The sequence below is a fragment of the Coffea arabica genome, chromosome 2e (genome assembly GCF_036785885.1).
Source record: "Coffea arabica cultivar ET-39 chromosome 2e, Coffea Arabica ET-39 HiFi, whole genome shotgun sequence".
NCBI lineage: Eukaryota > Viridiplantae > Streptophyta > Magnoliopsida > Gentianales > Rubiaceae > Coffea > Coffea arabica.
In genome coordinates, this window is record NC_092313.1 from 22,784,291 (window position 1) to 22,856,379 (window position 72,089).

Here is a 72,089-nt window from a genome sequence, read left to right on the forward strand (position 1 = left end):
ATACATAATATCAAAATATAAATATTATATATATAGGTAATTAAAGGGCCGGGCCTATATCGGGTTTGAGCCTAATAAGGCCCAAGCTCGGCTCACATTTAATTCGGGCCTAATTTTTAGGCTCAAGCTCAGACCGACTCACTAAATGATCGGGCTCATCGGGCTTTCTGTCGGGCCGAGCGAGCCGAGCTCGGGCTGGCCCAGCCCCATTGACAGTCCTAGATGCAAGTAAATAAAATTTGACAAATAAACTACAATCCAAACAATCAGTGATTGAAGTCATAAAGAGGAGAATCAAGGGAAAGAGAAAAGTAAGTTGAAAGTAGAAAGTATGAAGGTGAGAAAGCCCCCATGCCTAACTAATCTTCATTTTTTTTTCTTTTTGTAGCATTCACTTAAATTGACATGATAATTTTATAGTAACATTTAGGCTTTAGATGGAGTGGCATACGACCATTATCATTTGTTTTGAGTGGTACTGCCAAGTCTGCTTTACCTTTTTCAAAACAAAAAAAAATAACGTCAATTATTGTCGCCCAACCCATAGCTTATGATATCCTTCTCTATAGAAGTTTCCTAACACTCGCCAAAAAATGCATATTTTAGCGGAATTATGTTGACATTGGCGATGCCTTTCAAATCAATTGTTTTAATCGCAAAATTCATACAAAAATCATGCGTTGATGGAAGCAGATATGTATATAGATTGATGTTAAATCCATGGAGAGACAATAATTTTCTAAGAAAGAATAAGTTGGAGGATTACGTTTGCCAACAATTCTGGGATGTGAAGAAGCATGCACGTAGCCCGCCAACCCATGTAAGAACAAATGCATTGGTGACAACCAGAAGGTCAAATTAGATTATCAACCTGGGGATTAAGGGAAAATGCAAAATTATACCCTACTGCAAGAATGATTAACAATAAGAATCAATGAATTATAGATTAATAGTTAGACATGTGCCAAAGAGGTTCTGATTTAATAGCCAAAGTTGAGACTCTAGAGTTACAAATTCTAAGCCCTCCAGCTAAAAATAAGGGAGTATATCAACAAAAGTAGAAGCATTATTAAAATTTTGCTTCATTCATCCTTCATTGCAAGTTGATGTCTCTTCTTCTGTCCAACCTCAACAAGCAAAGTCAGTAGAGCTTCACATACTTGAGAGGCATCTGCTTCTGATTGATCATCATTCAATGACGAGTACACCATCCAGCCATGGTCTAGTTTACGCTTTGGTCGCACTACAATGGAGCCAGGAACCTCAGCATCACGGCAGGTAACAAGTCCATCACTCTTCTCACCATATCTGGTCTGAAGCAGTTGGGCACATGCAGCCATCACAGCACCACTAGGCAATACAACTGGGACAGTTGCTGGTTGGCCTGCAGATAGAGGTGCAAACATGGGTAATTCTGCCTGTGCCACCTGGGATAGCGTGGCCAAAGCCACAGCAGAAGTGTTGGCTTCTGTATGGAAAGATACAACTGGGAGTTCTTCAGGCAAATGCCACTTCCTCAAGAATTCCTTCCTCTTATCATAAGTTATATCTTCAAGTGCTTGCAGGTCACCCTTCAATACAGCAGCGAAAGTCATGCAAAATACATTACTTCATAAGAAAACTCTTGAAAACATACTAGAATTGCATAAAATATATCAAAAAGATGTTATGTCCCTTCTCTCTTGGACCAAAATTACAGAGGGTGTACAGTGACCCATCACAGCAAACTACAGTCTAAAACTTTTCCACTTTGATTTTTGCATTTGATCAGTAATAAAAGTAGTAAGTAGAGAAGTAAACTCAAAATATATTAATTTTGTGATCACCCCTATACATACCACCAGTATTTGTGTGTCAATCCATGAATAAATCCTGACACTAAGGAAAGATGTCAATTGGTAGAATTCCTATTACCTAATTCCTTGGCAACTCCAAACTTCTCCACTACTCTTTGACAACTTCTCAAGGTAAACATAATTCTCATCAAACCAGTTCCTATCAGTATGACATAGAATGAACTGGCTACCTCTAATGGTTCCGGCCCTCGCTACCTCTTTGAAGACCAATAACCACTTTGTCATTCTCTAGGCGGTTATTTTCTTGAAAACTGTAGAACTTTAGTCTACTTTGTCTTCTTACTCCGCAAAATGTATTAACTTTTGATCATCCCATCCACCCTTTTACTTTCCTTCTGCATTTTCAAATCTGATTTTGAAAATACTTTGCCAGCTTTTCCTCTTTCCTCGTCTCTTCAATTTTTCTTCCTTTTTACTAACAAAAGAAAAGGAGGACTAGATGAAGAATGATTTACATGCACCTAATGTAACGGAATAGGTCCAACATTCAAATGCACAAACTCAGAATGCATGAAAGTTTATTAGTCTAATGCATTGGAAACTACCTGAGAGTCATTGCTGACATCATAATTTTAGGACAAATTTCCACTTCTTTCCATTTCCATATTGACTTGATAGTTCCTTGCTGATTAGAGTTTAGAGATAGTTTGACATAGCAGATAACCTGTCTTCCTAGAAGAAGTGAATTAATTGCATGATCCCAAAGACATAATGTGCTTGTTGGTTACAAATGGGAATTCATGTGACGCAGAAGAATTGAAGAAATATTCGTCCAAAATGGAAAGCATATGTATTGCGACACAGAATCTGAAACACAATCAAATAGTGCAAGGAAGCAAAAAATGGACACCTAAATGCCGCCATACCTTAATCACTTTGCAGATCAGGATTTCCATAAGCTTCCGGATGTTAACATAATCACCAAGCTGTCCCTCACGCAGTATATCAGAAGCAATGGGAGTCCCACCATAAGGACTCTGTGCTAATGCCAACCCTGCAACCTTATCTTTCAAATCAGGCCAATACATGGACAATGCAGCAGCTGCATCTACTCCACCTTTACTGTGTCCAAGAAGCAAAACACGCTTCCTGGAGCCCCAATAGATTTCTTCAATATAGTCTTTTATCTCCTTGGCATTTTTTTCCACTGAAGCCTGAATAAATCATGTTCAGTAATGAATTCTAAATCCAAACCAGTTGCAGAAAAAGGTAGAGGCGCAGTGTACCTCACTATGGATTTTGGCAATATGACATGTAAGACCCATCTTAGAGAACCTAGTTTTTGTACCAACAAAATAGAGCGGACTGTGATTGCTGAAAAGACCTGCAGACACGGAAATAACTACTGAGGGCACTGCTTACTCAAATCCGAACCATGGAAGTGAAAGTCACACTTTAATGATTCCTTACTTGGAAAAATAATTTAAATATATATATATATATATATTATCATTCATAATTTTCTCTTTTTAGGAAAAAACATCTTAAACCATCTAGAATCTTTTGAAATCCAGCAGCTCTGTGAACAATACAATGAAGTATGTGAACCCAAAAATCAACTTTTCAAAGTTCTACGTCATCCTGCACAAAGTTTCAAAATTATATTTAAATTGAAGTCTAATTTTAGTTTTTATAAAAAAAAAAAATGGTTACTTCAATATCGTGCAGAATGAAGTGTAATTTGAAAACTTAAGTTTAAGCATGGTGAAGTAGGACTACAATTTTTCAGCATAATATTCAGTAAAATGATACTTAATATGAAGTATAACTATGAGTACAAACATTAATCTGCATAGAATTATCAAAAGTCACAAAGATACATTCTTTGCTACCTGGAACTAACAAGTAAACCACTGTATTTGGCAACCTGCGTAAACCATGCCTGATAGAGAATAATACAACCTGGATCAAAATCTGTATAAACAAGAAGGAAATTCCAATTTTATGCAAAAAAAAAAAAGGAAAAATTTACCGAATATCATCAAGGATTTCCACAAATCTTTCATTTCCATCCTCTACAGGAGGCAAGTCCGATGTACGTTGTAGCCATCCAATGTCGTCTGCTGAGCCACGAACAGTCCTCCTCACTCGCTCAATAAGGCTGCAAGAGAACATGATCAAGAATTCACAATGAGATATGAGAATTTTATAATTTCCGGTATGAGAAGCAAAATGGCCAGCCTCCAGGTAAAGCAAGAAAGGTTCCACAAGGAAAAAGTTGATTATAGTCACTAACCCATACTTTAAGATTCCAAGTTAAAATAGAACAATCTGCAAGTAATCTAATGAATATTGCTCCATAATGATTAAGTAATGCCACATTCCAGAATCAACACTTTAAGCTACTTTTTGTTGAGATGACAAGCACGTTGAAAACAGGGGAAGCAGAATAGTGATGACTTGTCACGTAAGTAAAGAAAGGTATCTGGGAAGAAAACATTGGGTATCAAGCAACCACTCAATTTGACACCAGGCAGAAAATGCAACTTAGCATAAAACATATTCTACTTAGACTGGAAAATCAGTACCCTTGGAATATAGGAATGCTACTTTGGCTGCTATTAGCTGTATTGACAAGCACACTAGAATTTTGAGATGAGTCACCAATTAAGCCAGTAGCTATCTCATCATGGACTGATGGGGCACCTTGAGCTGCATAAGATGATTCAACACGTGATAGAGTACTCCCACGTGAAGACACATAATTACTGTCTAATTGTCCCCTAGTTTCTTCAGACACCAATGTAACCATTTCTCTTCCACCAGGATCATCTGGTGCACGATCAACTGTAACACAGGTTAGAAAAAGACACGCATCAGATTTTGTAGTTCTGCTCATGACTGGCAGAAGTGGATAAAGTTTAGTAGTACAAGCAGATTAATAACACCATTGCAGTATACAGATAACAACACAGACAGAGAAATAAGTAAAGACAAGAAAGGGAAAGAAGTATGACAGGAATTAGATATCTAAAATAGAAATTAGCAAGCAAACCCTCAGTAAATCAAGGACTACTTTCTCTTACCAATCCTCTCAGACAAAAATTAAATGGGTAACCCCAGACCTTCACTGAGCTTATGAACAAGAAGGTTGAAAGAAGTGATTCAACATATCTCATAACTTTCACTGAAAGAATTGTTCATGTTGTCTAGAGATGCATATAGTTCGTGACTAGATACGTTGATATCGCAAACCTATAGTATCATATCTGCCTTTTACGAGGTTAATCCTTGGCATCTAAAGTAAGACAACTATAATTCAGCAATGCTTATACATGATAGCTGTACACAACACACAGGGACATGTATGTATACATAAAGGAAAAGGGCTAATTACAATTTTAAAAAAAAAAACTTACCAGAAAAATCAGAAAAACAGCTAGTAAATAGTGAAGTCGTCTCTGCTAAATAAGAGGCAGCTTCATTAAGTGATGGTACAGAGGTAAAAAGCTGGGGAAAGAGCCGATCATTTCTCAAGGCATCACCACTAGCCTGAAAAAATGACAGTTAGTAGAAAAGTTACACACCATGATTTTAGAGGCTTTATAGCAAACAGACAAGCACATGTACACTACCACAACTCTAGAAAAAGGTAAATATTGAAGATAACAAGAAGGAAAGAAATCTATTCTTTCACTAGATCTCCTTAGACCTACACTAACAGAAGGAAACAGGGAAATACCACAAAACTTGAAAAGGACAATTCAGGGCTCTAATATATCCCCTCATGTAAGGTCGCTAGAAATGTAGAATCAGTAGAATTTTTAATAATTAAGACAAAATCAAGTAGCGAGTATAAGGATTAATTGTTCCCTACAAGTGACAAACACAGTAACTTGATGACTTGGGTAATTTGAAGAACTTGTGGAAAGATAATATTCGGTTAGACACATGGCATAGTAAAATACTGTCTCATACGCAACCAACTCATTGTCAGCAACAGCTTGACAACTGGCAGTCCGCTGTCAAAGATTCTCTTTATACTCTCTGTTTCACCAAGCAGGCACCACAGTATGTGTTACTATACCCACTGCAGACAACTCATACTACACTAGTCAAGAGAAATGGTTCTCCCCTACCACTCTAGCAATCTAGCAGAGCAACTTCATGCTGGTCAGCCAAGAGGGCATGCTCAACAATGCGAAACACACCCAAGTGAAACACCACTGTAGCATCACCACATTATGTTAGTTCAAACCTAATCAAATCAGCCTACCAGATTTTTCCTAATAAATTTCCTCTTCTATTTTTCACATAACATTTCCTCCCAATAACTATATCCATACCAAGAGATCACCCTACCAATTTTCCTTTTCCAATAATGTACTCATGCACAAGACGATCCCCTCTTACCTACCTAAATCGCAGCACTACCCTAATGCAGAAGGTTCTTGTATACATTCAGGAATACTCTCTTGTTCATCTATGGAACAACTATACCTTCTTAGCACATCAACTTCTCATCCTAAGACAATTACTTTCTTTCCTCTTTCCCTCAGTAATTTGCGTTCTCACAAATTATTCTTCAAGTTCATCAAAGTTGCGGAATGCCTCTAAGACAAAGTAAATGCAAGGAGAGCTGATTTTGGAAGAAAAAAAAATTCCTGTTCAGCACTCACTAAAGTTTGTCAAAAGCCCCATTTTTCCTTCAACACTCCTCTCACTTCCCCTCAACCAGCATCACCAATTCTAAGGAAAACTCCATCAATAAGAGATGAACACGATCTTATCAAACTACTTAAAGTTGCAAACTGATGCATCAAGGGAGAATAATTATCATATCCATGAATTGCATCATCATGGCTAATTTTATCAGCAATAGCACGTCGTAAAGAAAACAACGAAGAAAGGAATTCAAAAAGGGGGAAAATTAATCTAGTAATGAACAAAATCATTAAATACCAAGAATGATGCACCACTTGATTCGGCGGCCCTTTGATTACTGCTGTCCATAATAATCAAACAAAATTTTCTGCCAACCAAAAATTGTTTAATCAGCTCATGGCAAAACCTCGAGAATATTAATTGCCAACCGAAAATTGTTTACATCCAAAAGAAAAGTAAAAAACAAAAATTTAACAGAACAAAGAACAAGAAGAAGAAGAAGTGATGGGTACTGGAAATTGACGCTAACGCTAATACTTGCTTGAATGTAAAGAGAATGAAAATTTAGCAGCAGGTGGGGCTTGGTCGGCAGTGAATGGCGGAGAAGGTAGTGGTCCGGCGAGAAACTTCCCGAATGTGCGGCGGATGCAGGTGGGTCGGGTCGGGTAGGACACCGGGTAGAATTGAGAGCCCGGGAAATGATCTCGTTAAGCGTCGTCGGTTTGTTACTTTGTCACCCTGCGCCAGCGGTGGGCTACTAGTACACGGAGAGCATAAACGCGCTTCAAAGAACAGAAGAAATGGTGGAATTTATAGACTTTGAATTTGAGCTTTGAAGAATAGAAGCGTTTCCGATTTTAAAATTAAAACACGACTACTGCTACTGCTACTGCTGCTGCTGCAACAAGAAAAGAACAGTAAAATACTAAGGCTTTGTTTGGAAAGTAAAATTACAACGTTTTCATGAACACATTTTCCAATCACCTTTTTATCTCACGCATCTCTAATTGCTACAATAATTTTTCTACAAAAAATCCAGAAAAATACAATCCAAACAAAGCCTAAATTTTCCTCTCTCTCTCTCTCTCTTTTTTTTTTTAATTTTGTTATTTCACCCTGCCATCCATATTTTGATTGATTTGTTAACTTTGGCATGTAATCTCTTTTTTTTTTTATTTTTTAATCTCCAATTTGGTATAAGCATTTTAGACCACCGTATTATTGGGTTGTCGTTTTGGGATTGGGAGAAGAATTTGTAACACATTCATCAATGACGTTGCGCATTTCAATTACAATGCAAATCCAATCCTGACTGCTCCGCTCCACATTTTACAGAAAGCCAATTAAGGTAGCATCACTTGGAGTTGGAGTTCCTATCGAAATTGAAGAAACTTTGAACGCTAGTTAACCTTGGATCATCAGGTTAAAGTTGTATAGGAAAGTGAAGCATAAATTAAGGTAGGAAACCACATTTGGGATTGCAAGTGTTATTATTAGGGTCAATTTCTCACCCCCTGCATGCCCTAGAACTTCTTGTTACATAGTCTGATAGAAATTTGAAGTTAAATCTATAGCAAAAGCTGTTATCAACTGGTAGGTATCAAGTGTTATCTTATCTCAAGATAGCTTTCATATGCTAGCTAGGCAGCTTAGAGGCTTCGAACGAGGATGCCTTCAAAGGTTATGCCTGGACCAAATGCTAAAGCAAGTCCCCATTCTTCACCACCCTCCTTCTGCAACTCTTCCCTCATGTACTCCATCACATACAATATAGTGTTGCTGCTAACATTCCCAAAGTCCATCAGCGTCCTCCTGCTGCATTCCAGCTTTCCAGGCTTCAACTTGAGGGTGCTTTCTAATCGGTTAAGGATAGCCGGTCCGCCAGGGTGGACAGCCCAAAACAAGTCATTGAAGTCTCCCAAACCAGCTTTGGCCATGAGCTTTTTGCAGAATGCCTCAATGTTGTCCTCAATCTTTTGAGGAAGGTCTCTACCAAGCCTGAAATTTATGCCCTCTTCAGAAAGCCGGCCATCAATGACGTTGTTGGTCCCTGGCAAGAATTGCTGAACTGCATAGTTTAATTCCATGAATGGAGATTCTGTTCCAATTATGGGATCAGCCCCAATGATCACTGCAGCGGCTCCATCACCAAAAAGTGCAGCACCAACCAGATCATAAGGGCGCGCCTTGCTTGGAGGACGGAAGCCAAGTATGGTAGTCTCAGAAGTAGCCAGGAGAACTCTGCTTCCTGGATTGTTTTCAGCAATGTCCTTGGCAACCCTGAGACCAGTAACACCCCCATAACAGCCCAGAAAGTACAGCATTACGCGACCAACATCACTCCTTAAGCCAAGTTCAGTAGCAAGGTAAAGATCTCCTCCAGGCAATCTTATCTCACTTGAGGAAACATAAACAACATGGGTGATATCATCAGCAGGCCTTCCCCATTCCTTGATGCAAGCCAAACTTGCTTCCTTTGCCATCTCTACAACTGCTGGATTTGCAATTTCAAGCCTTTGTTTGATGGTTGGTGAGCCTTCAGTTGTTAGTTCAGGGTATTGGTCAAGGATCTCCTTTGACATCACAGTGTATCTGGTCTTCACAGTAGTTGTTTTACCTGGCAGAAACAGAACAAGAAAGTGTTACATATTAGACGCCTTTCACTGTGCAAAAACATGTTACATCTCCGAAAATTCAGTTCAGAAGAAGTTTAATTATTTGACAGTTTGATAAAAGGAGAATTAGGCAATGATAGGGGGAAAAAAAATTTTCCTTACACAGGCGCTCTAGTTTCTCCTTGATGGCCGGGTCCACACATTTTGTGTCACGAACGTAACCCTCCACCAAACAGTCCTGAGGAACGACTTGCCTTGGGAAAGCCTTGCCAATTGAAAGAACTGTAGCTTTCCCAGGAGTTGGGATACGCCTAGAAGTACCGTTCTTGTTGAACTGCGACATGGCTAGTAAAGCAGCAAGAAAGTAGTTTAGACTTCGATGACAACTTGGGCAGTGTTCTATAGACTGAAAGCATATAAATCGACAACCTTTCTGGTTCTTGGAGAAGGGTTGGTGTGAAAGGGCTCCAGCATGAGCAAATTTATAATGCCCAGTTTGCGTTTTGAGTGCATTTTTTCAATTCATGGGCTGAATGTGTGAATTTTCTGGCTCCTTAATTAGATGGCGGACAATCTTTTACTTTCTTTAATTAATTGCTTGCAACCCAATTTCAACTTACCATCTTGATCGTCATAAAGAATTGTATAATTCTTGCATCAACAGGAATAGAGGATATTCCTAAGATAAATAGCAAATTCAAGCACAGGATGAAACCTAGTTTCCCACTACTGTCCCACGTTACTCCTACTGAGATTTGGCAGAATAAGTGGAATCTGAAAAAACATTAGCAAATGATGGTATCAGCTTCCTCTGGCATGAAGCTGGTCATTGGAATTAGTAACAGGTAACACCAATACTGATTAGGCCATTCATCTTCGGTAAACTTAAATCCAACAATAAAGCTACAGCATGTATTAGCATCCAGGAGGTTCGTTGGTGGATAAGAATGAACAAGTTTCACCTATTAAGTGTGTCTAGGAAGACTTAAGAAAACATCAGTCATCTTTAATCCTAAGTCCTTTACTTCCGCTTGTTTGTTAAAATTCTGACCATGCAACTGGAAATCAATTCGAAGCAAGATGACTGGTGCAAAATCTTGAACAAATGGATCGATTAACTTGTTTATTTAATTGAAGTCATGTGCACCTTTTGTCCATTAACAATTTCAGTTTTTTCCCTCGAGGAGCGGTGCATCGAGGCATTTACTTTCGGCAAAGCTCAAATGAGCATCGTTGCATGTTCTATTTATCGGAATTTAATTGAAATGGGTACACACTTTGCCCTCTAACGTTATTTTTTCTCACCTTATCCTTTAAAACCGTTAGTTTTACCACCGTTAGGTTAGTCGAATTGAGTTGAGATTTGGCCTAATCCAGTCAAGACTTAACTTAATTTTATCAAACTCGAACTCGACAAACTCGCAAAATTAACAAGCTAACAACTCAAGCTCTTACTCGACCCAAATTTGAGTCGAATTCGAACTCGAACTCGAGTTTTAAAAAAATAAAAATAATTATTTTATTTTTTAAAAATTAAATAAAATAATAATTTTTCTTAACAAATAATAAAATATTAGGCATATATATAATTTTACCATTAAAATAAAAATAAAAAATATATATATAAATAATCAAGCCGGCTCGCGAGCTAACGACTTGAATGTCTTTGAACTCGTGTTCGAGTTTAAGTTTGACTTTGTCAACTCAAACTCAACTCAAGCTCGTTATTGATTGAACTCGAGTCAAACTTTGATTCAAACGACTCGCGAGCGGTTCGATCATTTGCAATTCTAATTTGACTTTAATGATATGTAATGGTAATGTCAAAAAACTATTTATACCCTTAATAGTTGAATGCAGTGATTCCCCTAACTTATTTTCTTTAATTTATCTATTTGGCACTAAAATTGTTAATTAGGACTATCAATGGGGTTGGGTCAGTCCGAACTCGACTCGTTCAACCCGACAAAAAATCCGATGAGCCCGACCTTTTAGTGAGTCAGTCTAAGTTTAAGCCTAAAAATTAAGCCTGAATTAAATATGAGCCGAGTTTGGGTCTCATTAGACTCAAATCCGATAGAGACCCGATCCTTTAATTACCTATATATATATATAATATTTATATTTTGATATTATGTATAATTATATATTTAAATACATTATTACTAAATATTAAATATATATAAATTACAAAACACAAAAATACATTTGAAGACTCTTCTATGAGCTTTCTTGAGAGTCAATATTAGTAATGCATAATTGCATCTCTAACTTTTTTTATTGGATGAGTAAATTTTTGTGTTGGTACAATATTGGTTGATTTCTTTTTGGTCTAGAAACACAAATCATCAAGTATGTTTGGATTCAAATCACAAGGCTATAAAAAAGTTCCAACTTTTAAAGATGTATTGACATTATGATCACATATTTTATTACTATTTTTTATATATTTTGAATGAATTAAATATAAATATTGTTGAAAATTTTTTGGTTTATATACTTTTTAAAAATTATTATTTATTCATGTTTAGTTTTAATATTGTAGTCTTATAAATGTTAAATTAGTTTTACAACTTAATAGTTATAGTAATTATATTAAGAAAATTAAGGAGTAATAAGTGAGTTTGGGTTAGACCCGAATAAAGCTCATAACCCGAATATTATGTGAATTGAGTATGAGTTTCACATTTATTAACCTGAAACTCATAACTCAAAACCCAAAAATGTTACAAATTAAATGAGCTGAATTTGAGCTTATGTAAGCCCAGCTCATTAGGCCCGATTGACATGTCTATTGTTAATCAATTCCAATATTTTATAACACTCAGGACAAATAATGTCTAAAAAATCAATATCCCGAACATAATAATGAACAAACAATATATTTATAGATATGGTCCTAATTAAATTTCATCCCATAATTATACAATTTTTAGATTGAGAAAAATATCTAGCTAATTTCACGTAATAATGAAAAAATAACAAAATTTGTTATTAAAAAATTAATATGTGAAACTATTAATAAAAGTCTAAAAGTACTCGAATATTGTCAATTTATCTTTGTGAATGTGCATATGGTTGCACTTTTCTTTTAATATCTAGATATTTTCTTTTTATGCGAGTAAACATTTTTCGTTGGTAATACTTAAAAAAGAGAGAAACATAAGTGATTTGGACTTCAAAGTTTCTGGGGTCATTTTTTAATATAGCATGATTAGATGCTATTAAAATTTGTTTCGATTGCTAAATTTTTCTAAACAACTTTTTTGTTGCATCATAGGCACGCTTTTCAATTCCTTTTTTAATTTTTAACCACATTTTTATTCACAAACATCAAATCACAAAAAAATATTACATTACTATTTTTAAAAATTTTCCAAATAATTTTCAATCCAAACAAAACCAATCTATAGAACTTTAATAATGTTTTTATAGCATATTTTTGCACTAATATTTTTTGTTTTTTTCCCCTTATCATGTAAAATAAGCAGGATATTTTTCTTTATCTAAAAATCTGTAATTATGGACATAAAATTTAATAAGACCTATATCCATAAATATACAAGGAAAATTTGCTAATTGATCCCTAAACTTTTATACTAAAACCAATTTCATCCTTCATGATTTTTTTTAAACCAATTTAGTTCTTGAACTATTTTTTTACTTCCAATGTAAGACTTCCGTGGCGGCGCCACAACATTTTACATCTTAGGTATAATTTCAAAAACCTCTCCTGAGGTTTTTCATAATATGACTCAACTCTCCTAAGGTTTTTAAAATCCCACTTACCTACCCTGTCAATTTGATAAGACTAAATGTTTCTATTGAAGGTCATAAATTGACAATATTACCCTTACCCTTAACAGTTATTTAACCAGAAGTCAAAACAAAATAAAATTTTTAAACTAAAAATGTTGATTAAATCTACATCGAGGTCATAGTGGGACAACAAAGAACGTGGATAAATTAAATCTAATCAAAGTCAATTACTTACGAAAATTTTAGTAAGTAATTAACACCTTAAAAAATATCGTGAACAGTTATAAGTATTGGGTTTGGATTTTATCCCACAAACCGTGTTGGATTTGGGTTTTATCCCACCAACCTTTATTTTGCTGGATTTGGATTTTATCCTACCAACCTTTATTTTGTTGGATTGGGATAAAATTTTGTTGGATTTGGATTTTATCCCACCAACTTTTATTTTGTTGGATTTGAATTTTATCCCATCAACCTTTATTTTGTTGGAATTGAATTTTATCCCATTAACCGTTCACTTTGTTGGGATTGAATTTTACCCCACAACTCCTTTTCTTTTCTGGGTTTAAGTTTTCCTATTTATTAAGTTTTTGCTTACTGTTTCAATTGCAGCTGAGTTAGACAGGTGAGTAATTTGGTATCTACGTTTTTGTCTTGAATTTCTGCGAAACTCAGACAAAGAGGGACAAGTTGTAGACACCAAAAATTTTGCTAATTCATTCATTTTTATTTTTTTTCGTTATTTCATTTTTTTTCATTATTGTTGGTATCTTTCAAAAAAAAGGAGAAAATGAGAGAAAATGAATGAAAAGTTGTTTCCACAAAATCATTTTTTGTTTGGTTGGTTTTGTAGGAAAAAGCTGAAAAAGAAAAAAAATAGAAAAATAAATCAAAATCAGATTTTGTTAAAAAAAAAACAACTTAGGAACGAGTAAAAAACCAGCTGGTACAAAAACCAGCAACAAGCCAGTACTGAAAATTGTAGCAGCATCTTTGCACCCCATTCCATTCATTTTTCTTGTTTTTCTTTCCCCAAACCTTTTGCCACCTGCCCTTCATCTCAAACATTAAGAAAGTTCCAGAATTAAGAGCCATCTAGTGGCTCAAAGATTGCCAAGAAAGTGCGGCAAAATCTGCACCATTGATCTTAGGTTTTGGGATAAGTTTTGTTCCATATAAAAGCATAAAAAAGCAGCCTTAGGGAAGGAACAGGAGAGAGGAGAGGGCGAAAAAAGAAAAAGAGAAGAAAACAGAGGGAGAAAAAGGAAGAAAAAGAGCAGAAAAAATTTGTGTAAAAACCCTGAGTCAGGGCTGACCTTCAGGCCTAATTTTTGCTCAAAATCCAATCTAGATTTTAGTTATTTAGCTGATTTTTTTCTTTCTGCACCATATTCGTTCATCAATGAACAACTTTTGTTCAGACAATTCCTTGAAAAAACGCCAACATAGCCTTGAAATTCAAGCCTAAAGTCCGGGTCTTCACAGCTCTTCACCAAAATCTGCAATTTGGGTTTTCATACTTGGTGGAGCTTGCTCAGCTTCCTGCGGATTTCCATCACAATTTCGACTCCATAAGGTGGTGAAGGTAACTCTTAGTCCTCTTCTTGCTCATTCCAATTCATGTACAAGATTGAATCTACGGAACCAAAGCTTTTGGATGACTGCTTCATTCCCTTTCTGCTCTTCTTTGTTTTCTTCTACGGTTTCATCTTGCATTTCTTGTTTTGTTTTTCTTTCTTTTCTTATGTTGTTGGTTTCCTTAGATGTCTAATTATGAAAACAAAATCCACGGGTCATAAGGTCTTGTAGGTTTAGGAAATTAGCTGCGAGTGACTCTGGGTAATAAGCTTTCAAGATTGCAGCAAAAGCTCTTCTTTGAAGCTTGCGTGAGAAAAAACTGACAAATTGTAGTTTGACCCCTCAATTTTTATGTAATTCTATTGTAACCCAAAATCTGGAAAAATTCAGTCAATTTTTCCCCTTTTAAACTTTAATCTTCTCTTGCATGTTTTAAGTGGTTTTTTGGGTAGATTAATTCTGGGATTTAATGCATAATTAAGGCTTAGCATTTTTTTTTGTAGATTTATTACCTTGTTGGATTTTAATAAAATAGGTTAGTTTGTGTTAAGGGTTATTTTTGTTTGGATTTAGGGAATGGGTTGTTGGTTTATTTTGATTGGATTCTGACTTGGGTTTGAGAGTTGCATTTTGGTTGGGTTAGTTTGGACAAGAATGATGGTCTAGCCTGCATTTCTTTATTGGACTTTCCCTGAGCTTAGGAGGCTTTGGCCCAGATAAGAAATAAGGAATGACCCAAGTGGCCTTCATCTTGCAAGACCAAAAATGAAATTTGCATGTCTGGTCCCTGTATTTTGAGTAATTTCATTGTGGCCCCAAAATATTTTATTTTCTTTCAATTAGATCTCTAATTTAATTGTAATTTGGTTTCTGAACTTTAATTTTTATTTTGACCCCTAATTTTCTTAATGTTTTTGCACTTAGGTCCCTGACATCTTTGATTTCTTAAATATAAGTTGATTCTCTTTTTTAATTGTTAATTATGCTTCATTTAAATGCTTTTATCAGTAGATTTCATGATTATTTCCATTTCTTTATGATTAAATTGGTGCCTTGACTATTTTGTCGATTTTGGAATATAAATAGGACCAATTACACTCCATTTAACCATAATTTCAAGGGAGATACTTTTTTGTATTATTTTAAATCCTCTTATGTGCTCCTATGTGTCTTTTATGTGTAATTGCATGTTTTGAGTGTTTTTTTCTTTTATTTAATTATTTTATTCATTTTAAGTTTTATTTATTTTATTTATTTTTATTTAATTTTGATGATTATTTGAGAGATATTTAAATACCAAGTTGTAATAGATAGATGTTCAAGACAAGTTGTAATAAATGTCTCAAATTAAAACCTATCTAGACCCGATCTAGATATTATCCATTTATAAATCCATTTATTCGGATCCGATCTAGACCCGTTTATGCTAATTTAAAAACTGATCGAATACGGATTGCATTTTCCGTGATTTTTCATGGAAAAATTACTGTAGCGATTTGATGTATGTGAGGGAAAAAGGTAATAGGGAAATGTGATCACGGAAAACGACGTAATTTTTTTACGGAAACCGGCAATCCAAACAAGGCCAGTTTCGACTCAAATTTGACTCAAACATGTTTGAATAAGTAATTATTTTGATTATGTATTTGAGTATTTAATATTTGTTTGGATTTTTTTAGAAATTGTAATTTGTAGGGATTAGAATAATTACCTAAAGTAATTTGTGATTTTTAATTGAAATTTATGGTGTGCAATTAATATTTGTTTAGAAGATATTTTCTTCATTTTTTTGCCTAAAATTTTTGGCCGGAGATACCCAACTTGTATTCAGATCCAATCGAACCTGAATTCGGAAGAATAAGTTCAAGACTCGTCGGGTATTCAGGTCAAATTCAATACAAGTATAGCTAAGCCATCCGGCTCAACCCCAATCCGTTGACATTACACCTTCGCTTCCGCAAGGCTGATGCCACCGCCCTCTCTTCTGCAGTCATGAACCACCGCAAACGCCACCATTGTCGCTTCCTCTCGTTCTCCCCGATCGGTACCAGCATAAAACTCCTACAAATTGTCAAATCACATCCTGCCACAGCGCATATTTCGAGGTCCGTCCACGGCAACTGGCTAGCCCGCACCTATTCCCTCCCTACGAATTTCGCAACGGCAAACAACGTCATTATGCAAGGCAATTTTGGTGAAGGTGTGTGCATTGACAAGAGAACCCTTCTTATTGTCAAAGTCGTCGGTGGTGCAAGTGACTATATATTCTGAATCTTTCACGCAATGTGGTGGTCGATGCCGTCTCCAGACGGGATACCATTCCCCACTTGCTGCTCTGAAAGCGATCATGAGATGATGGTTTTGGCCCTTTCGGTCGCTACTCTTATTCTTTTTTTTTTTTTTTTGTCAAAAACTCGCTACCCTTATTCCTTCCTTAAAAATCTTCAAATAGAGAGTCAAAATCTAATTAGCAGATTAACATATCCCCACTTCACTTGATCGAACATAATGAATTTCACGAGCTGCAAATGTTATTTATGTCCCATTTATATAGTAATTCCATGAACAAAAACTTAAGATGTCAAACTATAACATAAATTAAGAACATTCAACAAACCTTTACTATGGTGATAATTAGTACGGGAGCAGGATCAAGGACAACAAGTATGAACTCTTACAGCCACCAGCAACCAAATTAGCAACTGGCTAACTCTCACGAATGGAAGTTACAAAATTATTGAGGCAGTTTATTTTGTGTATTTATTAGTGCGGCGCCAGTTAATTTTGTGTATTTATTGAGGCATTATTGGTAGGGATGGATCGCTTAACGAGTCTGGGAGATTGGCAGTGATGGGGAGTGTGGTTGTGACTATTTTTGGCTGTACATGTATACGATGGGTAGGAATGTGACCCGACAAGACAAATTTACTCCTGTTTGGTTGTGCGAAAGATGTAAAATGCAGCGATGCCGCCGCAAAAGTTTATATTGGAACTCAAAACATGGTTCGAGAACTTAATTGATTAAAAAAAAATTTTGAAAGACGAAATTGGTTTTAGTGTAAAAATTTCAGAATCAAATTGGCAAATTTCCCAATATACAATCTTTTTTATTATTATGTTAGGGATAATAATAATTTTAAATATTATATGTCTTGAAAGTAATTTTAAAGACAAACAGATAAATTAAGAGAAAAATGATATTAGAGTGAAAAGTGCAAAACGCGTTATACCTTAAGGAGATATATTGGAGTTAACCTCAAGGGATGTAAATGTCATTTTGACAGTTTTGTTAAAAAATGTTAGAGTTGACTAATGGTTTTGGAGATAAAGTGAAAAGATATAACGTTAGGGGGTAAAGTGTAAAATTGGTTAAACCTTAAGCAGAGCTTTTCTAATTAATCCAAAAAATAATGGTATTTAGAGGTCGATACAACTGATAATACATTTTTTTCCCATTTCAATCTCAGTTAGGAATAATTCAGCATAAATTATTTAAACTGACAAATTACTTCCTTCAACAAGAAAATACAACTTATTAATTATGTGATACACATGTTAATCACTAAGCAAGATTAGTATACTACTTATTTAGTGGCCTTAATCTAAAACACCCTTTTCAACCTATCCAAGGCTAGTTGCGAGATTTTGTCAAAAAATTTCCTAATATAACCTATGGACTTATCACATTGGGATGTTTTTACATGAATGCAAAACCTAAATCTAGAAGGGTATCAGGGGTCGGAATATCTTTTCGAAGTTTAATTGGTGTCAATCGCATTAATTGCGACGCCCAAGAGCGACTCTTTGAAGAGGTCACGAATGTGTAAAAATGATACCCAAAGAAAAGAAAAGATTATAATATTTAAATATACGTGACCTAAAAGAGAGGAATGTAACATAACGGGTGCAGTGGGACTAAAATTCGTGACTCGATTTTCCTTCTTATAGAGGGGATATGAGCGTGCTAAGGCTAAAAAACCATATTTGTCCATTTCCGATATTTGAGGGGTATTCTCCTAATTTAATCAAGTAAATGATCTGACATATTTCTAATTTTCTTACATGAAATGCAAGTCGAAATGTTATGTTTCGCACATAGAGATATGGATATACATATAGAGGAAATATCATGCAAAATGGTAAGGATCCTAAAAAAATAGAAAATATGCATGAAATGTAATAATTGTTACACAAACATGATCTAGCGCGTGATATAGATAATGCTAGACTCTAAGGGTCTAGCATTAGACTATCACATATATATAAGTTCTCACTAGTGTTGGACTAGCGGAAAATCGAAAAAAAAGGGGCTACAACTAGCGTTGGACTAGTGTGGTGACGTCATGCATTTATTATAGCATAAGAAATCATATAAACATAATTAAAACAAGTAAACATGTAAGCACATAGAGCACATAGCACGTAAGCATAATATCTAGATACAAAGATTCTAAGAAAGAGAGTAAACACATAAACATGCAAGCACGAAAACAAATAAACACACATAAGAATCTAACTATTACATTTGGGTCTCTAACTACAATCTAAAATGGAAAATTAAAAATAATAACCTAACTATTACATTTATCTAACTAATTATATTTTTGGCAAAATTAAAACATATCTATTACATAGTCTAGCTAAATAAATGTCTTGAACACTTATCTATTACAATTTGGCATTTAAACGCCTCTCAAATAATCACCAAAATTAAATATATAAAACTTGAAATAAATAAAACGAGTAGTTAAATAAATAAATAAAACACTCAAGATATGCAATTACACACAAAACACATAGGAGCACATAAAAGATCTTTAAGTAATAAAAGAAGATACCTCACTTAAAGTAGTAGTTAATTGGGGTTGGATTTACCCTATTTATTCTCCAAAATTAACAAAATAGTTAAGGTACTAATTTAATTAACAAATAAAAGAAACAACATGTAAAGAAATGAAAATAATCATGAAATCTATCAATTAAAACATTTAAATAAAGCATAATTAATAATTAAAGAAGATAAATAATCTATACTCAAGAAATTAAAACAAGTAGGGACTTAATTGCAAAAGATATAAAAGTTTTAGGGGTCAAAATTAAATAAAAATAAAGTTTAGGGACAAAATTGAAATTAAAATAAAGATCTAATTGAAACAGAACCAAAGTTTTACGGCCTCAATATAATTACTTAACAATCGAGGGACTGCAATACAATTTCTCTATCAGATCCCTCGAGAGAATAGGCCAAGGGGCCGTTTTATTTATTTCTCTAGGCCAAGATTGCCTTCGGCCCACCAGAAAATCCATAGAAAACAGACGGGCTAATCCCTCTGCCGAAGCAACCAAAACATCTAGGCCTTGCCTCCCTAGCCCAACCGGAGGCTTTAAGAACAAAATGCAGAAGCCCATCATTTGACCAAGTAAAAATCAAACTAAAATATATGGGCTTTGGCTTCCAAAGCCTAGACAAACCCAATAAAAAAATACCTAACCCAATTCCAAATAACCAAATTCAATTCCCCTTTATTTTACCAATACCCAACAAACTAATAGGTGAACTGAAAAAATGTTAAGGTCTAATTTCATCCTAAAATCCAGAATTAATTAACTAAAAAGCACACTTAAAACATAGAAAAGAAGATTAAAGCTTAAAAGGGGTAAAAATGATTTATTTGTAGAAGTTTCTGGGTCACAATAGAACTATCTAAAAATTAGGAGTTAAAGTGCAATTTTCAGAAATTTGCTGTAAGCTTCGAAGACAGCTTTTGTTGCTTCTGCAATTGAAAGCTTATTCAATGCAGAAATCTCATGCAAACTCAAACTAAAGCCCGCGAACCCATCAACCAAAACCCCTTAACAATTTCAACACTCTTTGATTAACACAACCCAACCATGAACACCTAGCCATTGAAGATCAAATAGAGAAAATCGGACAAAAAATGCAAGAAAGGGAGACCGAAGTTGGCTCTTGGTGAAACAAACAGTAGAACTTATCAAGATCTGAGAATCCAACCACATCACCCAAACATCAAACATCAAGCCATCTCCAAAACTCTTTTAAATACCTCAAAAAAATGTAATAGATAGGATAACTAGATTTGTTTTATTATATTTTCCCATTGTAGATTGTAATTAAGTCCTCTATTGTAATAGATAGGATATATAGGATTTTTTATTTTCCCATTTTAGATTGTAGTTAGATTCCCCACTGTAATAGATAGGTTTTTGCGTTTTTATGTGGCTTATGTGTTATGTGATTTATCCGCTTTTCTTAGAATTTTTGCATCTAAATGTTATGTTTGTGTGTTATGTGCTACGTGCTCTTACATGTTTATTTGTTTTAATTTATGCCTTATTTGTCTTACTATTAAGACTATCAATGGGGCTGGGTCAGCCCGAACTCGACTCGTTCGACCCGATAGAAAGCCCGAGGAGCCCGATCATTTTAGTGAACCGGTCTGAGATTGAGCCTAAAAATTAGGTTCGAATTAAATATAAGCCTAGATTGGGCCTTATTAGGCTCAAACCGGATATAGACCCGGCCCTTTAATTACCTATATATATAATATTTATATTTTGATATTATGTATAATTATATATCCAAATATATTATTACTAAATACTAAATATATATATAAATTACAAAACACAAAAATACATCTAAAAACTCTTTCATGAGCTTTCTTGAGAGCCAATATTAGTAATGCATAACTAAATCTCTAACTTTTCTTATTGGTTGAGTAAATTTTTGTATTGGCATAATATTGGTTGATTTTTTTTTAGTCTACAAACACAAAAATCATCAAGCATATTTGGATTTAAATCACAAGATTACAAAAAAAGTTTCAACTTTTAAAGATGTATTGGCTTATAATCACATGTTTTATTACTATTTTTCATGCATTTTGAACGAATTAAATATAAATATTGTTGAAAAAATTTTTGGTTTATATACTTGTTAAGAACTATTATTTGTTCATGTTTAGTTTTAATATTATAGTCTTGTAAATGTTAAATTAATTTTACAACTTAATAGTTATAATAATTATATTAAGAAAATTAAGGAGTAATAAGTGAGTTTGGGTTAAACCCGATTAAGGCTCACAACCTGAATATTATGTGAGGTGAGTATGAGTTTCACATTTATGAATCCGAAACTCATAACCCGAAACCTGAAAATGTTTCAAATTAACTGAGCTGAGCTTGAGCTCATCAAAGCCCGGCTCATTAGGCCCGATTGACAGGTCTACTTACTATGTATTAAGAATGCATGACGTCACCACACTAGTTCAACGCTCGATGTGGCTTCTCTCTCCGCTTACTTGTTAGTCCAACACTAGTAAGGATTTTTAAAAATAGGTTAGTCCAATGCCAGACCCTTAGATCGTTCGTGCGTTAGATTCATTTTTGTGTGACATTCATTACATTTTCATGCATATTTTTATTTTAGAATCTTTTATCATTTACATGATACTTCCTATTATATTATTCCTTACCCTTTATATGTGTTAATCATATCATTTAGGATTGCACCTTATTTAAGAAATTGTGAAATAAGTTAGTTCATTTGCTTGTTCATGTTAGTAGAATTATTCTTCAAACATGAAAAATGGGTGATTATAACTTTTTAGTTTAAATACCCATTAATCCCTATATAAGAAAATTATGTCACGAGTTTTTGCCTCCCATACCCATTATATTCCATTCCCTATTCTTTGGCCACTTATACCTATATATATAATTTAACTTTTTTTTTTTAATTTCATCATTCGCATACTCGTGACCCCTTATTTTTTATCGAGAAAAAAAGGGCACGACAATATAGACTAGACCAAAAGATTACCCACTAAAACAATGCAAAAGGCAATTTCAAGACACTTATCTGCTTCAGGCTACTTAACAAAGCTTACCTTAACTATTCAACAAGACTCGCATATTTATTCCTCATTCGGCAACTAAAAACACTCAAAAAGAACAAATTCGACCTCTTCAGCTTAGCACCTCCCTCCACAAATCTTTCAAATGGGACTACTATCAGATGCATGAAACCACATTATTAAGCCCACAAAAAGAAAAAAAATGAAGGAAAAAGTCATCTCAAAAAGCGAATTGATTGTATTGGACCACGGGAAAGAGGTTCGTATAAAAGTGGACGGGTCTTGAAAGAGGCAAAAAGATGAACAAAATCCATAATAACCATAATAAACTAACTGTACCCCTATTCGTCTATTCCTATTCATCAGCGTTAACTGTAACTCGCCCCCACCACAATTCAGACTATCATTTCTTCTTGCCTCCGGACAACGCCATTATTAGCAAATTTCTACACCGGAAGATTCTTGGACTCGATCTCCCTCCTCATCATGAAATGAGGGAGAATGTATTAGTATGCAACCTTCATCCCCAGGACCATAATGTCGATTCTAGATAGATTTTTGTACGCTAATATGTCATCTTTTCTGACCTTTCGAGTTGATTGACTAATGCTGTTATCACTGTACTGGTGCTAGTTGATTATAGGTATACCTTTGCTTGAAGTATACAAATGCTAGTTTGACTCTTAAATGTAGCATTTATTTCTTTTCATTCCTGGGTTTGAATATATCATTTTGATAAAGAAGATCTGGCATATCCTGTCATTTCTTCTTTTCAGGTAGTTAAGATACTTCTTAGAGAGTTTCTTTGTCCAAATGTCAATCCGAACTTCTCCATAAATCGTTGGTAAAGTGGAGTAACTATCTTCTGTTTCTTATATGTTTTATTCCTTTAATCTGATGCACTAAAGAAGGTGTTATGTACTCAAGTAATTGTTCTTTGAACCATTTAACCATGTCCAGATGGCCTTTTCATGATGTTTTCGTGCACCAGCTAATCAAGACATTCTCTAATGTTTTCTTGTGCAAATGCTAGTGGTGCGAAATTGTCTGTTGTGCTTATTTTCCCATCAAAATGTTGATGGTCATCATCTAGTATTTGTTATTTGAAGTGTGAATCTATTATGGTCTCTCTCTGTCTCTCTTGTAGTTGACTCCAAAGCCTAACAAGGATGAATTTTTAATCATCTCACCCACTGGAGAAGAAATTAGGACTAAGAAAGAACTAGAGCAATATCTCAAGTCTCATGGTGGAGAACCTTTTATCATGGAATCTGCCAGCCACATATGTATAAATACAATTTTTGCATATAAACGTATTGCTAATTGTTTAACCATGCTCATGACTGATAAGTATGGTATTATTTGATGTTTATTCCTTATTGAAGCAGGCAAATGCTTTGTTAAGATTAGTGAAGATGATGTTGGAAGCTGTGTAATCTGCATGGAAGAGATACATGAAGGACAATTGATTAGTTTTCCATGTTCGCATGTTTTCCAAGAAAACTGTGCACTGAAATGTCTGGTGGAGAAATTCTTTTGTCCTTTGTGCAAGTTTGAATTGCCACATGCTTAGTGGATGTTGTTGGTTCCGAAATGTATTTGCTAGTAGGACTCGTACAACTCTGGTAAATTCTTATGTAACTATGACTTCAGATTATAAATAGACAGTCAACGAATACATCCCCTTCACATTCGGTTGGGAGAAAGATAGATGAGAAATCGTTTGGTTAAACTATTTTGGCAATGGTGAATTTCTGCTTTGGTTAAACATGTTTGAATATAGCCTAGTGGCCAAGAAAATTTGTTTCGTATATGGAAATATAGGTTGCACAATCTCTATCACTTACCATTTTTTTTCTTCTGTTTTAAAGCATAAAGACTTGAAAAAAAAATCTGAGAGTGCTTCCTAGATGAAATGCTTTTCAGATACATTTGAAATCTAAATAACTGAAAATGCAGACGGTAAAGTAATCCATGCTAATTGTTAAGTTCCTGCGGGATATTGGCTAAGAGATTCCTCCATAAGAAGGTATGCAATCATATTTTGGCAATCAGATGCTAGAATTTGCTAGATTTCTTGCTCTACCCAGACAAAACGCCACTAAACTGATCACCAAATCACCTTCTTGGCCTATCAATTTCTAATGAATTCTTTAAACTATGAATTCGACTTTTCATATTTTAATTGTGCTAATAATTTTAAGTATTTCTTCAATCGTAAAAAAACTCAAATGACCAAATGAAGAAAGTAAACCATTTAAACAACGTTGTTTACATGCTTGGTGTGCAACTAATAAGAGGCAATACTATGATAGTGAAATGACTACAAACAATCAAATATCTTTCATTAGATTAACTATTCATGAATAAATATTTGTATACATACCGACGTATGAGAAAATCAAATTAGGAAGGCTTTTCCTAATAGCATAAAAGAATAACCAATTAAAATAGTGGATAATCTATAGAACTTCTAGCTTGAGTCTCTCTCTTTGTAATAGAAATATCATTATTTCATTAGATATCCACTAATGATAAAAATTATATCAAGCATACATAGATACAAACAAATTTGAAAACAAATAGTTGTACTACAGATCTAAAAAATGAATAAAATATTACATTATGAAGTTCAAAGAAACATATACCATCTGTATATGCTTCAAGTTTCAACTACACTAATTGCATTGCCTCGTATTTGCTAATGAACGGATTCAAACCTAGATATTAAGATTGTTCTTCCTATACCTACTCACCATGGATGGAGTAGCCCCTTAAAAGAAAGAGAAAAGAAGAAGAAAAAAGAAAAAAAATTTGCTCTTCATATCTTCATTTTTTTACTTATATAATATGGAATCTAGATGCACGGACACCAATTGCTAAAGGTTGTATTCAATACTTTTTTTGTGTTTTTTTTTTTTGTGTTTGGGAGGGGGGAAGAACTCATCAGGATACCATTATATTTTAATGGTAATATCCTTTGAGACAAAAACGCGATTAACTGTTTCTGATATTCACTTCATCAACAATTAGCCTTGAGTGTCCTCCTAGGAAAATGAAATCATTTTCTTAAGTAAAATATGATAAAGGATAAAATGTTCTTAACATATTGTTGCAAAGAAAATTTAAAAAAAAACTCCAATCACGAAACTCAATAATTTTAAAGCACAACTGACATTTTGAACTTAGTCGCTACAGCCAATTGAAGTGAATTGATCAATGGATGCATAGGTATTAGAACGTGGAAAGAAACTCCTGTCTGAACTCTCAATGAGAAATGTGACTCAATTTCAATAAAATCGATGTTAACAGTTTTTACAGCAGTGTACATGCATGTAGACACATGGCAACATCAACACAATTTGATCCACAGAATTTAGTTTATGCATCTTTTGTGAAATTGGAATTATGTATATATATATATTTTCTTATATGATTTAACAAACCAAAGTTATCAAAGTAAATATAATCAGAAACAAACTAAATCTTATAATTAACATCTTTAGGAGCACAAGAGAAAACAGAACGTTTTAATTACTATTCCCTGGCTAAACAGTCAATCACATACAATAAAAGGTCAAAGGGGTCCTTAACCAAACTCAGCAGGCCATCACTAAAAAAGCATCTAGAAGGGTGAAAAAGTAGCGAGACAATATATCGTCTTCACCAAAAATGGGAGAAAGTCAAGCAATAGCAAATTTTCTCCATTTTTCATTTTTTTCTGAGTGCACTTGAAAATTGAGCGACAGGAAAACAGAGGAAGTACTTCTTATATATAGTGTATGGGAAAAACAATCGTCTTTCTAAGCAGTCCAAAATCTTTACATGTAAATATTTGATTCGCCATTCAATGTTGACAATACTGCATAAACTAATCTCATGAACTATTAATAAAATTAGTACACTTACAGACATCTTCTAGGATGCTAAGAGAACAAAACATTTGTCAAATTATTGAAACACGTATAATAATAATCCACAATCAAGTTTGGAATCGAAACCTAAAATTAATTGATTTAATCTTTTAGGGGAAATGGCCAATTTAGCCCTTCAACTTTTTAGCTTAAGGCAATTTAATCCTTCATCTTTTATTTAGGTAATTTTAGTCCTTTAACTTAAAATTAGTAGCCAATTTCATCCTTTTGCAACGGCACCCCCAGTAAAACTCTTTTGGCACAAAAATCACCATCAAGTCAAGGACAATATAGGAATTACGAAATCGCGATCATTTTTAAAACAATGAATGCAAAATATTTTCTGTTACATTGGGGAGAAAACCAATTCTCCATTAATTTGGGGAGTAAAACAAAAGGTGCAATAAACCAAATTGTTCTTCTTCTCCACCTCTAGCTGATGCCGAAGCCCTATGAAACTGCAAAAGCCAACCCAACAGCGGAATTCCAAACCCAAATCCCCAAAACCCTATTCAAAGCTGCTAATTCATTTATTTTTTTGGAACCCCAATACAAGCCCACTCGTCAAGTGTCATTTCCCCAGCAAAATCCACTACTAGTATCGAAGTTAAATTGTTGACGGGGCTATGCAACAGAAGGGGATGGATAAGGATGTAAAGAGGTAGAAGAAGAAGTTTGAATTGTAAGCCGAAAGTTCAAAGTGGAAATGCAATTTAAAATGATGATTTAAGGAAGTTGTTTCCCAAACTCTGATGCAACGATGATGAGGTAGCTATCAACAAGGGAATGTTTAGAAAACAGCTAGTCCATTTGCTAATTTGAATGCTTTCTTAAGTTTATCAAGAAAATTTTATATGTTGGTAAGTCTTAATTGTAGGCTAAAATTACAAGACATATGATGGTGTACAAAAACAATGTTAATGAAGCTTTATAAAAAATGACATATTGTCTTTGGAAGTTTGGTAGGAGCTAGCCGAAGAAGAAGAATCAAAGATACAGCTGCTCATTGAAGAAGATGAAATGTTTTCAGCTTTATTCCCTAACATTTTCTAATTTTTTGTTTTGACCTTTAACTTGTAGTTCCTATATTGCCCTTAATTTGGTGGTGATTTTTGTGTCAAAAAGTAGTACCACCACAAAAGGATGAAATTGGCTACTAAATTTAAGTTGAAGGACTAAAACATCTAAATAAAAAATGAAGGATGAAATTGGTTTAAGAAAAAATGTTTGAGAATTAAATTGACCATTATTCTTATAGCTATTTTTTTTTGTTGCTAAGAGAACGAAATTTATATAAATAATATAAAATCAAGATTAGAGCTAAAACCTGAAAATAATTGAGTTAATCTTCTCTTCTTGTTGCTTTTATATTTTGCTGGAAAAGTTTGCATGTCATTCATTTGTTGTGGGAAAGGTGAAAGGAAGTGTCAAAATGAGTATTGTGACAATGAAATGTAGTTAGTTAATAAAATACTTCACCTATAAATTAAAGGTCACAAGAAAATCATAAAGAAAATAAATAGAGAACCATTAATGATCATTTTTAAAAAAGAAAAGTCATGAAAGTATTGGTCCTTAATCCAATGTTGGACTTATATGCGAATAATTATGTGTTGCAAACTGTCAAATAATGTTAAATCTAATTAAAATGATCAATTATGATTTGAGTTTAATGTATCTAATAGGATGTGGGTCTTTAATGTGTAGAGACTTAAGGATAATTTTTATTTCTATGATGGGTTGAAATAGGAATTCAAAAGGTTACATGAATGTTATCTATAAATAGGGTTATGGTCCCCAACACACACGCATTCTTATTATCGTATTTTCTAGTACCACAAAATAGTTTTTTCCTGATATCCCATCGTCAGGAAAGATACTAGAGAGAAATTAAAGGGCTCTCTCAAGGGAATAGCAAATACGTGTTGTTCTGGAAGACTACCCCAAAAATCTCTAGGAATTCAAATATCAATTTATGAACATGAATCCAGGCATGTTTCCGTAATTTTGCTATTAATTTATTTCTTAATAATCACCATAAGATTTTGGATTTAATAGATGATGGTTTTCACCAAAAGTTAATATAAACAACCACCTAATAAGTGGTATCAGAACAGAATATAGTTGATTATTAGGAAATAATTTGGATTTAGTAATGCATAGTTTTTTGAGTTTTTTTAATAAAGAACTATGATAAATTATGATTTTTGTTTGCATGGCCAATAAGTTTTTTGTTCTATGGTTCTGGTGTCGTTCACGGTACCATGCTGGTACACAATCTACTATGTAATGAAAAAAAAAATCATTAGAAGTTGGCACGTGTTTCCAGCATCAAGCTTTCTTGATTGTTTAATTTGATTGTATCACATGAATACAAAACTTGAACGGCACAAGTCATGATATGACTTTTGTGTTCACTGACACAAAGTCATTGTCGCATCCCATTTTTTGAAAAATAAAATTATTTTATTAATTTTGAGTGAAAATGGATTTTTTATTTTTCTTATTATTTTATTTAAAATGTGTTTTTATTAATAGATGAGTAAAAATTGTGTTTTTTTATTTTTAGAAAATAAATAAAGAAAAAGGACCTAAAATGGGATTTAGAAAGTGCGACGATTTTGGGCTCAAAATAATAGTTTAAAAAAGGTTTTTAAGAAAAATAGGAGTCGCTATTTTGTATCGAGTTTAGGTGTACCAAATCACCTGAAAATAAATTTTAAATAAAAAATAGATAAAACCTTTTTTAAATGACTCCAGATCTTTGAAAACAAAAAAAGGGTTCGGGAGTCACAGTTGAAAAAAGGGACGGCAAAAAAAAAATCTAAAACACCCTTTTCAACCTATCCAAGGCTAGTTGCGAGATTTTGTCAAAAAATTTCCTAATATAACCTATGGACTTATCACATTGGGATGTTTTTACATGAATGCAAAACCTAAATCTAGAAGGGTATCAGGGGTCGGAATATCTTTTCGAAGTTTAATTGGTGTCAATCGCATTAATTGCGACGCCCAAGAGCGACTCTTTGAAGAGGTCACGAATGTGTAAAAATGATACCCAAAGAAAAGAAAAGATTATAATATTTAAATATACGTGACCTAAAAGAGAGGAATGTAACATAACGGGTGCAGTGGGACTAAAATTCGTGACTCGATTTTCCTTCTTATAGAGGGGATATGAGCGTGCTAAGGCTAAAAAACCATATTTGTCCATTTCCGATATTTGAGGGGTATTCTCCTAATTTAATCAAGTAAATGATCTGACATATTTCTAATTTTCTTACATGAAATGCAAGTCGAAATGTTATGTTTCGCACATAGAGATATGGATATACATATAGAGGAAATATCATGCAAAATGGTAAGGATCCTAAAAAAATAGAAAATATGCATGAAATGTAATAATTGTTACACAAACATGATCTAGCGCGTGATATAGATAATGCTAGACTCTAAGGGTCTAGCATTAGACTATCACATATATATAAGTTCTCACTAGTGTTGGACTAGCGGAAAATCGAAAAAAAAGGGGCTACAACTAGCGTTGGACTAGTGTGGTGACGTCATGCATTTATTATAGCATAAGAAATCATATAAACATAATTAAAACAAGTAAACATGTAAGCACATAGAGCACATAGCACGTAAGCATAATATCTAGATACAAAGATTCTAAGAAAGAGAGTAAACACATAAACATGCAAGCACGAAAACAAATAAACACACATAAGAATCTAACTATTACATTTGGGTCTCTAACTACAATCTAAAATGGAAAATTAAAAATAATAACCTAACTATTACATTTATCTAACTAATTATATTTTTGGCAAAATTAAAACATATCTATTACATAGTCTAGCTAAATAAATGTCTTGAACACTTATCTATTACAATTTGGCATTTAAACGCCTCTCAAATAATCACCAAAATTAAATATATAAAACTTGAAATAAATAAAACGAGTAGTTAAATAAATAAATAAAACACTCAAGATATGCAATTACACACAAAACACATAGGAGCACATAAAAGATCTTTAAGTAATAAAAGAAGATACCTCACTTAAAGTAGTAGTTAATTGGGGTTGGATTTACCCTATTTATTCTCCAAAATTAACAAAATAGTTAAGGTACTAATTTAATTAACAAATAAAAGAAACAACATGTAAAGAAATGAAAATAATCATGAAATCTATCAATTAAAACATTTAAATAAAGCATAATTAATAATTAAAGAAGATAAATAATCTATACTCAAGAAATTAAAACAAGTAGGGACTTAATTGCAAAAGATATAAAAGTTTTAGGGGTCAAAATTAAATAAAAATAAAGTTTAGGGACAAAATTGAAATTAAAATAAAGATCTAATTGAAACAGAACCAAAGTTTTACGGCCTCAATATAATTACTTAACAATCGAGGGACTGCAATACAATTTCTCTATCAGATCCCTCGAGAGAATAGGCCAAGGGGCCGTTTTATTTATTTCTCTAGGCCAAGATTGCCTTCGGCCCACCAGAAAATCCATAGAAAACAGACGGGCTAATCCCTCTGCCGAAGCAACCAAAACATCTAGGCCTTGCCTCCCTAGCCCAACCGGAGGCTTTAAGAACAAAATGCAGAAGCCCATCATTTGACCAAGTAAAAATCAAACTAAAATATATGGGCTTTGGCTTCCAAAGCCTAGACAAACCCAATAAAAAAATACCTAACCCAATTCCAAATAACCAAATTCAATTCCCCTTTATTTTACCAATACCCAACAAACTAATAGGTGAACTGAAAAAATGTTAAGGTCTAATTTCATCCTAAAATCCAGAATTAATTAACTAAAAAGCACACTTAAAACATAGAAAAGAAGATTAAAGCTTAAAAGGGGTAAAAATGATTTATTTGTAGAAGTTTCTGGGTCACAATAGAACTATCTAAAAATTAGGAGTTAAAGTGCAATTTTCAGAAATTTGCTGTAAGCTTCGAAGACAGCTTTTGTTGCTTCTGCAATTGAAAGCTTATTCAATGCAGAAATCTCATGCAAACTCAAACTAAAGCCCGCGAACCCATCAACCAAAACCCCTTAACAATTTCAACACTCTTTGATTAACACAACCCAACCATACTATCTAAACACAAATATTAAAAAAAAGGATTATTATCACTTGACCCCCTTAACATTTGGTGTCACTATCAATTTCTCCTTTAACGTTATTTTTTAATCATTTTACCCCTAAAACTAATTGTCAAACTTAACAGAATGTATTAATTTAAGTGATAAGACATGTTTAACCTTTAAAATTATTATCACTTTACCCCCATAAACTATAACCTTATTATCAATTACCCTGCAGAGTTATTTTTTAGGCAATTTATTTCACCATTAATCCAATTTAATAAGTTAAAAAACTTTATAAGATAGTACCTTCTCTTTTGTATAATAAAAATAATAAAAAATTTAGAGTGGCTCTTCTTATTTTTAGTATCAAGAAAAAAAGTCAAAACATTAATCTCTTCCTTTTTGGTAATCTTATTAATATTGAAAAAAAATAGAAAAAGAGGGGAGGGAAAGAGAGAGCTCAATTCTTTTTATTTTTTAATACAAACAAGAAAGAATTCAATATTTTTATTATTTTAAAATGACTTTATTTTTCTGTTTATTACCCAATTCCAATCCTAATTTCGAGGATATTAAAGTAATACAATAATATTAGATTCTTCCTTATTTTCTTTATTTGTTAAATCTATTTCTGTTTTCTTCTTTCTTATCTCCTTTTCTTTTTCAAGTATTAATAAGTGTAGAAAAAAATTTGAAAAAACCCTTTTATTTTTATATTTTTGGAATCTTAGTGTAAAAAAAAGGAAGAATAATTATTCCAACTTTTTTATTTTTAATTATATACAAAAAGGTAAATACATTTAAACATTTTTTAACATACATTTTAGATTAATGATAGGGTAACATATGTAGAAAATAATGTTAGAGAGTAAAACGATTGCATTACTATAATGTAAAGGAATAAAGTGATAATAACAATGTAGTAATGCTATAAAAAATAAAAGGGTATTTGTCAAAATTTTATTAAGATGCTAAGTTGAATGACCTATGGGGTGAAGTAATTAAAAGATAATATTAGGTGGTAAATTGATAATTGTGATATAGTTTAAGAAGATAAAATGATAATAACCCTAAAAAAAAACTAAATTTCTCAAAGAATCAAATGATCCTAAGAGTTTAGGGTTTATTAAGCTTTTAACATTTAGTTATCAGTTTGGCTAAGGTGCTAAGTTTTTTGGAACATAATAGTTTATTTAAAAAGTAACTAAATATAGGAAATATAATAGTTATAATTATGTGTTTTTAAATACTGTAATAAATTATGTACAATATATATGTGTTAATTAATATTCAATGGACACGAATTAGCAAAAATTCTTTAACTGTGGGTCTTCATGTTGGGCCATTTTCTTCTCTCCTTACACGCCCATTGAAGTTCTGATTCCCCACATTAGGCCTGCCATGAGGCATAATAGTAAATCTCTTTTTTGGGCATAATAGTAAATTACTTAGCTACACTGGCACACTCAACGCTAAAACTGGATCACTGGAGTCGAGACTCGAGACCCAGAATTTTGACCAAAAAAAAAAAAAAGAGTCGAGACCCAGAAGAAGGACCCAATTGTGATTCCATTACTTTGACCAATCCCCTCGTGCGGTGACAGATATTCCATACCCAACATGTTACTTGATCGCCGTCCTTCGTTTACTGGGATTTCTTGAACAGCATCAAGCGAACAGTTCGTAAGGTTTGGCCCATTGGTCAGATTGACAAATTTACCCTTCCGAATATTTTTCAATTCCCTTCTTGTTCCAATCCGTTTTTTTTCCCGAAACCCCCCCTCCTTTTTATTTTTTTTTAAATGTCTTTCTTTTCCATATATCAAATCCTTTTTGGAGAGAGAGAGAGAGAGATTCTCACTTCTCAGACGACCTCTTCTCTGTAGAGAGAGATAGAGAAAGAGAAAGGACACAGATGAAAAGAAAGGCTACAAAAATATAAATTCCTCTTTTTTGCTTATTCTTTTGACAGCACTTAATCTTCAGAAACCTACGTTTTTTTTTCCTTTTTGTTTCCTTTTTTTTTTTTTGTAGTAAATTTGGATTAAGTTGAAGTTTTGACAGTCATAGGTAACCTATGCATGTATATATATGTTTGGTGTAAAGATAGGTACATATAGGTTTGAATTATATCTATCTAATTGATTTGGTTTAATACTTTTTAGGGTTTTTGTGAATTTTGGGTGGTTGAATGGTAGTTTTAGGTTAGGGGAAATTATTAGAAATTGCTAGGGTTTTCAGTTGGGATATTTTCTAAGAGTATAATGGGGAGCACAGGAGAAGCAGATAGAAAGCGGCGTCAATTTAGCTCCATATCACCTACTGGTGCTGCTGCCAAGAAGCATCCTTTTATGCCATTATCTGAGGATAAAAAGGTGAACTTTTACAATTTATGTATTTCTTTTATTTGGGCATCTTTTTTTTTTTTTTTTTGTGGCTGTTTAAAGGTCTTGATTTTGCTGGCTTTTGAAGTGAATTTGGGTTGTTTCTGGCTCTTTTTGCTTAAATTCTTGAAATTTTTTTTGACTATTTGGATTTTAGACTAAATTTAGTTTGGGGTTTGCATGATATTTATGTTAAGTTGCAAAATTTCTTCCGAAATCTGATTGGAATTTCTTTGATTTTTCAAATTTTGTATGCCAAGTTGCTGTTTCGATTGAACTTGTTATAGGGTTTGCACAAAGTTCCATTTTGTGTGCTTCTCTATTTGCTAGCTTGAATACTCTCAGTGGTTGGAATGAGCAACCCTCCTCCCCCTTGTTTTCTTTTTCCAAATCTTGTTGCCTTGTTGTTGCTAGTCAGCGAGAATTGCTGGATGAACTTTTCAATTTGTGTGTTGCTTGGTTAGTATCATCTGCCATTGAAGTCACTGGGGGAGGCTATAAAATTTGTCCCTATTAAATTTATTTAGATGTGCTTCTTAGCTCTTTTTTTCCTGATCTGATTACTACTGACAGTTCGGAAATCATCTGTGGTAAATCTTGAATGATTTGACCTCGACAGTTGCTTTTGGTAGTGGTGAGATAGAATAGTAGCAGATGTTATGACATCACATTTATTGAAAGGATGTTAATGCTGAGTTGCATGCTGAGGCTGTAAACCAGTTTCTGTTGGCCAGGGCAATATTGTTTGATGTGATTGATGCACTTTTAGCACACAAGGGGTTTTGGTTATGAAGCTAGCATCTCCTTGTAAATATCTCATTACCAAAAATGGCATGAGTTGGATTTATTTGATTGTTGTTGCTGACAAGTTTGATTCGCCTGCTGTGAACAGCCATTTCCTTAGATTTTTGTTTCAGGAAGTAATGAGAACTTGTTTGAAATTAGAGTGAAATATTTTCCAGATCCTTTCTATTTCAGAAAATTTCAGAAACATGAAAAAATTTAGTGGAAAAGGTGTCAAGATTACATTTAGTCACTAAAAGGTAATTTCATTTTTCTTTAGTGTCAAAATCACATTTAGTGTTCTACTCTACTCCTTTTGGTTCTCTTCTTGTCATTTGCATGAGTTTGGAATTGTTTCTGATGCATGAGTTACCATGAAGATTCGCTGTAATCGCTTTAAATTTAGTATGCTACTGCATTTATGTAATGCTGGTTGGAGATCTCAGTGAACGAATGTTGACATTATGCTTATTGGGAGTTATTTTACGTTGGATTTCATTTTTGTGGGCCCAATACTATAGCTGCAAAATAATGACTTGAATTTAAAATAGAAGACTGGTCATTTGGAGATCATGAATTCAGCCATTTGTGGGATTTGATTTGATGACATGGATTATTAGTCTTCTGGTTACCTCTAATGGATTGGTGATATAATGCACTTGAGAGTGGTTTCAATATTGTCCTTTGCCATGGTCATTGTGTGAAAGCATTAAATGTTGGATTCGTCTGTGTTCATTGAAATTTGTTTATGATGTAACCTGGTGAAGCTCAAGCTAGTAATTGAAGCTTGCTTTCAAAGCATCCAATTTTGGATTTAAAGAAGCTGAATTTGTTTGGGCAAAGGGGCTAGTTTGTTTGTTTGCATTTTTTAAAAAAATTTAATATCCTCACAAGTGGTGAGCATTTTCTTGTGGGGTCCTCTGATACCTTGTAACTGGAAACAGACATTTAGCTGTGTCTTGGATCCTTCTATCTTATTGTTTGCATAGTTCTGGAAGCTGTAAAACGGATGGCCAGTTTTCAGTTTTCTTGAGGTTGAGAATAATTTTTTCCCAATTGAGTGAGTTAAGGAGTCCTTGTAATCTCTTGTAGCTTTGCTGTTATTCTGCAAAGCACATTCAAGTTTCAGTCTATGTTGTTTATAATTCAAGTCAACAATAGTTGCTCGTTTTCCCACCCATTTAGCATTTTGTGTGTCTTTTGGCTTTTATTGTTACCATGTGTTTTCTTCTCCTCCTTTACAGTTCATGAGTATCCCAATCATCTGTTTTTGAACTTTATAGACATCCCTCTCCCCTTGTAGTTTTGCTTATAACGTAGAACCATATTTGTAGGTATTGTTATTGCTAAATCCAAGACGTGGAATTGCGACCCATGTTTCTTATCCAATGAAGTTTCCTGTTTAATTATTTATCTAGGCTAAGTTTGTTTAGGGCTAGGGTGCATGATACTATTTGCATAAACAATGATATTGCTAGTATCCAGGACTTATACGTTAATAACAGTGGAATATGTTTTGGCTTTAGTATGCAATTTTTATTGCTTTTCACCTTTTAAGTTTACATATTCTTCTTTGATCTTCATTTATGGGGCATATGAGGAGGAATGCATGAGGACATGTGGGATTCTTTTCTTCTCTATGCATTCAGTGGAGAGTATTGGGTAGGCATTTGTATATCAGAGATGTGCATTCTGGTTCAGTGCTGAACATAAAATTTTCAGTTGGCAACTAATCCTGGTTGTAGTTAAACTCGGTCATAGATGTCTTACTGATTATGCTGGAAATTTATTACAAAGACCCCACATTGACAGAATTTCCACCCCATGGAGTTTTAGTTTCCCTCAGAAATCATTCTTGAGTTGGAGTACAAGGTTCACTTATTTAATGTTGCCGAATAGTTTTTGTTGTTAAAATGATGATTTAAAGGGGTGGTGAGGTTTAAAGGATGCAAAGAATTGAGCCTCAATAAATTGTTGGGCTTGATTTGTTTAAGGCCCTATCTGCAATTGAAGTTTTCCAGGCTCAAGCTCAAATGTGGCTTTGATTTTAGTTATCTCAATTATTGGAGCTGGAGCCTGAGAAAATAAATACTGACCGAGATGTTGTGAACCAGGATCTGGAGTCCTTTTGAGTGTTTTCTGTTGTAGATGCATATTTTCTAAGTTGTGTAACCTATACTTTCTGCATTTAATAGGCTTTAAGTAATAAATTAGATGGAATATTTCTTTTTATGAATAAAATTTTTAGGTTTGAACAGATAAAGAATGTCTTATGACTAATATAGAAGAAGAAAGAACTAAGTAGAGCATTCTTGGCCATCTTGTGCCTTAAAAATCTAATCTTGAATAGAACTTATGCTTTATTGAATTGGTAAAATTGAAGCCCCAGCTAATCTAAGTGAATTTGATTAGGATTGCTTAGGGTGTAAATGTAGCGTGGTCAGCCTTATAGATTTTGCTTTGCAACCCCGTGGCCCTGAAAAACACAGGACAGAAAAACGAGGGGAAGAGAATCTTATGCTACTGCTTAATTCTGTCCTTAATTGTTTGTTCCAATAGGGTCCTCTAACATGCATTATATGTTAACTCAATCAGTTAAAGTTTTGAGGACTTTAATGTGGGGAAGTCTGTCCCGTGTACATATGTACACATTTATATTTAAACAAACACAAACACAAACACCTAGACATGTATATGCCCACATGTATACATATGCATATATAGATAATTACGTGTGGGCACTTTATTTGTATATTTCACATGGCATGTGCGGTAATTGTCATAATAACTTTTGCTTACTTGTAAATTGCCAATTGCACCTTTGTTTATTCATTGTTTTGGCAGATGTTTATGGTCTTCCTTATTGTCCTTTATTCTTTCGATCATATAGCTGGATGCGGCAGTGCTTAAATTTCAAAATCAGAAGCTCGTTGAGAAATTAGAAGCACAGAAAATCGAGATTATTGATTTCAAGGAGAAAATTGGTAAGCTGACGGTGAAACAACTGCCATATGAGAACGTTGTTGCAGTTGTCAGTAATTCCTGGGAAGAGGTATCCATCTATCTAATGTCCTTGATACTACTTTTCCAGTGTTATGTCTCATATGTCTGGACTCTAGATGGTAAGGTTTGACTCCTATTCTAATCTTTTCTTTTTCTTCTGTCTTGCAGACTGTTAAGGACTTGGAATCACATTCTATACACACAAATGACTGTGCGAAATGTGAGCGAGGTGTCAAAGATCTACTTGTCAGAGATGGTGCAAATCCTTTGCCTTATAATGGTATCTTTCCCTTTTTCCTTTTGCCTTCTTCATAGTTGTTTCAAATATTGTCCCCATTCAGTATTGCTAATTGTTTAGCATCTCATAATCTATAATACTTGTTGGTTGTAAGAATATTCTGCCGTGTAATAGTTTGATCAGGAACTTGGAATTTGAATGGACAGTTGTCAGGTGTCATCTAATAACCTTCTTTCGATCTGTAATAGAGATTGATTTCAGGTATATTGTTTCAGGTTGTTTCAAGTTTCAAACATGCCAATTTAGGATAAGGGTTGAGATGTATTTTTCTCAAACTTGCTTGTTTGTTAAGGTGCTTGTCATGCTCTTAGAATTTGTGATATTTTCCAAATGGTTAATGTTGCTGAGCTTTGAGGATTGGCCATAGTAAATTAAAAACCATGCCATCAGATACCGACCCTGGCAAATTTTTTGCTGTTGCATACCTCTCACTGCCTTCTTTACCCCCACTCTATGTTGTAAAAACAGACAGACATCTGCACCACATATTATTGAATTACTAAATAGCATATCCTGTTTACCAGAAATTCATGCTTTGTCTCCAGTACTTTTTCATGTTTTCCGAGAGCTTATTATTTTCTTTTTTTTTTTTGGTTTTTGTTTTGGGGTTATGTATTAGTTTAATTTATTCTTCTGTGATACAGTTCATGGAGAATGAAAATAAATTATTTCTTTTCATGAACTTTCTGCTTATGTTTCTGATTTAATTAATTTTATATCTTCTTTAGTTTCATGTATGCTGCTTTGATGTTTGAGTGGTTGAGCTGCATACATAACAAAGCTGTTGCTGATGTGCATTGTTCCTTTTCTTAGGCGGTGGTTCTTCTCCTAGTGACACCTTTTCTTCAAGGGATGCTTCACCTGATGATGCTTTGTTAAGCCGGCTTTTAGTGACAGGAGCAACTGAAAGTAGTTCTACCTGTAACGTCACAAACAATACAGAAGAGGGTAATCATGAAGACAGCAAAAAGATCAGGAACACATTGCATACAATTCTAGCTGCCGTTGATCATCAATGGAAGTTAAAGGATAATTTATGCAGTACAGCTTTGAGTGCATTTTCTGAAGATGGTAAGATAAATTCTATGTACTGTTTTACTTGAAGATAATCCAACCATGTTGCTTTACCAAAATTTTCAGGGTTTAATGTGTTAATCAAGACTAGATGTCTCCCTCTACTTCAGGATCACACCGGCAAAGGACATCTCTAGACTTGCAGGCAGAAGTTAAGAATGTAAGAATGAGTATAGGCAATCTTCATTCAAAGCACAAATCATTGGCTTTTGAACTGCAAAAGCACAAGGATTCAGAGGCAAAGAGTAAAGCTGAACTGAAGCATTTAAGAGGTGCATTTTGTCTGTTTCATGGAGATATAGATGTTTTTCACTTTTTTGTTGGCAATGTTCCAAGATCTTTTTGATTCATCCAAGCGGTTTACTTACAGTTATACTTGGCTTTCTTTCTGATTATCCTTGTGGTATGGCATTGATGGATTATTTATGTTGAGAGTACCATGAATAGCTCTTTTTGGCTTTATGTTGTTCCTCGTTTATGATTATCTTGTGACCTACTCCATATAGATTGTTGGGAACATTGTATTCATAAGTTAGGGCTATTAAAGTAACTTTATTTCTTTTTTGTATAAAATGATTTCCTCCTTTTCTTTTTTGTTTCCTTTCAACCAATAGTTACAGGGATACATGTAAAATATCTTTTTGGTCACGAATCTTTTTTGTAGTGATTCATCTTTTTGTTTGTCTATGTAAAGAGGAGTTGGAAAGTACTATAGCAGAACTTGAGGAAAGTAATCATCAATTAGCAGTTCTAAAAGCAGAAAAAGATGCAGGAAAGGGGCCAATTTTCCCCATCCTTAATCTGGGTAATAAGGCTGTTGCTGTTGACAAGTCCAGAGATAAAGAAAAGGATCTGCAGGACATGGAGTCAGCACTTAGCAACTTATTGGTAATCCACCATGCTTTCTATATGACGTGTGGTATTGGGCAACTGGTTAATTATATTTGACTCATTTGATATGTGATCAGGATCAATCGTCTTGTCGGCTATTAGAACTGAAGCGTCTTCATGAAGAAAGGATAGATGTATTGAAGCACTTATCCACTTTGCAGGTTTGCTGGCTTTTTGTTCCACTAAGAAATTGCAAAATTTTGATCTTGTTGGTTTGCTCTTTTCCATTGTACTCACTGATGAATGGATTTTAATCTTAGCAGAACACTTTGAAAAATATCAAGTCAATTTGCTCTTCACAAGCTTATCTCCTTTTGAAAGATCAAGCTACGAAGGTTAAAGCAGATATAGTCCAATATCAAGCACTCTATGAGAAACTACAGGTTGTAGCTGGTCGGTAGTTTCATTTACATCTCATTTCCGTTTTTTATCAAGAGGAATTTGCTCTTATTCTGGTTCTTTACTTGTTCTGACTATTAGGTTGAGAAAGACAATTTGGCCTGGAGGGAAAAGGAAATGCATTTGAGAGTTGAATTGCTCGATATTAACCATCGATCTGCCTCTGTTGCTGATTTGAGGATCACTGAGCTGGAAAAAGGGATACAGAAGTATATAAATGAAAAAAATCTTATTGAAGTCAAGCTGGAAGAAGCATTAAGAGAACCCAGTATGAGGCATCCATTGTTTCTATGAAATTCATTTCTTCAGTGATTGGTGTGTCTTGTACAGCACAGATAATTCTGATTGATATTCATTCCTTTCAGGTAGAAAAGAAATCATTGCAAAGTTCAAAGCTTTGGTTTCTTCATTTCCTGTGGAAATGGGCCATATGCAGAGTCAGCTGAGTAAATACAAAGAGACAGCTACTGATATTCATACTCTACGTGCTGATGTTAAATCTCTGTCTAGTATTCTTGAGCAAAAGGTGGCTATTATTACATTGTAGTCTTGTACTTTCCTACCCCTCACATGCGCAAGGACCCCAAAATTTACCGATCGTTGAATTTTATATGTTGCCTTGCATTTATGTAGGCCAAACATTTGGGAAAATTGTCTGCTAGGTCAGCTGAGCAAGCCGCTAGCATTCTAAAGTTACAGGCCGTAGTAAGATATCTTCTTGTAAATTATGTCAAACTTACTTCCATTTCGTCAATATGTCTGGGCCAAATATATTCCTGCTGTGTGATTTCTGGTGCTAATTGTTGGGTCTGTCCTGGGCCTAACATTTGAATATTTTTCATTAAAGATGCTGTTGCCTGATTTACTTTTTGGTAATTCAGTTTAGATTTGGTCGATGCTTCTAAAATAGCCCGGTGATTTTATTGTACTCTTGCAATATATGTTTCTGGTTCTCTTGTTAGCTAATTTTTTCGTTAAAAGTGGTAAAAGAAACACTAACAAACTAATTCTGACGGGAACTTTGCAAATGATTTAGTTGCAATATATGATCGTCTGAAATGAGGTGGTTGTTACCGGTGTGTTGTTGATTATGGAGATAACCATGGTAGTAAACCTTCCTTAACATGTGGTGCTTTTGGTGAATTGAGTTACTGAATTACTGGGGAGCTTCCAAACAGATATTAAATTATAGAAAAAGAAAAACATAGTGTGTGTTTGGATATGAGATTATTTGGAATAATACTATAGCACTTTTGTGATGTGATATATTTGAGATAAAAAGGTTCTTGGAATTTGTGTTTTTGATGCGAGGATAATATTTAAAATATTTTTTTCCTAAATTATGCTATCCAAACAGACCTATAGTGTTGTACAAGTCTATGGAAGAGGCATGTTAAGGAATGTAAGCATGAAAAATGTTAATACACGTACTCATAAATTAAAAAGGAAAAAAAACTACTTGCAATCTTAAGTATGTATCGTAGCTTATTCATCTACATTACTTTTCCCCTGAGATGAGTTGGTTATTTGTATGACTAAATGATTGTGGATCCAGGAATGGAATTGCAAGTAGTCTTGGTCTAAGGTGGATTACTGAGAGGGGTATCTAACTTTTTATATTGCTTAGAGACGAAGGAACAGTTTTAATTGAAGGAACTTTTGAGCTGTAAACTTCACATCATTGAATAATTTTAGTTCCATGAAGGGTCTTGAAATCTGCCATTAGTTTGTGAAAATCTGTGCACTTTCCGGAATGTTGTGGATGGTCAAAGATGAGGGTGTTGTTCATCACAATGAATGTTCAAAAGTAATACAAAAATTGAAAGAGGCTTTTGGGCGGGTGTTTTTCCATCTTGATCTGAAATGGGCAGCCATCCTGATGTTGTAAATTGTGAGAGGGTGAGAGATAATTAAAATTAAGAGGCAATGTATGAAACATATTTGTCATGATATATATCTTTGATATCTAAATGCAAAATCTACCAGCCATGATGGTCTTATGAAAGAATGGAGATAAAGTAATTGTGGCAAGTTTTTTCAGGAGAAAAAGGAAGATAACATCAGTAGAGAATCATATCGAGTCTAGTCTTAATCTTCATTGCCAGTTTCTTTTGGTTTTTTAGTTCTGTTTTCGCGTTTAGTTTGTTTTTGACATGTTGCTTATGCTTGCAACCTCCTTGGGGGACTTTCTCCCTCATTTTTTCCCCGCTTATTTATGCATACCTCGTATATTTCTCTTTCAATGAGTTTTGGAAAAATAAGTTTCTTCTCTTTGGTTAATGGGATGTTGCTTTTCAAGTTTAAGGAAAGAGTTGAGGTTGGACAGTAGGTATACTTGCATTCATATTCTAGAACTTGTGGAGTTCCTTTTCAACAAATATTTCTTGTTGCATGTAACAGAAAGTTTCTTGTTGCAGGTCCATGATTTGAAGGAGAGTGATAAGGAATTGAAACTCATTTTGCAAATGTATAGACGTGAATCAATTACTTCAAGGTTAGTGTGTCTTGATGAGTTACTTTTCATTTTTTTATATCTCATTGTACTACATTGGAGGTTTTCTCTGCATTAGCTTTTTATCAGAAGTCAGCTTTTCTGATGGTAACTTCTATTCATTGATAAAATTAGAGAACTGAAAGTTCTTCTCCTTTTGAGATCAGGCAGGTCAAGTGTTAAGGCTTAAGGCATCAGTTTGGATGAAAATCAGATTGCACTCATCGAGATTAGTGTTCTTGTCAATGAAACGAGGATACAAGTGGCCACTTTGGTTTTCAATAAATATTTCAAATGATCAATGTGAAATCTCTCTCTCTTAGGGTTTCTATAGTTGGTTGTATAATGATTGCTATGCTGTCTATTGGGCTGCATGTTCTTATAGCTGTTAGGGCTAGATGGTAGCATGTTGGAGCTTCCTATAGATTAAGTATGAATTGATGAGGTAGCTTTGCGGTGATTAGCTCATGGAATCAATACATGCCAAGAGCCCGTGTCGGTAAAATGGGTTAAGGCTGTGAGAGTTTTCTTTTCTAGAACCCATGATATCTAAACAATGATGGCTATGCTGTCTATCGGGCTGCATGTTCTTATAGCTGTTAGGGCTAGACGGTAGCATGTTGGAGCTTCCGATAGATTAAGTATGAATTGATGAGGTAGCTTTGCGGTGATTAGTTCATGGAATCAATACATGCCAAGAGCCCGTGTCGGTAAAATGGGTTAAGGCTGTGAGAGTTTTCTTTTCTAGAACCCATGATATCTTAACAATGATGGCTATGCTGTCAATTGCCTGCATGTTCTTACTGCCAATGATATAGGGGCTAGATGGTAACTATAGAAGCGTCACAGAAATTGTCGAGTATGTAATTGATGAGGTAGCTCTGCAGGAGTAGTTTGTGGAATCAGTACTGCAATGACCCTGTGTTGTTATAAGTGGGTTAAGGCTGTTAACAGTTTGTCTTTGCTAGATCCCATGATTGTTTGAGAGGGTACAGGTTATCTTTTTAATGCTTTTTCTGGTCCTTTATTATAAGAAAATTTTCAGTGTTTGGCCCTGAATATGGTACTCGGTCTCAAATTGTGCTGTCGTCTGACCAGGCTGTGAGTATAAGCGAAGTGAGAAACTTGCTGTTTCCATTACAATAATTTGTTGAATTGAAAATCTATAGGTGTAGATGGTTGGCCAGTTACTGTTTTCAGCCCATAATTTGTACATGTAAGTGAATTCTGTTGCAAGGGATTCTATGAAAGGATAGCATGTTGATATCTGACGAATGAAATATGATATCAAATTTTTGAATTTATCACGGGGATGCTAGTATGATTCCTGCCAATTTTTAATTGACAAAATACATTTCTTCTATATCTTGGTTTAAATATTAAGTTATGGCTTTTTTCCCTTTGCTTATGATTGATGTAGTATGGTTGCATTGTTAACCATTCTGATGATATGCCTGAGGAAACCCTAATGGTCCAGAATTGACCTTTGCGTTGCTAAGCAACTAAGCGACATGGTGATCCAGTGTATAATCTGTTCCTAGTGGATGTTTGGATTATGCTTGATTTTACATTTAGAAGATCCATTTGGTTTTTTGTGAAACATACCCGGCTAGAATCCTCCTTGTGGTATTATTTTGGGTTTCCGTTAAATCGTGTGGTTGCTTTAAAATGAGTGCAGGGATGTCCTTGAAGCTAGAGATTCTGAATATAAGGCTTGGGCTCATGTACAGAGCCTGAAGACCTCTCTTGACGAACACAACTTGGAGTTGCGAGTTAAAACTGCTATTGAAGCTGAGGCTACATCCCAGCAAAGGCTAGCTGCCACTGAAGCTGAAATTGCTGAGCTCAGACAGAAGCAGGAGGCTTCTAAAAGGTCTTGTTATATCCTGTTGACGCTTACTTTAATGTGATTTGCTTTTCTTATTTCATATTATCTGAGAACTGGTTAGCTGAATGAGATTCATTGGTTTTGTCTTTGAGAAGTCCTTCCTCGTCGAATCATCGGTGTGAATTGTTATTGGAAAACTACCGTGGTATGGTGATGTTGACTGTAAATTACCATGGTATGGTAATGTAAAATGTTGATTGTAAATCATTTACCATGGTATGGTATGAGCCAAGAATATCTATGGTTCTTCTTTGAGAGCCAATATAACGTAATGTAGTATATCTATATGAAAGATGAAATTTAACTTGAACATCTATGCTCCATTCTTACCTGGTTTCTGTTATTAATTTTTTTGGGTATACCATGTTTCTTCAAGGTATGATGAACTTAACTTCTTCAAGTTTGGGTGAAGTCTGTTTACCTTTTTTTTTTTTTGGCTATGGTTGATGCTATGTTTCTTGTGCCCTTTTTTTGTGCTAGTAATTGGAAATATCAAAAATTGTTCATTACTAAGAATGTGCATCAAACTGCTAAAAGATCATATACACTTAATGAAGAAAACCTCTAATAATTTTACTTTTCTAGCATTTTACCATTTATGTTTTTATGTCAATCAGTAACCTGACAGGTTGTCAGTTTGATGCTCTTACAGGGAAGAATCAAAACTTTCTGGGGTTGTGAAATCCAGACATGAAGAGACAGACGCCTATCTTTCTGAGATAGAGGTTATTCCTTTGGTGTCATAGCACAAGCACTTATATCCTCTACATCCAAAGTAGATATTGAAAATATTCGTTTCTTGTGCTTCAGACTATTGGGCAGGCCTATGATGATATGCAAACTCAAAACCAACAGTTGTTGCAGCAAATCACAGAGAGGGATGACTATAATATAAAGGTAATTAGTCAAGCAAAACCATAAACCAAGCCTTATTTGTAGTTTTTCTTTTATTTGTACTGTGTGAGATGGGATCTATTTAATGTTGATAATTGTAGCCTTTGAAAATCACCTACTTCAAACTTCTGGAATGAGCTTACTTTGTTACTTTTTTAAGTTAAGTGCTTGAAACGTGAACTTTTTGCACGTCTTTTTCAACAAAAAGATTTTTCATCGCATAAGTAAAGCAGGAGAGTTTAGTATGATAACTTTTTTTTTTTTGGAACTTGTACCTGGAAATAATTGATGTATGGTGAGATTTTGAGTTCAATAATAGTTAAACCCTGAGATTAAGTAGTTTTTTGTGGAAAGATGAATGCTAAATAGAGAATTACGGAGTGCGATGACTGGTTAAGCAAACACTTTCTATGAAGTAACGGCTAGACTTTTTTGTGAACTTCTATGTTGCTGATCCGAAATTGTTACACATTTTTTCTTCTGTTGACTGAGCTGATTGGATGAGTCATAATGCGGTTATCCTGAACATTATAGGCTTTTCCACAACTGCTTCTGTTTTCTTTAAGCTGATTTATTTTGAATGTTTTGGAAAGCTAGCAGCTGCTTTTAAAAGAGAATTGTAGTTGGTCAGAACCAGCTTTTTTCACCTTAAGATGAGCTGAAGTAGAAACTGTGTTCAGTTAAGAACCCCTCAAAATGGCTTATAGCTTTAAAATACAAAAAGCTATATTCAGCTGGTTATTACTTGTTCAGGACACGCCAAGTACAGTTTGACTTGTGATCAACATTGTTGTTGTGCTAATTTAGACTCTCTTCCTCCTTAATCTGAGAATTTTCTCCTTCTGGGAATGTTTGTTTGCTTTTTGCTGCAAATATTTCTGAGTGCTTAACTTAAACCTCCACTTGGACCTCTCATTGTGTTATCCAAATGTTCACTTGTCCGATAACATGGTTAGCGAAATATTCTTTTCAAGGACATCTTCTCATGATTTATTTTCTCGAAGCAATATGTGCAGTTTTCTTATTATAAATATTAGTATCTATATTTTATTTAGTGTTAACGGGTTCTATCTCAGCTTGTTATAGGAGGAGTGCGAACAAGACAGCTTGGGGATGGCCTGCTCATGGAGAAACAGGCTATAGAGAGAGCAATTCAGCAAGCCAATACTTCTGTCGATTTTCAGAATCTGAAAGTTGCAAGATTTGAGGACCAGGTAATGTAGTTTCAGTAACCATAAACAAGAAAAAGGCAATTATTCTTATATAGTGTCAATTGGATATTCAAAAAATAAAAATAGAAAAAAAATTCAAGTGGTTTTACTTCCTTTGCAGTTAAAAATGTGCTCAGATCATGTTCAGAGGCTGGCAGAAAACAGGGTGAAACTTACAGTTTCTCTTGAAAATAACCAAAAGAAGGTAATAGACATCCGGAAATCAGCACAGCAACTGAGAGAAACGATAGAAGATTCACAGCTGAAGGTTGACAGTAACCGTGTGGATCTTGCTGAGGTGCAAATAGAGACAGAGAGAGAAAGGTGGTTAGATGTTACTCTCCATTTTCATTCCTGCTTTTTTGTGGACTTGAACTTTCATTTGGTATTGACTACTTTTTTGATTGAATGCTGGTTCTTTGGCTAGATTTAAGCGGAAGAGGGAGGAAGAAGACCTAGAATTTGCTAGGTCAAAAGTTTCTCGTCTCAAATCACAGGTAGAGGGGTCATCAGTCGTTGATAAACTTCGGCAGGAAGTCAGAGAATACAGGGAAATACTTAAGTGCAGCATCTGTCTTGACAGGCGGAAGGAGGTATTGCTCCTCTTTATTCTTTTTTTTACCTTTTCTAAGCTAGTCTGCTATTGGTCTTGATTGGCTTGTGGAAAAAGAGTAGGCTGGTTTTGTTGCCTGGACTTGACACTTTACCGTGGCGTACCTTTGTTGACATGAAATGACATGGGTGCTATGTGTAAATCCATAGCAGAACTGAGCATGCATCAGCGGGCACTTCGACTTTCATATATAATTGATGCTCTAGCATACATTGAATAAGTAGTGTTGCAATGAGAGGCAGTGTAAGGTTGCAACATGACAAGAAGTCTCGAGACTCCTATTGGTTTGAGATTTATATGCCTGGTGGGTGACGTGAGAGTGACAAAGGATTGCTATATCTGTCTCTAATTGAAGACTAATATTAATCACTTCCGATTAATTATGAAGCATCATAATCAACTCTTGTTTCTATTGAAGTTGCACACGTTTTTTTAGGTTTATTTGTAGGCATTCACAGATAACTTATTGTGTTGTCTACTATAATCTGTTCCTAGACCAACACACACAACCTTGTGAAAATTATTTTATTTGGTTATTTTGCTAAGAAGGTACCCACACAAAAGAAAAATTAGTGAAGTCTATGGGCGTTTTCAAATATATATCTCAAATGATGGATGGATATGTGCTGCTTATCTTCCCTGCCCACTCTCCGGCACCGTATCCTCATGTTATAAAATTATCAAATCTGATGCTTGGAGATGTTCCCACACCTGACACCTCTACCGGATTCTGTCTAGTATAGGGCTGCATGGCCTCTACTGAGCATTTTGAGGATTGCATTTCATTAGATTGCACTGTTACTGATCAAATGTGGGGCACAGATGATCTCTTGGATTAATACATTTGTTGCTGCTGCAAGATGTGCAGAGGGCAAGCCAAGCTTTATACGATGTGTTTTCTATGTTATGGCATTATATATTCATCCTGTCTAGGTTTCAAGCATCAATTAGGTTTGACAACTCACTCAAAACAAGAATTTACTGTCATTCTAGTTTGTGTTTATGAATTTTGTTCTCACTGCTTCATGATGGAGTTGGATTTAGTAAGATTGAGCATTAAATAAGTCTTTAGTTGTGTTGCTTAAATTTAGTAAGATTCAGCATAGATTCAAGTCATTAGTTGTGTTATGCGACCTTTGATTCTGGGCCCATCCTCTAATATGGACAGCTTGGTTATCCAATCCATGAATTGCGCTTGGTTTTTTTTTTTTGATTTGGTATTGACTGATACAAGAAATGTGTATGCTTACCTTTTGAACTTTGAACTGTAGACAGAAACAAAAGATCTCATAGTCCATGTGTTTTTTAAGGTTTTCTGAATCATGAGTAAACAAAATGTTGTCTCAAGGATCTTGGTCAATAGATAGGATAAAAGATGTGAGGAAAGATTTGCTTTTGCAAAGTGGATGAGTAATTATAATTAATTTTATGGTTTTCTTGTTTTCTCTTGTTGTTTGAGGACTAACTTCTTGGTTTCATTTCAGGTTGTTATAGCAAAATGCTATCATCTGTTCTGCAATTCCTGCGTTCAAAAGATTATTGAGACGCGTCACCGCAGATGCCCAGTATGTTCAGTGAGTTTTGGGGCTAATGATGTAAAACCTGTTTACATCTGACCATAAATTTGAGAAATTTAAGTGACAAAGGCTAGATTGTGTTTTGATATCAGAGATTTCTCAGAGAAGTGTAGCTGGACATTGCATAAGTTCCTGGCTTATCATTGTATATTGGCAGTTGCCGGTTTGATTCTCTAGGCCACAGTTTTAGTTACTGTAGTTTCTTTCTTTCTTTTTTCCCCATATTTTTTATTCGTTTGAATGCGGGGAGCAAGCAGGTCCTTCTGATCAGTTGTTTGCAAATTGCGATAATGGTGCTAGGCTATAGTTGGCCGGATGTACTTAATAAAATTGCAATGCTAAGCCTCAAAGAAAGTTCCGGCTGTATTCGTTGATAGTTTTGATAGTCTAATGTGATTGACGCAATCATGGTCAAGATTTTGGTCCAAGCTTAATATTATTCTGGTAAATTATTTCTTTTTCCGGCTAATGCTTGCCCTTTTTTTTTTTTTTTTTTTTCAAAACTTGCTTTGTTTAAGATTTGTATCTCATTTGTATCTGTTGCTTGTCCTTCATGTGGAAAATGACACTGTTAAGTCCTCGATTCTCACGCATTTGTTGGTTCCAGGAACTTCAATCTGGTAACAGTTGCACCGTTCCTTATTTTTGGAACTTCCTTGATGCACCATGATAAAGTTTATCAGCATGGTTGATTTGCAATGCAGGTGATTACGGGTAAGTTGTGTTGATTTAGGATGAAGATTGGACGTCCTCTCTGATGCATTATGAAGATGTGATGTGATGGTTAAGGGAACGTTTGTAAGTGCCTGTAGGAGGTAATCTGTTGATTTTGAATAGAATTGGCATAACACTAACTATATATGCATCTAGTTCTGATTTTGATGTAATATCGGGCAATTGAGCCTTTTTTATGCATCTTATATGTAGGCAATTAATGTGGATCTATCTTTATTTTGGGGTTTGCTTGAAAGGCTTTCACTATTGTTGAATAGTACTATTGTTGAATAGTGACGGGATCAAATTTTTAACAAAAGCACTTGGTTCTCTTGGATGTAGAGTCCGGCTATGATTGTGTTGATCTGTTTCAAGTGCTTATGTAATGCTCTTGTTGATCCAATCTCCTTTGCTCATTCAAAATTTTTGCTCTGGAATTGTTGTCCGCTTGACATGATTGTCTTATAAAATTATTCTTACTTTTATCTGCATTTAAATTTCTACTCTTAAAATCGGAAACAATTAACAGCTGTGTATCTGAAGAAGAAATCAGTATGCACTTGTCTACTGGTTTGTCCCGTAAACTGTGTTTCGCCTCTTCTATTTATTTCAAGCCATTGTTTTTTTTCCCCTGGAGAACGGCAGCAATACTGAACATCCAAGTTTTGGGCAGAGCTGTAGGGTCCTCCCCTCGTCCCTTCTTTATTTTGTTTGCCGTGGAGAATCAGTTTATCCGCAACTTTCTACTAGATGTCAAAGTTTTCAGGTGCAGCATGATAAATAAAAGGGTTTGGTTCCATCATTCATGATAATGCCGTATCTACTTATCTAATGCCAACTCTACTACGGTTTCTGTATCTTTTGTTTTGCAGTCTCCTCAAACAGCACGAATCCACTTGAGCTGAGCGAAAAATGGCTGTTTGATGTAGGTGAACAGCTATTCTGCATTGCGTCCTTTTGTCTCTTTTTATTCGGGTCACAATGGTCAATGTTTACACTTCTCTTAATTTAGGGGTGTTAGCGAGTTGATAGGGACAAGAGGGAGATAGACTCTACCTCTAGACTAATAAAGGGGTTTGTGCTACTACACATTCTTCGGATTTAAAAGCAACTGGAAGAATTTGAACTCCTGACTGCATTTAGGACTACGTCTTTATATGTTGCCTGGTGGTTGAGTCATTTGTGGCAAGTAGGGGTGTTAACGGGTGGGTTGAGTTTGAGTACTCTTACGCTTAAGTTTGAATTCAATGCTATACAAGTCCACTCGAACTCAAGTTCGACTCGAGCGAACGGAAAATTGTGTAACTCGACTCGACTTGACAATATGTATTTTCAAGTTCGAGCTCAGACTTGTTAGCCTCGAGCCTTAACAAGATTGTGGACTTGAAATAAAACTTGAAAAACAGCTCAAAAACTCATAGTAAATGATCAAAAATCCTCATTTCTATTTTAGCTTTTACAATATTGCATTTTTGCTATTTATGAATTTTATGTGTAGACAACACCTATGTTAAATTACGTAAAACATAAATCTTTATTAGTCATTTCATAATTAAAATAAAAAAATAATATAAATAATATACTAATAATCAAACTACTCGACGAGCACTCGAGTGCCACAAATGGAGACTCGAGCTCGATTTGGTATAGGCATCGAGTTAATTGAACTCGGTCAAAAGGGGCTCGACTCGCAAGCAGTCCTAGTAGCAAATTTGGTTACATCCTACTCGATCGCATAGATAAACAACTTCGGGATTTGGAGGTTTTTCCTCCTCCTTTTTCGTTAGCAGCTGTTAGGGTTATTTGCAAGATGCACTTCCAAAAGATTTTAACGCATGTACTTTTCAAATGATACCACAAACTAGCAGAATTTCTTAAATATTCGTCAATCACGTCTTTATACTTTTTAAACTTAGCCGGAGAACCAAATGAAATTAGAGCTGTAGAACCATCTTTTGTGTTACTTCCCGTTCCTGAGAAACTGCAAATCATATTTTACCAGGATCTGCTTCCATATAACGTCGAAATAGTCCAGACAATTATGTTGTGCTTAATCCTTCCATATGCTCGTCCATATCCTGATGTTGCTTTCTGCGTTTCGCTGCTAATTCAGATTCCCCTTTTTTATTCTCATTTCGTCCATCCCCCCCCCCCCTTTCCTTTTCTTGTGTGTAGTTCACCTTGAATAGTGTTGGGACTGTCACTGTACAAAAGGTCCGAGTGAATGAGAATCCATAGCTCCATATCTGTTTCAGCGTCCACTTGGTTAAAAATGTACCTCTTCTTTATCTTGAGTAGAGATAGCAGCAGTTCCAGTTGTCCGTTTAGGACAAACTTCCGTGTCTCCATCAGTTATTATAGGCCTTTCGTTCCATGCAACATGTTTAAAACCCGTCTGAACTGGTGATGGGAACTGTCCTCGACTAGATAGACTTGTGGGCTAAGCATTGTTAGAGAGACAGAGAGAGAGGAGTGCGACTTGCAAAGCTCTGCAGAGAAAGTATTACTACCAATGCAATGCTTCATCAAGTTTTTTTAACGGTTCATTGACATAAAATTATCACTTGGAAGTAAGAAGATTGACTACGAGAGAATGAACGGATACGGAACAATTGAGAAACAGAGAGGTTGAGGACAGATGATAAGATTGAGGAAAAGAATTTACTCTTATTGTTTCTGTTATTTCTTTTTATTATTTTTGATATCCCATCACTAATTGAAAAGGGAATGAAGTGCTACATAGTCGATCAACTGTCACGGAATCATAGTTTTAAATACTTGAGCTAACAGTTTTTCTGAATAGGGATCTTTTGAAGAGGGTAAATCGAAAAAAAAAATGAAAGAAGAGATTGAAAACTTGATAATCCTGTGCCAAGGAAGAAAAAAAAAGGCCACAAATAGGACTTAATTTAGAGGGCTACACATACTCGAACACATTAGATGTTGCCCTTCAAGAAGCATTTCGAGTTTATACAATATTTTGTCTTTCACTTTTTACCGTTGTTTGACTATTCTACTAATAAGATGGCCTGTATAGGACCAACATGAAATTGATCAAAGGTTATGCGCCCACACATTAACTGGCTTCTGGACCGCTGATTTGTACGTCACTATAGACTTTGGCTTCCATAGGCAATTGTTACTGTCATATGAAAGGATACCTCTTAGTAAATAGCTCCAAAAGATTCTTCGCATCCCTTTCTTCAAGTCTATTCTCAATTTTGTATGCTCTGTAGCTTTAATTATTAAGGTTGTTTAAAATCCTTGTCTTGCATAGGAAAGCAGAAGAGCAGTACTCCCTCCGTCCCAATATGTTTGTCGCTGTTCGAGAATTCGATTTTTTAAGAATAACACTTTGATTGTAATATTTGTACTTTTCTTTTCAATTTTATCTTCCAAATTTCTAATTTTGAATTTGAATATAAGATGCATATAAATAGAGGAAAGGACAATATTGGAAATAGAGACTAAAAATGGTTTTGACTTTTATAACATGACAAACATTTCGGAAAACTCAGCTCCACATGAGATGAGGTCACTAGTACTTTATCTCCTTTAGGGGTCAGAAATTGAGAACCTTGACTTCCAAAATATAATAGATTATAGTATCTAGTTGCATTTCAAGCTTTCTATTGATTGTGAAGATTAGTGTATCAAGTTTGGGGTAAAATTTACAATGAACAAACTTTGATTTCATCACAAAGGGCCTGATTGCAATTACAAGTTTTGCACAAGCTTATATACTCCTCAGCTGGTGTGCTTTTCTCTCATGAAGTAACCTTTCTAAGTTCAAAAACATAATTGCTGCAAACCTGCACTAATTCTGCAGTGCTTCCTTTAAATAAAAATAAAAAAATCTGTAGTGCTTGTATATCCAATGCCCTATCGGTCATTTGAGTTAATTCCCACCTTTTCTCCTGTGCTCTCTGTATTTATTACATACTCTAGTACAGGGGAGGGTTGGGTTGGGTGGTACGGGGGAGGGAGTATAAGCAAGAGGTCTCGGGTTCGAATCCTCCGACTTACACTGAAAAAAAAACATACTCTAGTACAGTGTGGTCCTAATAGTACTTCAAATTAATGCTCAAGTTAGATATATATACTCAAATTTAAGTATCGAAAATCCTGTGGAGCAGATTGTATCTCGAACCCTGGCTCATAGGTATCTGCTAAGCATCTCTTATCGGCAAATATGTGCTCTAATAATGCCATTCTGCTGCTTTCTTTTCTTTTGGGAACATGCAAATCTTTATTTGTGAGTCAGCATTACTTTCCCACATGTTATTTCGTGTACTTTTTGCTCTCTCTCTCTCTCTCTATATATATATATATTCAGTAGTATTTGGTCAGGTATCAAGAACTTAAAAAAGAACCAACCATAAAGAAAAGAAAACCATACGTTAAAAGATTGATATGCTCAGTATCACTTTGGTGGTAAAAGCACTCTAACCAATCCTTTCCAGCTTGATGAAACTTGAAAAGAGAAAGAGAAGGAAAGAAAGAGAGCACGGCTCCTGTTCTTCCCTTTTTCCTACAACCATTTTCATGGTTTTAGATCCTTTCCGCTTATAACTTTACAATAGCTAGATCACATAACAATAACAATAATAAAAAAAAAAAATCAGGAGCTATGTGATTGATATTTCCCTCAATCCATTCATGTGTACACGCATGTTATTCCTAGTCTCCATTTGGGCAATGGAGTTTTAGAGAGCCATTTGGTCAAGTGTGAAAATATGTAGGCAAATGCTGCCACATTAGAACAAGTTAATGACAAAGATCAACAATGCAGTATCAGTTCTCCCAAATTGATTAGAAGGCAAAAAAAAAAGAGAAAGATATCAGCCGATTAATGAACTAATGTGGGAGACACATGCATGTGTTATGGACATTAATCTCCGCGTTTTGGCATTCCGGGATACACCATTATAGCCTAATTAGTCATAAATATGCCATAATTTTGGCAGCATTATTATACATGATGTTTGCCTATTCCGTGACCAATCAGATTATGTACGTCTTATTTCTCAACAAGACATTTGCCCAGACCATTCAGCCTTCTGATTGACAATTGACAAACAACAAATGCAGGAGACCAGAACCAATAATCAATACAGACAATTTTAAGCCGAGTACTATTTTGTTTCTCCTTTTCTAAAATCAAGTTTTTTTTTTTTCTTTTTGTCGTTAACAATGCATGCGGTAAGTAAAAAGATGTTTATCTTAAGTTATCAGGACGTTATAATATAAACTTCATATATAAGATGTCTGTTTATTGGACTGATTGAATTCCATGCCATGCATGCTCTCTTCCTAGTCTAAAACCTTAGCAAATTCAGTAATATCCCTCAGCAGTTGGTTTAGATATAATGTGGATGGATATGATAAACGTCCCCAAAAAAAAAAAAGTAACCATTCCTTGCGGAATAATTGAATAGGCTTGGTTGTTGAACTTATCCCCTTTCCTTTTCTTTTCTTTTCCAATTTTTTTCCCCTTTACCTTTCCCTTTCTCTTTTGGCTGTTGGTTGGGAGAATGAGATGAATTGATCCCGACTGGAGAAACCCCTTTTTTTTTTAAGGCCCCATGTTATTGACAGACAACTAGGTCATTAGGTTCTCAGGGACAAAAGGTCATTAGTCATGGTAAACATCAACCGCCAAGTAGCCATAGGACGTGGGGACTGACTGCCCATAAATTCTACTTGTATTTTTTTTGTGTGTGTGAAATAGTAAGACTACGTGCTATTTGAATTCCCAAAGGAAAATATCATCATCATCATCTTGCATTTGCAACCAATATCAACTATTCTCAAGTAAAAATTAGTACATTCAATGGAGAAAATGGTTTTTACCAGAATATGAAAGCTAGTTAGACTATATATACAGCTTCCGAAAATGATGCATTTTGTTGTTCGTTTTGCTATTGAACTTTTTCTTCTCTCACCCGATGCATTTACGTCCCTCAAAAAACAATAAAATCTATCAATTTAGTCCCAAATTGTAATTCTTATCAATTTTCTGTTGGTTTGGAGCCATCAAGGGATCGACGCGTCATGAGTTTTAAGCAGTAAAAGGATCAAATCAAGGATTGCACCTTACACTAAAACTTCTTGTAATCAATTCCAATAGGTCAGGTAACACGAGTGAACCATAGTTTCAGATTTAACATTTTTACCCCTTTCAAAATTCATCACTTGTATTGCAAGTCTCGCAACGGTTCCAAGAGACAAAAAAAATTATCCGAGTCACATTTTGGAACCAAATTAGTGAAAATTTCATGTTTGCGAGGAACATTAGAAAAAATGAAAAGAATCAAACCACAAAATGTGAGAGGTATTTGTGCAAATTTTCCTTCCTTTTTTGCACAAATTTGTTGTAATACTTTCCCCAATTGGACCAAGAGGGGTTAGAGGAAAAGAATCCCACCTCTAAACTAAGCTAAGGGAGCGCACTACTGCACATCGTTTAAAATTTACTGTGGGTGCAGAGGTCTGACCATCTAACTTGCAATCAGGCTTGCACCGTGTATTATGTTTCATCTGGTGGCCAACTCGTCTAAAGAAAATTGGTTAAATATTACTATCATTTAAAGCGGTGCAAGTTGAACTAGTCTTGCATGTTTTGCCCATGATAATAAACTTCACCACTCAAGCCAATTCTTGCTTTGATCAAATTTGTAGCTTTATCACGAAGATATAGAATCATTAATTGTATATTTTTATGTGGTGTATAATAGTTTTCCATGAGAATCAGAATTGAATAAGACATGAAATGCCCAGTAGCAATACATAATTCAAGTAGACACGTTTATGAAATATCAAGACATTACTCAATAGATTTTCATTACTCACATGGGGAATTTAATTTTTATGTATGAAAATCAAAATTTGTATGCCGTTGATGCCCAAAAAAAAAAATTCCAAACTCAAGATCCAGTATCCGGCATGCAGAAGAACACACTTTGGTGCTTTCTACCCGGTTTCGTTTGCGAGCTTCTTATTAATTAATGGAGTCTGCAAAGAGTTTCCAAAAAAATCAGAAATTCAAAATCATGAGGGATTCGAATGTAAATATGCAGAAGTACACTAATTTGGAAACAACCAGCCAAGGTACTAAATCCAAGTAATCAACTAAAAGATACAGCCAATGAAAATTTTGATTGAAGTTGGTTTTTCTTGCCGCGAGAAAATCCTTCTGTTTTGGGTTTTCTAAATTCAACTACTACCTATTCTTGAAGGAGGACAATCTGGATGGGGTCCTCAAGGTACAACACGGTGGATCTAATATTCCCGCAGCCACATAATTTTGAGAATATATATATACATATATATATATAGGCCCTGAGGAAGGGAGTATTTAAGACTCGACCACACATGGTCATAATATTCCACAATCTTATACCATATCCCTTTAATTTTTTCCTATTGGATTTATCGCGCAGATTAAGCTTGTTAAATATGCCTGGACCTGAAGCTTAATTAATAACACTAATTCTCAATTAATCAAGGTTAGCCTAATAATTAGGTGTAAATATTGGTCCATAATTTTAAAGAACTTCTGGACTTACACATGGTAGATTTGATGGGGACCAACAGATTAGCTTTGTCTCTTCTATTGCCACTTTGCCCAATAAGCCATTGATCTGTGTCCAATGATGTTAAAATAGACTACGAAGGGGGATAGTGATGCTGAGGTCACTAATCACTCACAAATGGTGGCTTAAACAAATGTTCCTATGGGACATAGAGTCTTTTTCTCTGTGCTTGATACTCTTTCAATAATAAAGAGACATATGCTTTTTTGTTGTATCAAATTCAATTCTACTTTCATTTTGAGATGCTGTCCCCTACTGCTTGGATGGATACATATACATATACATATACATACATATATATAGTCGTAGGTGAAAAAAAGGATATAATAAAAAATACACTCCATCATGTATTGACCTTTTTTTTCTTGTTCTTTTTTATGAATGGAAAAACGTACTAATCAAAGGAAAAGGATACTTCAATATCATGATGATCAACCATGTGACAGACATCCCAATAATGAAGTGCTTCATATGATTGTTATTTGATTTTTCTTGGGCTCTTCTAGTGTATGTCTACACTTGGTTTTGAGATTTTTGTTCTCATTGTAAACCCTTTATCACTAATCATTAACAAAAAAGAAGAAAAGGGAAAAAAAGTGTATTTTCCCTACAACAACAATAATAATAAGAGCAAATCTTATATACACTGACAGTGTATGCACCATCACCGTTAGATTCATGACATTTGTGCAAAAGTTGAATTTCAAATTCAAATTTTATATAATTGTCATTCATCCAATGCTAACAGTGATTAATCCTAATAATAACAATAGTTCAGAAGCTGAGTTAGGAGTCTATTGGTGGAGTTTTTGGAGTCTAAACTCCGCTTTTCAAATAACACTAATATTGTTTGAACATTTCAAACTGTTAACTACATGCTTAATTAGTAATTAAGAAAATTGTTATGGTCCTTGAGCTAGTGAATCATTGATTGGATAACTGTTGTGATCAATAGTGATGGTATTCAAGAAGTCAACTTACAAAGTCTCCATCCCCAAAATCCAATATAAAAACAAATGAAAACTTACTATCCCACTTTTATTATTATTATTACCCATTTTCTTAGAAATTTCAGTTTTATTATACATGCACTCAGCTTTATGTTTATTTTTTGAAGATCACATTTGACCCAACAAAAAAAAAGAAAAAGAAAAAGAGATGCAGAAAATTAACCTTGAGCGAAAAAATGGAGTCCGCCGTAACAGTACGAACTTCTGCGCATCGAGCATATTCTTTAGTCTAATTATTGGCCGAAAGAATGAAAGAGCAGCAAGAAATAGCCAGGTTGTGGCTGTCTAATTATAGCAAGCAAGGTTGTTAAACGAAGTCTAATCAAATAATTAGGTGCACCTAAACACACCATTGCTTGTACCCTTGGAATCGACAGAACCTGCCTAGCTCCATTAGCCGTTCCAAAGGAAATCGACAAAGTTTAATTAATTAGGAGCTTTGCGTGTCATTTGGACGTGTATACTGTACATAACCAACCTCTCAATTTGATTAGTAATTTACACTATAGCATGAATAAAACAAAAAAAAAATTATATAACAAGGTTCAGTCACAATGGACATGATTAATGGGGCTTGTTAGCATAAACAAAGGCAAGTAACTACTCCCATCACAATTAACAGAAAAGCAAGAAATCAAAATTGACCCAAAAGTGTAAACTAATAAACAAACTCAATTTTTGATTTACTATGAACATGGCTTTACAGATTTTTTGGATTCTTGTTTTGCAATTAATATACAGTTGCAATTGTGACCACACAAGAAAAAGATGCAATTAATGTATTTTTTTTTTTTTAAAGTTAGTGATTGTAGACAAAAGGGCAGGGGCATGAAAATTTTATTTCTTTTGAATTTTTTTTTTTTTAAAGCTAGCTAAGCTAGTAGCACTCCCATAAGAATGGCTCTTCAAGCCGGAATACTGGCTCGGCTGCTGGAGCCAGATGCAGCTGCGGCCACCACGATGACGAACCGTTGAAACAATTAAATCCATCCAGATGGTCTGTGGCACCTGTGACATCAAAGGAAAGATCGGGCAGGTCAAAAAATGTGTCATCAATATCATCGTCTGTGGATGGAGAATTTGATGATTCTTGCATGTTGTGTAAGGATAAATCAGTTGAAGAATGACAGTTAGTCAGCTCGGCTTGGATTGGCTCGGCTTCGGCTCCTCCGCCGTTTTCACCGGGAAATGTAGCGGCTGCAGCCTTGGCAGCGGCAGCTTGGATGTCCTTAGGTGAAGTGGTGACCGGACGGGGAAGTTCATGAGCCACACGAGGGAAGTTGAGATACGCCGAGTGGCCTTTGATTGCTAGAGCTGCTACATCATGGGCTCTAGCCGCCATTTCAGCCGTGGGATATGTTCCGAGCCATATTCTGGATTTCTTCCTTGGCTCCCGAATTTCAGACACCCATTTGCCCCAGTTGCGCTTGCGAACTCCCCTGTAGGTCGGATGCTTCTCATCATCTCCATTTTTATGCTTCTTCCTAGGCTGATTTTCATTGCCATTGATCTTCGCCACTTGTTGGAGTTCTTGAGAGCTCTCCTGGGCTTTGCTGGCTTTTGCAGTTCTAGTGGAAGTAGTGGCCTTTGTGCTTTGGCTGGAGGAGGAGGATGAAGTTGAAGTTGTTGAAGGTGAATTTAAGGCATTGGAAGTGGTAGAAAATGAGGAGGAAGAGGAAGTGGTGGTGGTGGTGGTAGAAGATGAAGAAAGGTTGCTGTCGCGATGAGATAGACTCCCAATGTTGATTTGTTTGCCCATGATTATAAGCTGGGGCGTTCTGCTAGCTGCTAAGCTAAGCATAGAGAGAAGGATGTGGGGGTACCTAAAATAGGAAGCTTGAGGCCTCTAGGATTCTAGCACAAATTGCTGTTGATTTAAATAATGCAAAAAATGAGAGAAATGAAATTTCCAAAAAAAAAAAAAAAAAGAGAAACAAAGGGCATGGGACCTTAGCAAAAGGGGACTACAGTTCAGCTATTCTGTAGGCCATGTGGCAATTTCATTAATTTATGGTCTTGCCCATTTCGAGAGCATTTACTGACATGCATTTCACCAAGGAGGCAAGAACTTCTTGTTTTGGACCTCTCCTAGTTTAGCATCATCACTAGTAGCAGTGCGTAAAATTCTAACCCAAAAAAAAAAAAAAAGGGAATTCAGTTAGGATCCGAATCCACGCTAATCCGAAATATAAAGGACTAACTATGTTAAAAGTTGTACCATTTGATATGAATGATCAAAAATTAATGTCAATATAATGCCGTTTAGCCTTAGTTTGGCCCCGTTTAGAGTTGCACTGCGTTTACAAAGAAAAGCGTTTTTAAGTACTAAAACCATTTTTAGGACTCTTGATAACTAATTTTTTGTAATTTAAGGAGTCCAATTTTCGATAACTTAAAAATACTTTTGTTTAAAAGTACTTATGTGAGAAGCGTTTCTTTATAAATTATCACAACTCAATACTGGACCTTTATTCAAAATGATCAAGAATTAATGTCAATAGTGCTGTTTAGGGTGCGTTTGATAAAATTGAAATTTGAAAACTAAAATATAAATTCATTAAATTATTGAATTGTTAATTGCTAAATTTGATACATTTGAGTGCATATCACATTATATGATAAGTGAATAATTTATCACGTATTTTTAGGAGTAAGATATTCAGTGCCACTTAATTAACTAAGATATTCAATTTTTTGTTATCAAATGCGTCTGAACATGTTAAGATCTAAATCTATTAAATGTAAGTGTTGAATTGTATTAGGGATAATTTTAGAAACCTCCCCTAAGGTTTCTGACAATTTCACTCACCTCCTTTCAACTTTGAATAATTACACTAACCTTCATTCATGTAGTAAAATGATTATAATATCTTTTACTTATAAATAATTCCTACAAAAAAAAACCCCACAACTATAACTAATCTTTCATTCTAAAGCAATTGCTACTACACAAAATAAACTCTTATTCTCTCTCTCTGACTTTTTCTCCTGCCTTCTTTCTCCTACACTTCATAATCCACTATTTTTCCGTAATTGCCATCTACATAATCATCTAATACATCTCGAATCCTCATTATTATGGAAATAGACCCTTTCTTCCTTTTTTTGTTTTCCTTTTTTTTTGTTAGTATTATTAAATTGAAATTGTCAAATGATAAGTTGCCGGATCAGATTTGTTGTCAAACTAAATGAAAGTGAAATGGATGACGGTAATACAAAGTGTAGACAAGAAAATATAAGTGATAGCTAAAAAAGGAACATGGATTTGGGAAGGTTACGTTATTATGCCAATTGTGTAAAAAAGAATTTTGGGATATAAAAACTGCAATCAGATTTGCCTAAAGACATGGGATATGATCTCTAGTGTTGCTTTTGGTTACTCCGTGTTAGTATTCTTGGTGGGTTAAATTATTTTAACATCAACAAGATTGCAACCCTTTAAATTGAGTTTGGATAGTGACATTGGTTAATTCAAACAATGAATTTAGGCAAAAAAAAAAAAAGAGACTAAAGATTAGGTTGAATGCAAACTTTAATTGTCACAGTTGATTTACATGGGAAGTTTTGGGAGGTATTAGTAGTCTGTCAAAATTGTGAAAATATGGAAATTAAATTGAAATAATTTATTGAATTCATTAGAGTGGTGATTATGTTGTTTATAATAGTTGCACGGGGAGGAAATTTATTAGTGAGTTTTTCCCTCTTCTAAATAACAAAGGGATATTTTAGGATTTTTTAGAATAAATTTGGCATACTAGGTCTATATTATCATTGAAATGCTATAATCATAGGGGAGGTAAGTGTAATTTTTTAAACTAGAGAGAAGCTTTCTAAAGTAGTTAGAAATCGCAAGGCAGGTTTGTGAAATTATCCCATTGTATTGTCAAATAAGGTCTTGGTCTTATTTTATGCCCTCCATGTTAACATTATCGAGGTAACGGTACTGTGATGACGATGTGTTCTTCAAATTTCACGTGTATGCAAATTTTGGCTGCACTTTGGGGGTAGATGATAGCCGTAGGCCCTTCATTTTGAGCCCTTTGTTTTGGCAAATCTAATATGGGGTGAGGACGCTTGTGGGGCTGTTAATGCCGCCGTCCATTGGAATTTCCATCCCTCAGCGGTACGCGCAATGGTCTGCATTAAATTTTGGGTTTTGGTAGGCATTCAACGGCTTGATCCCGGCTTTGTCAATTTCGATTTACATCAATGCACCATTAGTCGTAAAAATAGAAAGCCAATAAGTCAAAAAAAAAAAAAAAAAAAACCTTCCTCAATTCAAAACTTCGCAATCTGAGACTTACTTTTGCTTCTTATCTCTGAGTTGTCATAGCATTTCTTAAATTTTCAAACTATTTTTTTCTTTAAAATGCTAGAAAATTAAATCTTCTCGAAGGAAGGCCATTCAAGAATTATCATGTTGAATCTAAATAACGCTAGAAGTATTTAGACGGTACTGTCACTTCCCATGACGAGCACTCAATATGATGCACGTTTTTACTGAGTCATTATCGTTACGTCTTCAATTTTTTTTAGGGGAACTTTTTGGAATAGGCTAACTGTGTAGCATGATAGGTTCCAATACATGAGACAGGTACATGATAAACTTTTGAAATATGCACGTTCACTAAGCTATTTACATAGAAGCGTCAAAATAAGTGACCCGAGTAGGTTTTGATGGATCATAATTAGGTAATGAACATAATTGAATTAACTCATTTATACTTATTTAAATAAATGGATATTCATTTATAGCCATTTAATAAATGGATATGGATATATCTAATTACATATTTGTGAGTTACTTAAAATTTCACTTATTTTTTTCTATTTTTTAGCATGTTGTTTGACAAAAAATAGCAGTACTTTATTGTTCTTAGATTGGTAAGAAAATTCAAATTTGTTTGCTTAACACTCACTAAAAGTTGAATTTAAATTTATAATTATTTTTTAAATTGATATAAATTGGTGAGTCGAGTCAACCCACTACCCATCAATTACATGGATTTTATTGGATACCCATTTCGACCTATTGAAAATTAATGAATCGGTTTGGGCGGGTAATTGGTGGGCGAGTTTGGACGGATCAATATAATTGAATTGTGATTGACACCTCTAGTTACCGTTACCTGTTGAAAGAAAAAAAAAATCATAGAGAAGAGCACGAGTCTTTCCTCTTTTACTTAATTTGCTACTTCTGGTTAATTTCCTTCTTTCTTCCTCAAATCAATGCTACCATTTCTGCTTATGAGTTGGTGAAGACAAAGATACATCGAATAAAGACCGTTCAAACTAAATTTTCCATTCAACTTGTTGAATTTTAGGTGGGGTGCAAAAAAGGTAAGAACACGCCTTCTTCAATTAAAAATGCATGAACGTGTGCATGCGAAGCATCATAAAGAAACGACGCATTAGATGTTGGTAAATTCATCTTCGACGCAAAAAAGGGGGCTGCTGCAAAATAATTTTCATGTGGTTTTTGTCACCAAGGAAGATGACAACATTGATTCAACCCAGGCACACATGAGTCATCATGACAGGGAAATAATAATAATGTACTGTGTTATCGTTGTTTTCTTTCTTTCTCTCTCGGATCTTTGTACAGTGTTTTGGTTATTTTTTCAACAATCGGAATTACTGGAAACCTCCGACAAAGTTAGATTAACACTCAGAGGTAATCGAAATCCTGGTGCAATGCACAATTTAAGGTGGAGCCCACAAACCAACACCATCCAGCCAATTGATAATTGGAAGTGCGGCTGAGCACCTTAAACCCAGAGTAACTACCCCACAATCTTTCGATGTAGGATGGATGACCCACCCCCGCCCCGAGCGCCGTCTCACCAAATTTATTGGTTTTTTTTCACAGTGTTTTGGTTATTGAAGACCAGGATTTATGCCACTAGTAGTTCTTCTTGTTACAATTTTCAAGAAATCTTCAAAATTATACTGCTACTACTAGTAGAGTCGGTGGATCCAGAAAACATTCTACATCCGAAATTTGTATATAGTATATAGTATATACTGATGGCCCATCACGGGTCAGCTCGTTTGGTCACAATTTCTTCCTTAAGGCCGTTGTCCAGTCTCCCCACAAGGGTTCAAGTCCCGTGATCAACGTGTTCGGGGGGATGGGACCTCTCCTTCGGGACCAGAATGAGATTAGTCGAACCCTGTAAGGATTGACCCGAACACCCACTCCGTCAGAAAAAAAAAATATATATATATATATATACTGCTGGGGTTACACATGGGTAACATGCTAGTTGCCCCATGCTGCTTTAAAAAGAAGGGTCCTACCGAAGATTTGCTGGCCAAGTAGTCAATTTGTCTTTTTACTTCATCCCTGGGTGACACTTTGCAGAGATGGAATTGGTGGAACTTTTGCCCTTTTCCTTGAGATATTAATCCCTCTTGTGTGGTGAATGTGATGTTGACGAGTGCTAATGAATCCAATAATAAATCAATCATGAGATTAGTGCAGAATTACTGTTTAATGACTATACAATTGTGAGCGTCGATATACAGCGTGGCGCTTTTTCTTTTCATGGCACACTACTTTCTTTTGATAGAAAGATTGGAAATTTTTATTAATATCAGCTTCAAGAGCAGAAATAACAAAATAAGGTAGAGAGTCATTTCATGTACAAGAATATGGAATTGATAACGCATGTTTAGTTAAAAGGTGAGCAATCTTATTGTTTTTTCTATAAACTCAAGAAACCTCCTTAATTAAAAGCGGAGAAATTATGCAGGTGAAAAATGACATCTTCAATAAGAATACCAGAATGAGAATCATATGGTTCAAAACTTTCAATCATCTTGACGACGCTTTGAGAGTCAACTTCAAGAACAACCTGTTGCAGATTCATGGTACACTACTTTTATCAAGCAAAAATTGCTTTGATCACTCTAATTCTAATTTTCGTACAATATGTTACTGAAAAAAAAAACACATTCTTATACGATAAAATATACTAATTTTACAAGTACAAATAATTAACCTACTAATTGGAGGCGTGCCAATCGAAGTTTTTCTTTTTACTTAATTCTTGCGTGACAATTTGCAGTTTTAGAATTGGTGGAATTTTTTCTTGTTTACCTCGAGAGATATTAATCCTTCTTGTTTGGTGATGCTGAGGAGTACTAATGAACCCAATAATAAACTAATCATGGGATTAGTGCGAACTTTGTTTAATCAGTGTGTTAATAATTTTCGCTTATATCATAAATATATTTTTTTCAATCACCATTTTTATCTTTTCAAATTCCAACCACTCTTTCTTCCCAGTGGTACAATATTTTTTTTTTCAAATAATTATTTCAAAATAATTCTCTATCCAAGCGTATTACAATTGTGAAAATTTGATAGCGCGAAACTCTTTCTTGACATCATTTACTGTTATAAAATTAAAAACAGTTAAATCGTTTGAATTCTAATTTTCATGCAATATGTTAGTGAAAAAAAAGCTTTCCATTATTATAAAATGCATAAATTTTACTAGCAAAGCGGTTGACCTAGTGGATCAAGAGTTAATTTGTCAACGGTTGATTTTCGTTATACCTAATTATTGGGTGACACTTGGAAGGGTTAGAGTTGGTGCAACATTTTGTTTTTCTTCCATAAGATACGGTGATGTTGACGAGTAGTGATGGACCCAATAATAAGTTAATGTGAGATTACTGCTAAACTATCTGCTTGATGTGGTTTATTTGGTGGCTGGAATCATGATCCTAGTGTTTCTTTTCAATCACCAGTGAGATAAATGGACTAGCTTATGACTATTTTACTTGGCTGTCATTTAATTTCCATCAACTCAAACGTGAGCAAGGAAAGATTGTATTAGCCCTTCTAGAACTTAGCCTTCTGTTGATTCATTATTCTTTTGAGAGCTGTGACACGACCAAATTGTTACTTTCAAGGCACTGATTTTCAAGAGCACCCTGATCGAGACGGACTGCAGGCAGGAACGGTTGGCGGTTTTGTGTATTTTACACATCGTGTAACTTTTTTTGCACACGGCGTAACTTTATTTACACAATATATAATTTTAGAATAAATTTTTGTGAGTCCCACACACAATGTGAAAATTGAGATATAAGAAGTGATCTGAATTGTACAAATTTTTTTAACCAAATCATGACCGTCAGGAACGATTGTCTCTCACAACCATCTCTGCCCCTCCTCCGATGGAGACACCTCGTCTAAAATTTATTCTTGTAAAAGTTAAAAAGTAGTGCCCACCTATACATAGAGACAAGTTAGGTATTCAGGTATTTTTGGTAAAATACTTTAAAAAGTAAAAGTAACTCAAAAAGTGTGGAGTAATAAAGTCTTATCGAGCATTAATGACCAGAAGTAGTTTGATCAAATAATACAGGAGTTCTATTTAATTTGCATTAGCATTTAGTTGGGAGAATAGTAGGATTTTATTTTAAATTTTTTTCTAATAGGAGAGGGATGTGATTTATGAAACAGGAAAGGGGCAGGAATTCAGAACTGCAGGACCTCAACCTAAGAGAACAATAGGTTTGGTTTGATGGAAAATTACTAAATTATTTTTGCACTATGAAAAGGAAAAACAAAATCAGCTCTAGTCACCTATGAGAACTTTTTTAGAACGTATTAAAATACTTCTCTTTTTCTGGAGAGAGGGGTTTGCGTTGTATGATAAGCGAGAAAAGAGCATATGTAGGAAATTCTGAATTTAAAATCTCGTACTTGAAAAAAAAAATTCTCTTCTTATTAGTTTATGAATTGCGATTATTTATAGGAGTTTGCCATATATTTAATCCAAGAACTGGTGGAGCTATAAAAACATAATCGTCACTTGATTGCTTGTGAGCATAACGGTAAGTTGATCCTCGCCTGCGATTAATTTATGGTAGACTTGGAATTTTTTTTGAGTCAAAAGCTTAACTTCTGTATTACATTTTTCTTTAGACATCTCTTCTTCCCTTTTCTTTTTCCTTTTCTCTTCGTTACCCTTTAAACATCTTTTGACAGATAAAAAGGTACAACAATATATTGTCTTGTACGTCGTATCTTATCAAAATTTATGAGAAATTTGGTGTCTTATATTGTCTTGTAGGTCATATCTTATGAAATTTGTGAGAAATGTGTGTTTGAATTGCTATATTTTTGTGGACACATTTTCCAATCACCTTTTTACCTTACATAGATCAAATCGCTACAGTAATTTTTTTATAAAAAGTCTAAATGTAGAAAAATGCAATCCAAACAAAACTAGCTAGATGTCTTGTATATGTGGTTGGGGCCTAAATATCGCAGATGGGTCTCTTTAATTTGTTCAACTAATTAAACTTTTGTCCCAGTTTTTGCATCCAAAAGACTTCACCTTGAGTGTTTTAGCTGAAAAATAATTTTGAGATCAAAAAGCCTATCCAGGGTGGCTAGATGGATTTCCAGACATGTTGTAGACTTCAACTGCACCAAATTAATATGGCTCTTTACTTTGCATTCCTCCACATTTATTAATTTATACACACTACTAAATCAAAAACTTTCCACCTATGCAATCTCCACTCCCAACTAGATTTTGCGGCAATGATCCTTGCCATTTTTTTTTTTTCCTTCATTTTCCTGAACTAGACCTTTACCACTTAGCGTCGTTATTCACATGGGTATGAGGGAAAATTTTTTGGTCTTCGATACCTGAGAGCAATCTTAATTAAGCTCATTTGGTGTCATAAATCTGCTATTTAACATTGAGTAAGTTTTTTTTTACATTGTCAGTGTGCATTTTTTTTATACTAACAGGTTTAAATCATTGTCGCATAATATAAATTCAAATCATGGAAAAAAATCACTACACTATATTATTATTAGTGTATAAAAAGTTAATCCTTTTAACTTTTATCCCGTTATGATGATCTTGACTGTGTCTCTGTTTTTTAATTCTTCGTATTCTATGTCAACGCAATCAATTCTTTTTGTCTCCAAAATCAGCTGGCTATTTGAAAATGTATAGTGTGCTTGTAAATTGAGCTAGTCAGAGGGGAAAAATAACTCAGCAAATTGATCGGGCCCAAGCATGAAGAACTAAATTGGAACAAGTCCAAGAGGATAAATCTTCAAAACCTCCGATTATCCACAGCTTGATCAACCCAACAATGGCAATTATTGGAGTGTCAATATATCCCAATTAATGGGGTGTCCCAAATAAATAAGGTGCTGTCCCAATTCTGTCAAGTTCCAACTTCCAAATCTGCTATAAATATCCCCTTTTTTCTAGGGCAATAAGCCTCGCACTTGTCATTCTATGATGTATCTTGTGTGGTCCTTTAAGCTAGAGAATGCAACAATTAGCCCCTACTTCTTTCTTTTCTTGTCTGAGTTTGTACAGCCATATATATATTCAGTCACTAATGGTACTTAGAATAGACAAACGATCGAGTGAAAACACCGTTAAACTTTTCCTATTTCATTCACTTTACTAGTAAACTGGGAATCTCTCCCATGCTGCGTTGCAAGAGCTATTGAATATTAATCCATTCCTAGGAAACATATCTTTCAAAGTAGGAATTTAATGCCACTATTTTATCTAACAATGACCCTTTTTTCTTCTCTTTGACTCTTCTTAGCCGGGTAAAACTAAGGTACTACTAGTAGGCCAAAGCATAAATACCAGTGTTGGATGGGTTCTTATCATTGCAATTTCAATATGTTTTTTTTTTTTTTTACAACAACGTACCTTTCTAATATTTCGCCAATAGCACATTACGAAAAATGTTGCAGTATTTTTTTTTATAAAAAAAAAAAAGTCGTTCTAAATAATCTACTATTCAAACACCTGGTTAATGAAGCTTAGAGGGCATCCCTAAACATTTTGCGACTTGGAAGTTAAAAACTGATCAACGCTGCTGGTAACTAGACCTGAAATTAGCATATATAAACATGCCCGGCCATGAGGTTGTTTTGAACTCTTGCTTTGAGTTGGTGCCAAGCACTAAATAGAATGATTTGTGTCCAGAAGTTTTTGATATCAAGGAGGAATAACTCCATCTCCCCCATGTATAGTCACCTGCATTGCAGAGAAGAGTACTTTCCAAAATGGGGTCCTTAGTGGTTGTGATAAAATAAGAGTGGGCATGCATGGGACTTTGTTGTCCCATGCACCTAAATTATGGGTGTTGTAAGTCCCCACTGCAGCAGTGCTGTACCTTTCTTGAAATTTGCTTCTAACGAAGGCTGTGACATCAATGTAACCACTGGTATTTAAGGCCTTGTGTAATGCAAGGACCTTCCTCATTTAAATACAAAACCTAACTTGGGGCCTCTATCTAATGTTAATTGATTGTGAGTTGAACAGTTGACCCCTTAAATTCCAAGCCCAAAAAAATAAGGGACAAATCACTTGTTGCCAAGATATGCCATTCATTCTCCACATTTCCTTTTCCAGCAAATTGGTACCGGCAAAAACAAATAATAATAATAATAATTGAGGACATTAAAGTTTTTTTTTATGACGTCTAGATATATGGATAACATTTGTATACAGATCAATGTATTTTCTCTTTTCTTTTTTGTACAAACAAGTTTAGATCATGCTAATTCATTATAACCCAGCAAGGATTTCAAGGAACTTGCATGTATAACTTATAGCAAAGCTTGGCATATGAATTTCAATCAACTTTACTTGTATATAAGAATGATAAACATGAATATAAAAACATGGATTAATCTTTTCTACACTGTCAGCGTTGGATAAATGACAACTATGCAAAATTTGAATTTGAAACACATATCATGAATCAAACGGTGATAGTGTATATACTGTCAGTGTATATAAGATTTACTTTATAAGTATATATATGTGTATATAAATACTACTCTGTGGGATTGATAAACATATAAATCGATAAAGGCTTGACTAATACCGATAGAGATTTTTAATTTCGATTAGCAAATCGTCAACGTGGTCCCCAAGTGATTATCAAACCTCTGCATAGAATTTTACTTTCAAATCCCCGAACTTTTCTCTGTATGCGCCAATTAGCTATTATTTTATCTTCATGGGAGTCTACACTGGATAGTGTAATCTGGCAAAAGTCAAAAGAGTGAGATGGGAAGAAAAAGCTACTTCCTATAATTTTCAAACGATTTTACTTTACTAGGGAAACGACGGGAAGCAATTGGCATGCCATAAAGAATATTTTGTGCTTTGCGATGAATTGAAGAAAATCTACGACGTTAAGAATGCTCTAATAGATTTTCTGTGCTGTCTGTATATCAAATCATACCCATTTGACTGCTTGGAATGGGTAAATTAGTGCTGACATGAGCAATATCACCTCGTCCGTAGGATTATTTTATCCCATGAACAGGGGATTAATTCGACTAGTTGTAATGTTTCATTTCTATATATGTATAAAATATAACCCCTACTAATTATATTAAAAATTTTAACTAATTTGTTCCCATTCATTATTTTAAATTTTTTTATTAATTTACCCCTGTTAATTTATATAAATTTTTTGATTAATTTGCCCCTACTAACATACAAATAAAAGGACTAAATTGCCCTTATTAACCTTTGGATAGAAGATTATTTGGGATAATTTTTTGAAAAAAAAAATACTGTAACACTTTTTTAATGTAATGTATGTAAGATAAAAATGTGGTTGAAAAATATATTTATTATGTAATCAGACAAATTTGTGTAAATAACTTGCTATCCAAACACGTCTTATTTCTCAACCAAATTCTACATAAATACATAATCCTATTAGTTGAGTTTTGTGAATGAGGATTTCAATAAGTTCAAACTCGGTCCAAAGAAAAATCCTCTATATTGGCTTGGCCTCGACTAGTTCGAAGCTCTTAAATGGGTTGGATTTTAATCAATTTAACCCTAACAGAGTTAAGGCCTAGCCTATTATTTAATTGAATTTCAAATTTAGGTTAAAAATTTTGGTCAAAAACCTATTTTAAGGGTCCAAATGCCCTGAGTTTGAGTGAATGCAAATGTTTAAATATCAAAAGCCTTGATTGAGTTTATCAAAAGCAAATGTTTATATATCCAATTGAGAACCAATCAAACACTAAATAAGTTAAATTATTAATTCAAAAATGACTCAATTCGAAATTGATAATCTGAGAATAAGTTATTTTATCTCGTCCAGTTCTTGAACCAAATGTCGAAGTGGGCCAAGTGGCTGAGCTAAAGTAAAAAAGCATGGTGGTTCCGCACTCATTTTCTAAATTGACTGTATATCAAATCATACCCATTTGACCGTTTGGCCGGAAAATGACCTCAAGAACCATACTGGTACGCCAAAAAATATTTAAAAATAGAGACGAGATTACTTCCCTCAGGGATTTTTTCTTTGGGTCTTTTTCGTGATTAGTAGCTTGCTCTATGATATCTCTAAATTTATTCTGGCATAGCAGGATGTACTTTTTTTTTTTTTTTTTTTTTTCGGTTTTAAGCAGCAGGATCTCTTGTTGCCCTAGTTAGTAATGGTTTTCTCAGTTCTGCAACTAAAAAAAATAAATTGATAAATATTTCTAGGCTTCTGTAATCATTTGTAGTTTTTTGTTACAATGGTTTTCTTAAGAAACAATTTTTCAAGTAGAGAACCAACAAATGATTGACTATTTCTCAGGCTAACAAATCGTTAACCTGTGCTGAAACAACTATAGAAGATCACAAGTCCAACTCGTGCTTCATAAGCCACAAATTCTTACCACATTTTCACATTAGCTAACCCCAGATTCAATCATGATTCGGTCGACATAAACACATTTTCATAGCAAAACTTACGAATAGCAATTAACTGGCCTCTGAAAAAGCCAATATATGACAATTGTCCCTTGTGGGAAGCAATTTCCAAGTAATGTAAAATCTATTCACCGAATGGGCAACTTTTAAAAAAAATGTTTTTCATCCTTTGAGAAAAGGTTTAAAAAACACTACTCTTCAGGA

General features: G+C 34.5%; 4 protein-coding genes and 1 long non-coding RNA gene across 7 annotated transcripts; 2 read left to right on the forward strand and 3 right to left on the reverse strand.

Moving 5' to 3' along the window:
• Window positions 1-918: 918 nt before the first annotated feature.
• LOC113731732 (uncharacterized) lies at window positions 919-7,341 on the reverse strand. Of its 2 annotated transcripts, none has more exons than XM_027257136.2 (9): window positions 7,003-7,341; window positions 6,759-6,828; window positions 5,216-5,348; window positions 4,385-4,643; window positions 3,829-3,957; window positions 3,689-3,738; window positions 3,083-3,180; window positions 2,723-3,010; window positions 919-1,571 (listed from the first exon to the last, which is right to left on the reverse strand). In XM_027257136.2, exons 2-9 carry the CDS (start codon window positions 6,807-6,809, stop codon window positions 1,083-1,085), a joined length of 1,497 nt encoding a protein of 498 aa, XP_027112937.1. In that variant the 5' UTR covers window positions 6,810-6,828; window positions 7,003-7,341; the 3' UTR covers window positions 919-1,082. The 2 variants fall into 2 exon arrangements, with proteins under 2 accessions (XP_027112937.1, XP_027112936.1); XM_027257135.2 differs by having other exon boundaries at window positions 6,974-7,341.
• A 597-nt stretch (window positions 7,342-7,938) lies between these two features.
• Window positions 7,939-9,149, reverse strand: LOC113729724 (type III polyketide synthase A-like). Its single transcript, XM_072081424.1, has one exon. It carries the CDS (start codon window positions 9,041-9,043, stop codon window positions 8,111-8,113), a length of 933 nt encoding a protein of 310 aa, XP_071937525.1. The 5' UTR covers window positions 9,044-9,149; the 3' UTR covers window positions 7,939-8,110.
• A 4,695-nt stretch (window positions 9,150-13,844) lies between these two features.
• LOC113731734 (uncharacterized) lies at window positions 13,845-16,896 on the forward strand. Its single transcript, XR_003458590.2, has 2 exons — window positions 13,845-14,420; window positions 16,245-16,896. It is a non-coding gene; the product is annotated as an uncharacterized lncRNA (long non-coding RNA).
• Window positions 16,897-33,133: 16,237 nt separating this feature from the next.
• On the forward strand, window positions 33,134-49,772 carry LOC113731731 (E3 ubiquitin-protein ligase BRE1-like 1). Of its 2 annotated transcripts, none has more exons than XM_027257130.2 (21): window positions 33,134-33,690; window positions 37,373-37,534; window positions 37,654-37,765; window positions 38,597-38,854; window positions 38,968-39,129; window positions 39,522-39,745; window positions 39,826-39,909; window positions 40,012-40,131; window positions 40,229-40,415; window positions 40,513-40,673; window positions 40,781-40,852; window positions 42,565-42,641; window positions 44,317-44,511; window positions 45,179-45,251; window positions 45,337-45,423; window positions 46,497-46,634; window positions 46,753-46,955; window positions 47,059-47,224; window positions 48,729-49,265; window positions 49,398-49,441; window positions 49,526-49,772. In XM_027257130.2, the coding sequence occupies exons 1-19, from the start codon at window positions 33,580-33,582 to the stop codon at window positions 48,858-48,860; spliced, it is 2,724 nt and encodes a 907-aa protein (XP_027112931.1). In that variant the 5' UTR covers window positions 33,134-33,579; the 3' UTR covers window positions 48,861-49,265; window positions 49,398-49,441; window positions 49,526-49,772. The 2 variants fall into 2 exon arrangements, with proteins under 2 accessions (XP_027112931.1, XP_027112934.1); XM_027257133.2 differs by having other exon boundaries at window positions 39,552-39,745.
• A 9,022-nt stretch (window positions 49,773-58,794) lies between these two features.
• Window positions 58,795-59,996, reverse strand: LOC113731730 (ethylene-responsive transcription factor ERF035-like). The gene has a single exon (XM_027257129.2). The coding sequence runs from the start codon at window positions 59,939-59,941 to the stop codon at window positions 59,018-59,020; it is 924 nt and encodes a 307-aa protein (XP_027112930.1). The 5' UTR covers window positions 59,942-59,996; the 3' UTR covers window positions 58,795-59,017.
• Window positions 59,997-72,089: the final 12,093 nt, after the last annotated feature.

Excerpts from the sequence above, each read along its gene's own strand:
- LOC113731732 (XM_027257136.2), bottom strand. The coding sequence starts at position 6,809 with ATGGACAGCAGTAATCAAAGGGCCGCCGAATCAAGTGGTGCATCATTC. Across the intron at positions 4,644-5,215 it reads CTGTTTTTCTGATTTTTCTG|TTGATCGTGCACCAGATGAT; the intron begins GTAAGTTTTTTT and ends CCTGTGTTACAG. Across the intron at positions 3,011-3,082 it reads TTGCCAAAATCCATAGTGAG|GCTTCAGTGGAAAAAAATGC; the intron begins GTACACTGCGCC and ends TGATTTATTCAG.
- LOC113729724 (XM_072081424.1), bottom strand. The coding sequence starts at position 9,043 with ATGTCAAAGGAGATCCTTGACCAATACCCTGAACTAACAACTGAAGGC.
- LOC113731731 (XM_027257130.2), top strand. The coding sequence starts at position 33,580 with ATGGGGAGCACAGGAGAAGCAGATAGAAAGCGGCGTCAATTTAGCTCC. Across the intron at positions 39,130-39,521 it reads TGAACTGAAGCATTTAAGAG|TGATTCATCTTTTTGTTTGT; the intron begins GTGCATTTTGTC and ends TCTTTTTTGTAG. Across the intron at positions 40,853-42,564 it reads TTCTAAAGTTACAGGCCGTA|GTCCATGATTTGAAGGAGAG; the intron begins GTAAGATATCTT and ends TTCTTGTTGCAG.
- LOC113731730 (XM_027257129.2), bottom strand. The coding sequence starts at position 59,941 with ATGCTTAGCTTAGCAGCTAGCAGAACGCCCCAGCTTATAATCATGGGC.